The 70,528-nt window shown below is 48.8% G+C and overlaps 3 protein-coding genes across 4 annotated transcripts; all 3 read right to left on the bottom strand.

Moving 5' to 3' along the window:
• Positions 1-10,626: 10,626 nt before the first annotated feature.
• On the bottom strand, positions 10,627-26,413 carry LOC137305403 (endoplasmic reticulum resident protein 27). The gene is made up of 7 exons (XM_067974233.1): positions 26,257-26,413; positions 24,238-24,329; positions 22,604-22,741; positions 16,937-17,056; positions 15,831-15,956; positions 14,506-14,703; positions 10,627-10,744 (listed from the first exon to the last, which is right to left on the bottom strand). Exons 1-7 carry the CDS (start codon positions 26,411-26,413, stop codon positions 10,703-10,705), a joined length of 873 nt encoding a protein of 290 aa, XP_067830334.1. The 3' UTR covers positions 10,627-10,702.
• A 1,391-nt stretch (positions 26,414-27,804) lies between these two features.
• Positions 27,805-46,535, bottom strand: LOC137305474 (rho GDP-dissociation inhibitor 2-like). Of its 2 annotated transcripts, none has more exons than XM_067974311.1 (6): positions 46,412-46,535; positions 38,133-38,318; positions 37,296-37,379; positions 34,507-34,583; positions 31,662-31,725; positions 27,805-30,127 (listed from the first exon to the last, which is right to left on the bottom strand). In XM_067974311.1, exons 1-6 carry the CDS (start codon positions 46,518-46,520, stop codon positions 29,928-29,930), a joined length of 720 nt encoding a protein of 239 aa, XP_067830412.1. In that variant the 5' UTR covers positions 46,521-46,535; the 3' UTR covers positions 27,805-29,927. The 2 variants fall into 2 exon arrangements, with proteins under 2 accessions (XP_067830412.1, XP_067830413.1); XM_067974312.1 differs by lacking the exon at positions 46,412-46,535 and adding an exon at positions 46,225-46,342.
• Positions 46,536-50,930: 4,395 nt separating this feature from the next.
• LOC137305317 (dynein axonemal light chain 4) lies at positions 50,931-59,425 on the bottom strand. The gene is made up of 4 exons (XM_067974159.1): positions 59,318-59,425; positions 55,420-55,506; positions 52,893-52,976; positions 50,931-52,061 (listed from the first exon to the last, which is right to left on the bottom strand). Exons 2-4 carry the CDS (start codon positions 55,486-55,488, stop codon positions 51,897-51,899), a joined length of 318 nt encoding a protein of 105 aa, XP_067830260.1. The 5' UTR covers positions 55,489-55,506; positions 59,318-59,425; the 3' UTR covers positions 50,931-51,896.
• Positions 59,426-70,528: the final 11,103 nt, after the last annotated feature.

Genomic DNA, 70,528 nt, shown 5'->3' on the forward strand with positions numbered 1-70,528 from the left:
CTTTGGCACAACTGACAACGCTGACTTGAAACAGAGTCACACCTTCACACTGTGGAGCAGCCGGTGTGAAATCGTACTAAGAGAGATTAGGCATTGGTGAGGCTTGATGTTAAAAGGGGGGCTTTCATATCAGGTCCCCTTTGAAGATGGAGTCTCTTCACCGGTGCTCCGAGATGTTAGACCCTGGAACATACATCAGCCATACAGTCAGACACAACTGAACTTATAATGTCCTGACAGGACGGAGTTCTCAGGTAGACTTTGTTATTGATTGTGTCACTGTGTCAATAAGATGTAGAGAGTGAGATGTGAATCCTAACCACTTCACAGAAAGAATTAGATGATAGTATTTTTGTGTGGTTTTGTGTTGAGGAACCATGGCCTGCAGGACATTACCTGAGATTGAAAAGGGAAGGAGAGATGATGAGGTCAATCAATGTCATGGTTAGGTTTTAAAAACCATGAGTCAAAACATCATGGGTTCAAGTCCCACTCCAGAGTCTGGATCACAAAAGCCAGGCTGACGCTTCAGTGCAGTACTGAGGGAGTGCTGCACTGTCAGAGATGCCGTTTTTCAAATGAGATGTTAAATCGAGGCCCCGTCTGCCCTCTCAGGTGGACGTTTAATATCCTACAGCACTATTTTGAATAAGAGCAGGGGAGTTCTCCCTGGTGTCCTGGCCAATGTTTATCCCTCAACTTACATCACTAAAACAGATTATCTGGTTATTACCACATTGCTGTTTGTGGGATCTTGCTGTGCGCAATTTGGCTGCTGCGTTTCCTACATTACAACAGTGACTACACTTCAAAAGTACTTCATTGGCTGTGGAGCTCTTTGCGACGTCCTGAGGTCGTGAAAGAAGTGATAGAAAAGCAAGTTCTTTCTTTTCTTTCATAGATTGTGGGAGAAAGGGGGACTGAGGGAGACGAGATAGTCCCCAGTTTTGAGGTCCTGATGAAGATTGTGTTGGAGTAGGAGAGGGTGCGATGAGTCCTGATTTCAAGACAATGAGGATATAGAAAGGAGGAAGAAAGGGCAGAACCAGACCTTTGGAGCTGGTGAGTATTAACTGATTGGAAGTGTTAAAGCCTTGAGTTTGAACTCATGAAGATTTCAGCCCTACAGGCAATTGGGCTAAAAGACTTGAACTGAACCCTGATATTTCACATTGTGGTAAATTGGAAGTACATGGACCTCAGGTTCATGTTACATAAAAAATTACTGTCAGCAATATTAGTGGACGAAAGCTTAACAGATTCACCTGATATTGCCCCGTCTGTTATTATCAAAGTTTCTAGTGACACCGCCGTGTCAGCCAATGAGTTGGAGGCGGGGCGGGTCTTACGACAGGACTCACAGCAAACAGTCTACTTTACGGCAAACAAAATCTATTTACTCAGCAATCTATTTATACAGCGGTCTACAGAGTCTATTTAAAAGAGTCTCTACGAACTACAGCAAACAGAACTCTTGATCGAAACTACAGCAACGTCTCCCGATAAAAGCAGGATTATTTCTCCAGCAAAATGTAGTGAGTGGAGGATAGTTACATACAAATTACGTGCGTAAACTCAATCCCAGTCACTTACAGCAGTACGATCTCTAGGCGTGATTGATGGGGGAATTACCAAATCATCTCCATTCTGGCCGAGAATAGTGGTGTCACTCTATACAGCTGTTAGTTTAATGGCGGTGTTTATCCATTAAAAACAATTGGCTTAACACCTCTGTTTAAGTAGCAGCAGAACAGGTGTCACACAAAACCGTTCGATGTTCATCCACCGATTTCAGCAGCTGTCATTGCTAGGGTTTTGTATCAAGAACAAGTCAGACACTGTCATGAGCTGTAAGGTCAGTTAGAGTAAGCCTGGCTCAGAATTGTTAGCTCAGAATTCCAAACTATTCCAGTTAGATCGAATACAAACCTCCGACAGGTTTAACTGCTCACTTTCTACTTCCACAGCCACTAGCACATTGAGACATCAGGAGCAAAACTATCTCACATTACCTCCGAGGAACTCACTGCCTGGTGCCTGGATTGCAGACAGGGATTTGTACTTCCTCCAGCGACCTAGTGCTCTCAAGCAAAATAAAACTGTGACCACTCCCCTTCCACTCCCTACCTTCCCCCCAGTAACCCCTTTGTTGCTCCTTCACCCCTCTCTCAAATATGCATTCTGTATGTGGGAGTTAGGAAGAGAGGACAGGTTTATGTGTATTTGTTATAGATCAGAGCATGGCCCTGTTTGTTATCAAAAATTTAATGTAGTTTAGGGTTTTATACAGAGAGTATTTCAGATTATTTTCTATGTCGGAGAGGGAAGGATCATAAAGGATTTGTGGTGAAAGTAATGGCCATGTCATGGGTGCAACAGATGGATTGTTTATTAAAAAGAACAGGTACATTGTCACTGTATATTACACAGGGTCAAAGGCACTTGGATTATATCAATGGGAATCAGGGGGAAAACTCTCCAGTGGCTGGAGTCATACCTAGCACAAAGAAAGATGGTAATGGTTGTTGGAGGTCAATCATCTCAGCCCCAGGACATTGCTGCAGGAGTTCCTCAGGGCAGTGTTCTAGGCCCAACCATCTTCAGCTGCTTCATCAATGACCTTCCCTCCATCATAAGGTCAGAAATGGGGATGTTCGCTGATGATTGCACAGTGTTCAGTTCCATTCGCAACCCCTCAGATATTGAAGCAGTCCGAGCCTGCATGCAGCAAGACCTGGACAACATCCAGGCTTGGGCTGATAAGTGGCAAGTAACATTCACGCAATGACTATCTCCAACAAGAGAGTGTCTAGCCACCTTCCCTTGACATTGAATGGCATTACCATTGCCGAATCCCCCACCATCAACATCCTGGGGGTCACCATTGACCAGAAACATAACTGGACCAGCCATTTAAATACTGTGGCTACAAGAGCAGGTCAGAGGCTGGGTATTCTGCAGCGAGTGACTCACCTCCTGACTCCCCAAAGCCTTTCCACCATCTACAAGGCACAAGTCAGGAGTGTGATGGAATACTCTCCACTTGCCTGGATGAGTGCAGCTCCAACAACACTCAAGAAGCTCGACACCATCCAGGACAAAGCAACCCGCTTGATTGGCACCCCATCCACCACCCTAAACATTCATTCCCTTCACCAGCGGCGCACTGTGGCTGCAGTGTGCACCATCCACAGGATGCACTGCAGCAACTCGCCAAGGCTTCTTCGACAGCACCTCCAAAACTCGCGACGTCTACCACCTAGAAGGACAAGAGCAGGAGGCACATGGGAACAACACCACCTGCACGTTCCCCTCCAAGTCACACACCATCCCCACTTGGAAATATATCGCCGTTCCTTCATCGTCGCTGGGTCAAAATCCTGGAACTCCCTTCCTAACAGCACTGTGGGAGAACCATCACCACACGGACTGCAGCGGTTCAAGAAGGCGGCTCACCATCACCTTCTCAAGGGCAATTAGGGATGGGCGATAAATGCCGGCCTCGCCAACGACACCCACATCCCATGAACGTATAAAAATAATCACCAATTAGAAATGCTATTGCTGTTTGATGGCATCTTGGGCAAAGGCAGAGCCCAGTTTCTCACTGAAGCAGGTTGTAGGTTCCATTCTCGGTCGGAACTGAGTTAGCTGACCTCAGAGGGTAGCAGTAGGCCTCAGTGACCTTGTGTCAGCCGGGGACCCTCACCTCCGATCCCTGGTGGAAAGTGGACATTGGGTGAGACCACAATTGGGCTTGGCTACAAAGCCCCCCCCACCCCAGATAATAGGCTTCCCCCACCCTACCAACACTCGCAGTCTAAACTCATGCGCGGAGAGTAGGCACTTAGATGAGGTACTGGGCAGCGGCCACATCCTGTGGAACTGAGCCAAGGACCAAGTATCAAGTCCGTCTTAAGACCCAACGAGGAATTCTTTTGAGGACCCAATTCAGAATGTTTCATACGATATATAAAAATCACTAATCATACAGCGCGATGGACGTACGCTAATTAATTGCTTCAAAGGCTTGAAGCTGCTTTGAAGCCCAGGTTTCTTTCCTGAGGCCATCACCTGGCTGGAACTTTACAGTCTGCGATGGATGAGGATTAAACAGAGAAACCTGAACCTTTTGTAGAAGAGAAATTGCAGAATTTCATTTGATTGTTGTATTGTGAGAAACAGCTTCCATTCAAGCAAGAACTGCTGGTACAGTCTTTACAAAACTGGAGAAATTAGCTTGCATTACATTCCTGAAATTGATGATCAATTCTAATTTAAATGTTTAACATACCCAATACCCAATTCATTAAATTAGTATTTGAACACAGTATTCCCACAATGGGCAGTCTGCACGGAGCTGTACGAGTATATATTTGCTCCAATCTTGCACTCTGTACATTACCAGCCATGACCCCACTCTCTTGCTTAGCAGGGATGGGTTTGGCCAGTATGGCGTCTGTCACTATGGGCTCATGGATCGACTGGCAAGAGGAGCACTCTGCAAGGCACCATTCAACAACGACAAAACAACAACTTGCATTTATATAGCCCCTTTAACGTAGTAAAACGTCCCAAGGTGCTTCACAGGAGCGATTATCAAACAAAATTTGACACCGAGCCACATAAGGAGATATTAGGACAGGTGACCAAAAGCTTGGTCAAAGAGTTAGGTTTTAAGGAGCGTCTTAAAGGAGGAGAGAGAGGCGGAGAGGTTTAGGGAGGGAATTCCAGAGCTTAGGGCCTAGGCAGCTGAAGGAACGGCCGCCAATGGTGGAGCGATGGAAATTGGGGATGTGCAAGAGGCAAGAATTGGAGGAGTGCAGAGATCTCGGAGGGTTGTAGGGCTGGAGGGGGTTACAGAGATAGGGAGGGGCTAATTCTTCAGGAATGAGCCCAGGCAGGGAATGCTGGCATGATATTGGATTGCAGGGGTATCAGTACCAAGCTGAATCTTTCCAACGTCCAAACACATGCATTTCCCAGCGGCAGTCGCTGGATAGTGATTGTGATTGGGAGTCTGCTGTCTGATGTTGCTCCATAGCCCAGAGGCACTGAGACCTATTCTAGAGCTCCTACTGCTGCCAACAGTCTGTTCTTGGGATTCTCCTGGTTTGTGTGGCTTAGTTGCTCATTATGGGGATGTGGGTTCCCACCAGGCTATCAGGCAGTCCTGTTCATTGTCTGTTTCTTAGAATACTATTACGAGGAGCTCTCTTCACTGTCACGCCATTGGCAGCTGTTACTGTGGCCTCTAACTGAAGGTACAATTGGTGGTATTGAGAAATGATAATATTCACATGAAGGATTAACGATCGATCAATGAGTGTGTCACTGGGGATTTAAAAAAAATTGTGGGGGTGAGTGAAGGGGAGGGGGTGGGGGAGCAGTGGGGGGAGGGGGTGGGGGTTGGGGGGAGTGGCAGGGCGAGCAGAGGGGGAGGGGAGCGGAGGGGTGGGGGTGGGGGAGCAGTAGGGCGAGCAGAGCGGGGAGGGGAGCAGAGGGGGAGGGGAGGGGGTGGGGGGAGCAGTGGGAGGGGGTGGGGGCAGCGGGGTGGATGGGGGGATGATGGGGGTGGGGAGCAGGTTACGACAGTCCAGCAGTTTTCCTGGTCACTTTATCTGGTGATTTATTGAATTCTTGTGATTTTACAGCCAGAATATGTTACAGAAACTTGGAACGTACATTAAATTATATCACATCAATCTCATATTAGCCTCATTGTCAATATGTCAGGGACTGTGATAGATAATTTCACTTATAGAGTTATAACATTCTTCAGTATAAAATGAAACTCAATTACAATGGGACAGGAGCTGGTATAACGCCCATCTTAACAGGGCCATATTGGGCCGTGCGCAGTGGGTAGCCACTCACTCTCGCCTCTGAGTGTGGATTCAAGTCCCACACTATAGACTTGCGCCCAAAACCTAGGCTGACACTCCCAGTGCAGTACTGACGGAGTGCTGCACTGTCGGGGGTGCCGTCTTTCGGACCCCATCCGCCCTCTCAGGTGGACGTAAAAGACCCCATGGCCATTATTTCGAAGAAGGAGTTCTGACCAATATTTATCCCTCAACCAACATCGCTAAAACAGATTGTCTGGTCATTATCTCATTTCTGTTTGTGGGATCTTGCTGTGCGCAAATTGGCTGCCGCGTTTCCTACATTCCAACAGTGACCACACTTCAAAAGTATTTAATCGGCTGTAAAGCATTTTGGAACGTCCTGGGGTTATGAAAGGCGCTATATAAATGCAAATAGTTCGTTCTTTAAGATTGGAGGGCAATCTGAACTACAAATGAGTGAGTGCTATAGGAAGAGGAAAATATTAGAGATTTGTTACCCTCCCATTACAGGGGGAGAATTTCCACACAGTGAGTTGTGCCATATTTACACCAATGGAAAAAGAATTCACGCTCACTAACGGCCTGGAGAAGTATTTACACGAGAATTTCCTGGGTCAGCTCTCTTGCGTATCCATTGGTGTAGTGATTGGCGTAAAACGGGTGTATTCTGCTGGGTGCATGGAAATTGGAGTGCAGCCTTTCAAAAGTTGGTTCTGGCAGAAGGTTGCAGTGGGTGAGTAAGGAGCTGGGCTTAACTCAGTCACCTGGCTGTCAGTGAGCTCGGCTGCATGTCTCACCAATGCTTTTGTCCACCTTTCAAGAATGTCTATCTCATGGGTAACTGGAACACTGACAGTCTCATTAGTCCCAAGGGGGTAATGCTCACCCAGGCTTAGCTTGTAACTTCCTTTCCTGCAGATCCATCATAGCAATGGTGTTGGGCGGGGGGTGGGTGCAGAGGAAGAGGAAGATGATGATGAGGAGGAGGAACAGAGACTCATCTCCTTGAGGACCATGATGATGATGTAGACAAAGAGATTGATGATGAAGAGGGAGATGAAAGAGATTAATTGGGACTCAAGCCTGCCCATGAGTACCTGCAGAGACCGCCTGCCCTGTGTTTCTCTGCCCCAACCCCCTCAAACTCACCCCCTACGACACTTGCTTCTTCACTCCCATGGATCAGCTCAGATACCTTCTCTCAGGGGGAAAGTGATGGTGTTAATGAGGATGTAATTCACAGAGTGTGAGGGGAGTGTCTGAGAATGTGCCCCGTTCCCACCAGAGGCCGAGGATAAGGCTGCTCGCAGCTTCAGGGGTCGTGGGAGCCAGAACTCACGGCTACTCGCCAGAAAAGAAGGATCTTCGAGGAACGTCGTACCTACGTGCAGGCTCCGATGTCAGTCTCCAAGGATGTGCAGCGACTGATAAGTGTGACTCTCAAGTCTACAACTCTCATTTGTGGCAACAGCAGGGAGGCGTTCCCTCTGTTGCAGACTTCAACGGAGCAGCTTCATTGGAACCTGCAGCAGATCCCAAGCTAAGAAGCTCTGGTGGAAACGGGTCCACTCAGCTGGTCGTAAAAGATCCCATGGCACTATTTTGAAGAAGAGCAGTGGAGTTCTCCCCGGTGTCCTGGGCCAATATTTATCCCTCAACCAACATCTCTAAAAACAGATGATCTGGTCCTTATCTCATTGGTTACTGCATTTCCTACAACAGTAACTACTCTTCAAAAGTATTTCGTTGGCTGTAAAGTGCTTTGGGACGTCTTGAGGTCATGAAAGGCATGATAGAAATACAACTTCTCTCCTATAAATGAAGGGCTGCTTATCTCAACCAAGCACCTCCCAAACCCGTGACCTCCACCACCTAGAAGGACAAGGGCAGCAGGTACATGGGAACAACACCACCTGCACGTTCCCCTCCAAGTCACACACCATCCCGACTTGGAAATATATCGGCCGTTCCTTCATCGTCGCTGGGTCAAAATCCTGGAACTCCCTTCCTAACAGCACTGTGGGAGAACCTTCACCACACGGACTGCAGCGGTTCAAGAAGGCGGCTCACCACCACCTTCTCAAGGGCAATTAGGGATGGGCAATAAATGCCGGCCTCGCCAGCGACGCCCACATCCCATGAATGAATTTTTAAAAAGTATTGTGGCATGGGGCTGAATGAGGGCGAGAGGCTGAGTGAGAGAATGGGGCTAAATGATGGCAAAGTGATGGTTGAATGTGAGGGGTTGAGTGAGGCGAGAATGTTTCTTGAGTGGGAGTGAGGGGCTGAGTGATGATGAGGGGCCGAGTGATAATGAGGGGCTACATGAGAGCAAGAAGGGAGGGGGATCTTAGCAGATGAGCATCTCTGGCAAAACCAATGGGTTTTGGTGTGAGAGGAGGGGGGGTCCTAAAAGGGAAGGGATTGAAAGAAAAATAATTTAGAGAAATGGTGGAAAAGATAGCTTGGGATTTAGGGATTTGATGGTTAACAGTCCACTAAAAGAATGGAAAATGTACAAAGCAATCCTGAAGGCTGGGCTTCCATCTGGGATCGGCATGCAGTCAGAACACAGGCTGGCAAAACCATGTGAATTGGAACAATTTACAGTAAGACATGTCCTGTCTCCACTTAAAGCTCCAAACAGTCCCATTAATCGGCCGGTTGGAGGTTCAGTACAAAGTTAATTCCTCTTTAGTGCAAGTTGAATTTTCCAAATAATAAATCTGGTTTGTATCAGGAATCCACCGTTCCGCTGCTATTAATTGCTCCAATTGGACCATGGGCGCCGTGAAGGGAAAGTAGGAATATGAGAAGCAGCCTTCCTACAGGGCTTGGGTCCACCTCAGCTTATTCATTTACAGCAAAAATAAACCACCCTCCACAACAAAAAGTAAAGTTTTCACATAATCTTCACCCAGATGTTTTATCGGCTCTCTCCTCTGGATCCCTGAAGGTGCTGAGACTTGGGGTTATGGTTCCAGGGGATCTGGTTGTCCCCAGGGCTTCACCCAAGTGGCCTGTCTCCAAGAGGGAGTCTAGACAGTCGGTGTCTCCAGGGTATTCATTAGATGGACTGCACCCTGCCCTTTCCTAGTGCCCTCAGTCACACCCAGTGAGGGTCACTGGACAGTGATCAGGAGCAGGAACCCTGGCTGATTTCCCCTCTCTCTAACCCAGGGGTCACTGGACAGTGATCAGGAGCAGGAACCCGGGCTGATTTCCCCTCTCTCTAACCCAGGGGGTCACTGGACAGTGATCAGGAGCAGGAACCCTGGCTGATTTCCCCCTCTCTCTAACCCGGGAGACAGCTGAGCTGCTGTCCCAGTTTAACTCAGCACAGACTGGGGATTGAACCCAGGAATTTCTTGATTTCTGTGGTGCAGTTCATACCAACCGAATCATTGGGAAGTCCCAGCCCAATTCCAAGTGGCCATTGGCCCCAGCAGAGAACTGCCCCGAAATTATTGTCAATTATTTTTCTTTTTGTGGCCATCAGGGTGATTGTGTTAATGGTGAGGGGCATGTTTGTGACTGTAGCAGATATTATGCCACAAAAAAGGTAAGTGGCGTATCAGGTAAAGCACCATGTGGACATCCTGACCTCCTGAACCTGTTTTTGATCAACTTCAACCGTAGGAACTGGCCAAGGGTTTTTTTTAAATCTTTATTTTTGCCTCTCCCAGTGACTGCTGGTGTGTGAGGGAGTGCTGGGGTCATGGTTCACCGTGAGGGAAAGAGAAGGTTCGATTGACCAGCTGGTCTTTGCCTGTCCGTCATTTTGGTGTGTAAAACACTCCCGGGGCAGGTACAGCACGGGTTAGATACAGAGTAAAGCTCCCTCTACACTGTCCCATCAAACACTCCCAGGGCAGGTACAGGGTTAGATACAGAGTAAAGCTCCCTCTACACTGTCCCATCAAACACTCCCAGGGTCAGGTACAGGGTTAGATACAGAGTAAAGCTCCCTCTACACTGTCCCATCAAACACTCCCAGGGCAGGTACAGGGTTAGATACAGAGTAAAGCTCCCTCTACACTGTCCCATCAAACACTCCCAGGGCAGGTACAGGGTTAGATACAGAGTAAAGCTCCCTCTACACTGTCCCATCAAACACTCCCAGGGCAGGTACAGGGTTAGATACAGAGTAAAGCTCCCTCTACACTGTCCCATCAAACACTCCCAGAGCAGGTACAGGGTTAGATACAGAGTAAAGCTCCCTCTACACTGTCCCATCAAACACTCCCAGGGCAGGTACAGGGTTAGATACAGAGTAAAGCTCCCTCTACACTGTCCCATCAAACACTCCCAGAGCAGGTACAGGGTTAGATACAGAGTAAAGCTCCCTCTACACTGTCCCATCAAACACTCCCAGGGCAGGTACAGGGTTAGATACAGAGTAAAGCTCCCTCTACACTGTCCCATCAAACACTCCCAGGGCAGGTACAGGGTTAGATACAGAGTAAAGCTCCCTCTACACTGTCCCATCAAACACTCCCAGGGCAGGTACAGGGTTAGATACAGAGTAAAGCTCCCTCTACACTGTCCCATCAAACACTCCCAGGGCAGGTACAGGGTTAGATACAGAGTAAAGCTCCCTCTACACTGTCCCAGACAGTTAGATACAGAGTAAAGATAAAACTGTTGGAAATACACAGCAGGTCAGTCGGTACCTGAAAGAGAAAAGCCAGGTTAATATTTTGGGTTTGACCCTGCAGTCAGTATGGGATCATTAACCAGTCCTTTGACAGTGATTCTTGAAGCTTTATTTGAGGCACATTGTCGTGATGTGGGAAAGTTGATTGTAATGTAAGAAAATGCAAAAAAATAAAGAAAATGCCATTTCTGATCATTCACAACTCTTCAGATGGTGGTTTTGGAGGAGGTTCAGTGCTCTGAAAAAGGAGAAGGTGCAGCATCAGTCTTCTGTAAAACTTTAAATCCTGTCACCACTCTATCTCTTCTCTCTCTGTGCTTTAATCTCTGTCATTTAATCAGTTCACGGCTGATCTGAACCTCAACTCCCTTTTCCCACCTTTGTTCCATATCCCTCGATACCCAACAAGAATCTATCGATCTCAGTTGAAAGGTCCAATCGACCCCCAGCATTCACGGCCCTTTGTGGGGGAGAGTTCCAGATTCCCACTCCCCTTTGTGTGAAAAAGTGCTTCCTGATTTCACTCCTGAACGGCCGAGCTGTAATTTTAAGATTGTGCCCCCCTTGTTCTCGACTCTCCCACCAGAGGAAATCGTTTCTCCGTATCTAACCTATCAAATCGCTTTATCGTTTTAAACTCCTCAATCAGATCACCCCTCGACCTTCTGTTGAAGGGACAGCCTTAACAGTAGGTGGTGTGAAACTCGAAAATAGGACTTAGCACTCACAGGACAAGGGTCTGACAGGGATGCTGTTTCACCCTCTCCCACCCAATGGATATGTTATTCATCATTGATGAATTGAACTGATTGGAGTAATAACTTGTGATCTTTGAGTGTGTGCTGCAGTGCTGTGCTCCTCCCATCCTGCGATTGATGGCCCATCTGTGGATGTGGCTCGGCCCCAGGCACTTTGTCCTTATTTAACACAATGGTGTATGATTTGATTCACTAAAATTAGAACTGGAAAACAATGTGAATCACAGCACCAGCGTGCTTAGGCTGAAAGGACAAGTGAAATTGTTTTCCACAATTATGTGGAAAGTCTGGCTTTTAATCTTCATACACTGTTATGTTATCGAGGGACCGGCAGTGCCAGCAGCTGCAGGAACCTGTCGACATGTCTCAGTGAGCTGGGAGAAACACGTTCAGCTCAACTGGTTAATCCAGGCGAGATTAACCCTTTCACCCACCTGCCTTCCGTGGCAGCATTGCCATTTACTGGTAAATTGCCAGGAAAATTACAGAGTATTGCCTGTACTGGATGAGCAAAAATTTCCTCCAACTAAATATTGGGAAGACCGAAGCCATTGTCTTCGGTCCCCGCTGCAAACTCCATTCCCTAGGCCACCGACTCCATCCCTCTCCCCGGCCACTGTCTGAGGCTGAACCAGACCGTTCACAACCTCGGCGTCCTATTCGACCCTGAGATGAGCTTCTGACCCCATCTCCGCTCCATCACCAAGACCACCTACTTCCACCTCCGTAACATCGCCCGTCCCCGCCTCTGCTGCTGAAACCCTCATCCGTGCCTTTGTTACTTCTAGACTCGACTATTCCAATGCTCTCCTGGCCGGCCTCCCACCTTCCACCCTCCATAAACTTGAGCTCAACCAAAACTCTGCTGCCCCGTATCCTAACTCGCACCAAGTCCCGTTCACCCATCACCCCCTGTGCTCGCTGACCTACATTGGCTCCTGGTGCGGGAATGCCTCGATTTTAAAATTCTTATCCTTGTGTTTCAAATCCCTCCATGGCCTCGCCCCTCCCTATCTCTGTAACCTCCTCCAGCCCCACAACCCTCCGAGATCTCTGCGCTCCTCCTCTTGCGTATCTCTGATTTTCATCGCCCCACCATTGGCGGCCGTGCCTTCAGCTGCCTGGGCCCTGAGCTCTGGAATTCCCTCCCTAAACCTCTCCGCCTCCCTCTCCTCCTTTAAGATGCTCCTTAAAAACCTACCTCTTCGACCAAGCTTTTGGTCGCCTGTCCTAATATCTCCTTATGTGGCTCGGTGTCAAATTTTGTTTGATAATCGCTCCTGTGAAGCACCTTGGGACGTTTCACTACGTTAAAGGCGCTATATAAATGCAAGTTGTTGTTGTAGTAGTAGTAAGGATGGAGTTTGCACAATGTGCTGTCAACTCAGATTCGTGTCAAGGTCTCCCCGGTCTGCTGGCTGTGTCAGTGTCTGTTCAATGTGCTGGTGCACTCAACACAGTTCACATCAGTCCAGAGTGCATAGCACTAATTGGGCATAAACAGGATGTTTCATTCACAGGCTGTGAGGATGGCTAGTGTTGGAATAGAAATGTGTTTGGGCACTCTTCAGAGATTGAGGCACATTATTGGGATAGAGAGAACTTTACTCTGTATCTAACCCTGTACCTGCCCTGGGAGTGTGTGACGGGACAGTGTAGAGGGAGCTTTACTCTGTATCTAACGCTGTACCTGCCCTGGGAGTGTTTGATGGGACAGTGTAGAGGGAGCTTTACTCTGTATCTAACCCTGTACCTGCCCTGGGAGTGTTTGATGGAACAGTGTAGAGGGAGCTTTACTCTGTATCTAACGCTGTACCTGCCCTGGGAGTGTTTGATGGGACAGTGTAGAGGGAGCTTTACTCTGTATCTAACCCTGTACCTGCCCTGGGAGTGTTTGATGGGACAGTGTAGAGGGAGCTTTACTCTGTATCTAACCCGTGCTGTACCTGCCCTGGGAGTGTTTGATGGGACAGTGTAGAGGGAGCTTTACTCTGTATCTAACCCTGTACCTGCCCTGGGAGTGTTTGATGGGACAGTGTAGAAGGAGCTTTACTCTGTATCTAACCCGTGCTGTACCTGCCCTGGGAGTGTTTGATGGGACAGTGTAGAGGGAGCTTTACTCTGTATCTAACCCGTGCTGTACCTGCCCTGGGAGTGTTTGATGGGACAGTGTAGAGGGAGCTTTACTCTGTATCTAACCCTGTACCTGCCCTGGGAGTGTTTGATGGGACAGTGTAGAGGGAGCTTTACTCTGTGTCTAACCCTGTACCTGCCCTGGGAGTGTTTGATGGGACAGTGTAGAGGGAGCTTTACTCTGTATCTAACCCTGTACCTGCCCTGGGAGTGTTTGATGGGTCAGTGTAGAGGGAGCTTTACTCTGTATCTAACCCTGTACCTGCCCTGGGAGTGTTTGATGGGTCAGTGTAGAGGGAGCTTTACTCTGTATCTAACCCTGTACCTGCCCTGGGAGTGTTTGATGGGTCAGTGTAGAGGGAGCTTTACTCTGTATCTAACCCGTGCTGTACCTGATGTGCAATTGTTTGATGCTGTCGCCGACAGTGGAAAATTTTCATTGGCTTCAGTTTAATGAGCAGAAAAGTTGCCCTCGTTGCCAAGAGGCGAGAGCTGACTCAGCCGCTGAGTTTCTCTCTCTGTGGGTGAGATGTTTGGTGTTTCGGAGACTCTGCTGGTGTCGACCCTCCTGTTGAATGAATTCTCTTCACTTTGTGTCCTGACACTATGTGAGTGCCCTCTGCTGGCCAAGCCAGGACTGTGCTGGTGTCCTCAGACAGACGGACGGTGAAGGCTGGAGGTTATGGGACTTTATAGCGGCTCCCACACAAAGACTCGTTATATTACAGTAACAACAACTTGCATTTATATAGCGCCTTTAACGTGGTGAAACGGCCCAAGGGGCTTCACAGGAGCGATTATCAAACAAAATTTGACACCGAGCCACATAAGGAGATATTGGGACAGGTGACCAAAAGGTAGGTTTTAAGGAGCATCTCAAAGCAGGAGAGAGAGGCGGAGAGGTTTAGGGAGGGAATTCCAGAGCTCAGGGCCCAGGCAGCTGAAGGCACGGCCGCCAATGGTGGAGCGATCAAAATCGGGGATGTGCAAGAGACCAGAATTGGAGGAAGGCAGAGATCTCGGAGGGTTGTGGGGCTGGAGGAGCCCGAGTGATATGCATTAATTACAGATATCCCAATGTTTAACGGATGGCGGCCCTGTCACCCACCTTCTCATTGCTCTTCATGAAGTCGTTGCAGAACTTCCGTATGGACTCGGGGGTGACCTCAGTGGCTTTTATCACATCCACTGACTCAGTCAGAACATAAAAGAGACAGATAACTGGGAGGTCCACTTCCTTCACATTGAAATATGAAATCACACGATTATTTCCTTTCAAGTCTGTGTCAACCAGAATAAAAATCACCTGTGAGGGATCAGAGGGTGAGCTGCAGTTAGTGTCTACACCAGGTGAGTTTAGGAGATAAAAGCTGATATCAGCAATCACATGATTCCTTCCTGAGAATCTGCCACTTGTCACTGGCAGAAAGCCAAACCTCGTTTAAATTCAAACCGACCTCCCCCACCCCCCAACAAGCTCCCTGATGTGTTGTTAGGAATTAGCAGGACTCGAGAGTGTGGGAATTATTTCGGGCTCCTCGAGGTGAGGGATGTCAGTGCTGGGAACAGAACACTCTCCATTTGAGGCACAGAGGAGGTAACATTAGGCGACCCGCCTCGGGGGGGGGGGGGGAGTCTGAGAGGGTCGGAGCCACGTTCAATGGAAAGTGAAGGTGGGCGGAGTGTAAAGTGGGCGCCCAATCCGATCCTGTTAACTTCCTGCATGGGCAGGTTAGGTTAAAATGACCCCTCCTCGTGTCAGCGTTAAGATCTTGCAGGTCAGTGCAGCAAGGTGCAGAATAGAGCTCTCTCTATCTGCCCCATAACGTCCGTCAGCCCCCCCCAAACCTCAGAAGACGCCCCCTGCTGCACCCGCTTCACTTCCCACACCACCCACTGGACTCCGAGAGAGATGGACAATTTACTGCCGTGTTGTGCTCGACCAGACAGTGTATTTGCTGTGAGATTATGTCCAGTAGCAGCGGGATTGAGACTTGCCCACTTTCACTGGTCTCAGCTGGATTTAAACCCAGGCCACAGATTGCTCCTCACAGCAGGACTATGGGGAAAGGGCAGGGGAGTGGGACTAATTGGACAGCTCTTTCCAAGAGCCGGCACAGGGGTGATGGGCCGAATGGCCTCCTTCTGTGCTGTATCATTCTATGATGGGGATAGACATGTCCACATGTATATAATTGCTCTGCCTGTGCTCTAGATGGCTGTGTTTTTGGAGTTCCAGTTTGTTGCTGCAGCCCAGCAATTCACCCAGTGACGCAGAGACAGGATGGATTCCCTCAAACTCTTGGCATCACTCTCTGAAGTGCAAGCTGTTGAATTAAATGTCAAACAAAACAAAGGTACAATTGTATGAAGTGATAAACCCAGCCCTTCGTAGACCAGGTCTCCGCCTGCTCCATGTTACCAGTCGCTCACCTTCCCCTTAAACTCAGGGGCAACTGCCTTGAACTTCTTCAGCAAGGGCTGATATTTCTCCGATTTCTTACTCACTAGAAGCAGTAGATGATAGGGAATCCTCGAGCCAAAAATCTGGGATGCATCCTGGGGAGAGGGGGAAAAAAATAATATTTTCAAGAGTTTACATTCAAAGAAGGTATTTTTCCCAGAGTCATTGTACTTGTCGAGGTCCAATCACACATGGTTCATTGTACTGGGTGTACTTGTGTTGGGGGCACTGAGTATTTAGCAGCTGGGAGAATTTGTTTGGTCTCTGGGGCTTGGCTGGATTGGAGGGGACAAAGTCTCCTGGCTTTATTCGTTGGTGGTGCTTGTTGTCGGGACAGTTGCCAACTCTGGTTGGACATATTCTGGGAGGTTTCATCACATGACCTCCCTCCATCAACTTCCCCACCCCCTCGCTCCCGCCATTGGTCGCCCGACACGTCCATCCAGATCGAGCTGCACCTTCCCACGGCCAAATAGAAAGTGATCAGAGTCTATGTTACCCGATTGGACGATTGTAGACTGTTCCATCTCCAATATTGTTATAACTAATAAAGAAATTTTTTTTAAGAACAATATTTTTTAATGCCCTATGATTTTTCTCCCCAGCAGTGTCCTGGAAATACATCTTTAATTCCCAGAGACTCCAGGACAATCTGGGAGGGTTGGGACAATTGTCTTTGCCTGGCTTAAGGTGGTTTGCGAGACGGGTGAGAGAGGTCAATGACCCATCTTAACTCATCCATGGAGAACAGACTGACGGATACTCTCCAATCACAGCCTCTAACTCCTTCCTAAATAATTCCAGGGTTCCCCCTTCACTGTCTCACCTGGGATCCATCCCATGAGTTGCTCATTATGCAAAGGACATCAGTCCTAAATTTACTAGTGTGACCTCATGCCCCCTTGTCCGAGCGTTACAGTTTAATTGGAGGTCGTGTATTGGTTCAAACTAGAGTCATGTCCAAGCCCAGAAACGGGCCGCTAGGCTCTCGGAGTCTGCACTGGTGTTTAGTTGCGATTCGGATTGAGTTGAAAGCCTGGTGCACGTCCCCGGAGTCAGTAGTAGCAGAGATTACCATGTGATTGTATTCAGTCACCAGGTGCATTTCATTGTGTCGCAGAAACTGAAGAATCGGTGTTAAATTTGACGCCAGCCCTCCGTCCTCAAATTGATAATCAGCACGTGGTTCATCAAACTGAAAGAAAGGAAGAGTAAGTTAAGAGATATTCATCCCTTTCATCTCTCTTACAATGACAATAAAACTCACAATCTAAATGGCATTCACAGACCGCCATGTTTTTGCCAGTTTTGCCCCCTTCCCATTTTTCTGGGATCCAATTCCGGACATTAGTCACACTCTGGTACCTCGATCCAGTGCCATTCTCAATCTGTGAACCAAAGTGACGGTTGGTGGACTACTCGACACTGGAGGGCATCACATCCACGACTAAACCTGTCCTCATCTCATGTCCGTCCATGTTCACTTTTAGCAAAGGTCATTGGGAGTGGGGAACTTTGGCTGACTTTCCCCCCTCCCTAGCCCAGGAACACTAAGATCAACATTAGCCCCAGTTATTGCTCTGGCTGACTCAGCTAATTCGGGACAGACCAAGAGTCGAACTTGAGACTTTCTGCTCCATATGGTTCAGTACAACACAAGGCAGTGCCTTAAACCATCAGGTGAGTGTCAGCCCTCTATCTAATGTAAAATATAATTTAATAGAATCATAGAAAGGTTACAACACGGAAGGAGGCCATTCAGCCCATCAAGTCCGTGCCGGCTCTATGCAAGAGCAATCCAGCTAGTCCCACTCCCCCGCCCTATCCCCGTAGCCCTGCAAAATTTTTCCTTTCAAGTACTTATCCAGTTCCCTTTTGAAGGCCATGATTGAATCTGCCTCCACCACCCCCTCAGGCAGTGCATTCCAGATCCTAACCACTCGCCGTGTAAAAAAGTTTCTCCTCATGTCACCTTTGGTTCTTTTGCCAATCACCTTAAGTCTATGTCCTCTGGTCCTTGACCCTTCCGCCAATGGGAACAGTTTCTCTCTATCTACACTGACTATACCCTTCATGATTTTGAATACCTCTATCAAATCTCCTCTCAGCCGTCTCTGTTCCAAGGAGAACAACCCCAGTTTCTCCAGTCTATCCACGTATCTAAAGTCCCTCATCCCTGGAACCAGTCAAGTAAATCTTTTCTGCACCCTCTGTAAGGCCTTCACATCCTTCCTAAAGTGCGGTGCCCAGAACTGGACACAATACTCCAGTTGTGGTCAGACCAGTGTTTTATAAAAGGTTCATCATGACTTCCATACTTTTGTACTCCATGTCTCTATTTATAAAGCCCAGGATCCCGTATGCTTTTTTTAACCGCTTTCTCAACCTGCCCTGCCCTGCCACCTTCAACGATTTGTGCACATACACCCTGCATTCCCGAACCCCTTTGATGGAATTCATTGAATTTATCCTTTCCTTTTTTCCCTTTAGTTTTGGGAGAGATTGAAAGACACCAAAAGATGTGGAACCATTCCTTCCACTGTGGGCACCAAACGCTCCCTCCCAGATTCAGATACAGCTGCGCCAACAATGTAACCACCACCAGTCTAACGGTGCCCATGGGTTAGAGCCGTACCAGTCTCTCCCGCTGGGCATCAACGGAGACAGAGAACCTGGAGGCAGCTTCCAAGACCCATGAGAAGCAGTTGTCCACTGAGGGAGGACAAGGTAAGTTGGCCCTTTGCTATTTCCCAACGTGTATTCTGGTGGTGACTGATACCTGGAGTGACCTCTGGGAACTGATCCGAGGAGCTCAGAGCAGAAGTACTTGGATGAGGAGCATAACACTGCAAAGCATGAGCCGAGGGAGCGGAATTGTCTTTGTGAGGTATGAAAACATGGAATGAAAGCTAATTTTCAGACCCCTTACGCGTCAAACAGGAACTGTGCACAATTTGTATGGTAAAATTCTTGGGGGGCGGGGGGGTGAAAATGTAGGGGGACGATTTACCACCCCGATCCTGCCGATGATGATGTGGTCGATGGTATCTTCCCCTGGGGCGTACCCGGGGGGGCCAGAGCACCCACCTGAGTCAACAGATAGGACCCTTCAATATGCAAATAGGGGTCCTCTGATGCACATAAGACCCCGGTTGCCATTTTAGGACTCAACTGGGCTTCCATTGAAGTCAATGGTACTGAATATCGGGCGGGGCGTATAACGGGCGGACGATGTACTGAATATCGGGCGGGGCGTATAACGGGCGGACGATGTACTGAATATCAGGCGGGGCGTATAACGGGCGGACGATGTACTGAATATCGGGCGGGGCGTATAACGGGCGGACGATGCACTGAATATCGGGCGGGGCGTATAACGGGCGGACGATGCACTGAATATCGGGCGGGGCGTATAACGGGCGGACGATGTACTGAATATCGGGCGGGGCGTATAACGGGCGGACGATGTACTGAATATTGGTCGGGGGCGTATAACGGGCGGACGATGTACTGAATATCGGGCGGGGCGTATAACGGGCGGACGATGTACTGAATATCGGGCGGGGGCGTATAACGGGCGGACGACGTGACACTGCCCCATTTTAGTGCTCACGTTCAGGTCGAATTTTACAGCCAGCAGATCCGTCCATCAGTCTGGGCTGGATTTGATCCCAGGTCCTAGAGATACAAGAGTCTCACTAACTCACTGCGCCCAGTTCCCACACATGAGAAAATTGAAGGCAAGCTCGTGAAGTCACCTTTCCAGGTGTTTAACCTCTGGAGGTGGAGTTTTCTTCTTTTGACGTATTCCTGACTGTGGAATGAAATGTGGAAAATGTTTCCACTTGTGGGAGAGTCCAAAGCGAGGGGCCATAAATATAAGAGAGTTATAATAAATCCAATAAGGAATTCGGGAGAAACTTCTTTACCCAGCGGGTGGTGAGAATGTGGAACTCGCTCCCACAAGGAGGAGTTGAGACGAAACATCGATACATTTAAGGGGAAACTCGATAAACATGAGGGAGAAAGGAATAGAAGGATATGCTGATAGGGGGAGATGAAGTAGGGAGGGAGGAGGCTCGTGTGGAGCATAAACACCAGCATAGGGTACAGTAGTATAGTGGTTATGTTACTGGACTAATAATCCAGAGTCATGAGTTCAAATCCTGCCACAGCAACTGGGGAATTTAAATTCAATTAAATAAAATATGGAATTGAAAAAGTACTAGTATCAGTAATGATGGCCATGAAACTACCGGATTGTCGTAAAAACCCATCTGGTTCACTAATGTCCTTTAGGGAAGGAAACCTGCCGTCCTTACCCGGTCTGGCCTATACGTGACTCCAGACCCACAGCAATGTGATCGATTCTTTATTGCCCTCTGAAATGGCCTAGCAAGACACTCAGTTGGACAATCTCGCTACGAAAAGACATAATAAGTATAAAACCGGACGGACCACTGGGCACCGGACACGACAAAGGCAAACCAAGCCCAGTCGACCCTGCAAAGTCCTCCTCACTAACATCTGGGGACTTGTGCCAAAATTGGGAGAGCTGTCCCACAGACGAGTCAAGCAACAGCCTGACATAGCCACACTCACAGAATCATACCTTTCAGCCAACGTCCCAGACACTTCCATCACCATCCCTGGGTATGTCCTGTCCCACCGGCAGGACAGACCCACCAGAGGTGGCGGTACAGTGATATACAGTCAGGAGGGAGTGGCCCTGGGAGTCCTCAACATTGACTCTGGACCCCATGAAATCTCATGGCATCAGGTCAAACATGAGCAAGGAAACGTCCTGCTGATTACCACCTACCGTCCTCCCTCAGCTGATGAATCAGTCCTCCTCCATGTTGAGCACCACTTGGAGGAAGCACTGAGGGTAGCAAGGGCACAGAATGTACTCTGGGTGGGGGACTTCAATGTCCATCACCAAGAGTGGCTCGGTAGCACCACTACTGACCGAGCTGGCCGAGTCCTAAAGGACATAGCTGCCAGACTGGGCCTGTGGCAGGTGGTGAGCGAACCAACACGAGGGAAAAACTTACTTGACCTCATCCTCACAAATCTACCTGTCGCAGATGCATCTGTCCATGACAGTATTGGTAGGAGTGACCACCGCACAGTCCTTGTGGAGACGAAGTCCCGTCCTCACACTGAGGACACCATCCAACGTGTTGTGTGGCACTACCACCGTGCTAAATGGGATAGATTCAGAACAGATCTAGCAGCTCAAAACTGAGCATCCATGAGGCGCTGTGGGCCATCAGCAGCAGCAGAATTGTATTCCAGCACAATCTGTAACCTCATGGCCCGGCATATTCCTCACTCTACCATTACCAACAAGCCAGGGGATCAACCCTGGTTCAATGATGAGTGTAGAAGAGCATGCCAGGAGCAGCACCTGGCGTAGCTAAAAATGAGGTGCCAACCTGGTGAAGCTACAACTCAGGACTACATGCATGCTAAACAGCAGAAGCAACATGCTATAGACAGCGCTAAGAGATTCCACAACCAACGGATCAGATCAAAGCTCTGCAGTCCTGCCACATCCAGTTGTGAATGGTGGTGGACAATTAAACAACTAACGGGAGGAGGAGGCTCCGTAAACATCCCCATCCTCCATGATGGCAGAGTCCAGCACGTGAGTGCAAAAGACAAGGCTGAAGCGTTTGCAACCATCTTCAGCCAGAAGTGCCGAGTGGATGATCCATCTCGGCCTCCTCCCGATATCCCCATCGTCACAGAAGCCAGTCTTCGGCCAATTCGATTCACTCCACGTGATATCAAGAAACGGCTGAGTGCACTGGATACAGCAAAGGCTATGGGCCCCGACAACATCCCGGCTGTAGTGCTGAAGACTTGTGCTCCAGAACTAGCTGCGCCTCTAGCCAAGCTGTTCCAGTACAGCTATAACACTGGCATCTACCCGACAATGTGGAAAATTGCCCAGGTATGTCCTGTCCACAAAAAGCAGGACAAATCCAATCCGGCCAATTACCACCCCATCAGTCTACTCTCAATCATCAGCAAAGTGATGGAAGGTGTCGTCGACAGTGCTATCAAGCGGCACTTACTCACTAATAACCTGCTCACTGATGCTCAGTTTGGGTTCCGCCAGGACCACTCGGCTCCAGACCTCATTACAGCCTTGGTCCAAACATGGACAAAAGAGCTGAATTCCAGAGGTGAGGTGAGAGTGACTGCCCTTGACATCAAGGCAGCATTTGACCGAGTGTGGCACCAAGGAGCCCTAGTAAAATTGAAGTCAATGGGAATCAGGGGGAAAACTCTCCAGAATGCATTGCAGCAACTCGCCAAGGCTTCTTCGACAGCACCTCCCAAACCCGCGACCTCTACCACCTAGAAGGACAAGCGCAGCAGGCGCATGGGAACAACACCACCTGCACGTTCCCCTCCAAGTCACACACCATCCCGACTTGGAAATATATCGCCGTTCCTTCATTGTCGCTGGGTCAAAATCCTGGAACTCCCTTCCTAACAGCACTGTGGGAGAACCGTCACCACACGGACTGCAGCGGTTCAAGAAGGCGGCTCACCACCACCTTCTCAAGGGCAATTAGGGATGGGCAATAAATGCCGGCCTCGCCAGAGACGCCCACATCCCATGAACGAATAAAAAAAAAGACCAGTTGGTCCGAATGGCCTGTTTCTGTGCTGTACATTCGATGTATGTAATTCCACCGAGAAACAGAAATCCCAGCCTCACTCTTACCTTCTTGAAAAGACTGATGGTGTTCTTGGTGATATTATACTTCTCCCAAACAGCGACGTTATAAGTGACGGCAAACGGTAAGTTTCTCACCGTGCGAACCACTTCATTGAAAGCTTCAGCGTCGATGGACTCCAGATCCTGCCGGAGTGAGAGGGAGGAAAAATCAGAATGGAAAACAAACTCGGAATGCTCGGTGATCAGGAGCAGGAACCCTGGATAATTACCCCGCCCCCGACCCCGCCCCCGACCCCGACCCCGCCCCAGCCCTCGCTCCCGCCCCCGACCCCGCCCCTGACCCCGCCCCCGACCCCGACCCCGCCTCCACCCCGCCCTTGCCCCCCCAACCCCGCCCCTGCCCTCGCTCCCGCCCCCGACCCCGACCCCGACCCCGCCCCCGCCCCGCCCTTGCCCCCCCAACCCCGCCCCAGCCCTCGCTCCCGCCCCCGCCCCCGCCCTCGCCCTCGCTCCCACCCTCCCCCGCCCCCATTCCCGCCCTGCCCTCACCCCCCTGTCTTCCTCCCCCGCCTCGCCCCGCCCCCGCCCTCGCCCAGATAATCTGTTTTAATGATGTTGGCTGAGGGATAAATATTGGTCAGGACACTGGGGAGAACTCTCCTGCTCTTGTTTGGATAGTGGCCATGGGATCTTTTACATCCACCTGAGAGGGCAGACGGGGCCTCAGTTTAACGTCGCATCCAAAAAATGGCACCTCCGACAGTGCAGCACTCCCTCAGTACTGCACTGGGAGTGACAGCCTGGATTATGGGCTCAAGTTTCTGGAATGGGACTTGAACCCACCACCTTCTGACTCCAAGATGAGAAATTAAATAAAAATGGTGTGCACGTGTGTGTCTGTGTGTGTGTCTGTGTGCACGTGTGTGTGTGTCTGCGCATGTGTGTGTCTGTGTGCATCTCTGTGTGCGCATGTATGTGTGTCTGTGTGCATGTATGTGAATCTGTGTGTGTCTCTGTGCGCATGTGTGTCTGTGTGTGCATGTGTGTGTCTGTATGTGTGTATGTGTGTCCACATGTCTGTGTGTCCATGTGTCCGTGTGTGTATCTGTGTGCACATGTGTGTGTCTGTGTGCATGTGTGTGTGTCCATGTGTGTATCTGTGTGTGTCTGTGTGCGCGTGTATGAGTGTCTGTGAGTATGTGTTTGTGTCTTTGTGCGTGTATCTGTGTGTGCGTGTGTGTGTGTGCGTGTCTGTGTGTGCGTGTCTGTGTGTGCGTGTCTGTGTGTGTGCGTGTGTGTCTGCATGCGTGTGTGTGTCTGTGAGTATGTGTTTGTGTCTTTGTGCGTGTATCTGTGTGTGTGTCTGTGTGCGTGTGTGTCTGTGTGCGTGTGTGTCTGTGTGTGTGTGTGTCTGCATGCGTGTGTGTGTGTCTGTGCACATGTGTCTGTGAGCGTGTGTATGTGTGTGTGTCTGTATCTGTGTGTGTGTCTGTATCTGTGTCTGTGTGTCTGTATCTGTGTGTGTGTCTGTGTCTGTGAGCGTGTGTCTGTATCTGTGTCTGTGTGTGTGTGTGTGTCTGTGTGTGTGTGTCTGTGTCTGTGTCTGTGTGCATGTGTGAGCGCTGAGGGGGGGTGAGAACCAAGATTAAAAATAATGACCAGAGAGTTGAACCACAAACCTTGATAAAGCCGATAACAGTAACCTGGGCCCCGTTGATGAAATCTTTAGCACTCGTTACATTGTTCAGCAACCTCACTGTTCTGGACTCATCTGTAAAAGAATCACAATAAGACCCCTCTGAGAAAGACCCCTCTGACTGAGAAAGGATTCCTTTCTTCAGAAATATAACCTCATACGTGTTCACACTGATGTTTCTTTTCTTTGAAGGTTATGGGGAGATATGCTTCATATCTTTAAAATACTGAGAGGAAAGCAACATGTAGCTGAAAGCAGGGATGAGGAGAGACTCGAGAGACATGGGGTCCTTTTCATTAGAACAGAGAAACTGGAGGAGTTGTGATAGAGAGGACGGCCTGGAATTATTCCAGAAAGAGTTGGATGCTGCGGAGGTTGGGTTGCGATACCTGTAGGGTCTGTCTGGATGGAGGAGCGAGGATTGACTGATGACCTTCCTCACTGATATCTATCTACTGATCCCAAATCATCTCACGTACTTTGATGAGCAGCCACTGTGTAATGTAGAAAAATGCAGCAGCTGATTTTGGGCACAGCAAGGTGGCTCTTTATCAAGTAGCACCATGGCGATCTTTAACATCCACCTGAGAGGGCAGACGGGGCCTCGGTTTAACATCTCAACCGAAAGACGGCACCTCCGACAGTGCAGCACTCCCTCAGTCCTGCACTGGGAGCGTCGGCCTGGATTTTGTGCTCATATCTCTGGAGTGGGACTTGACCCCACGACCTTCTGACGCAGGTGCGAGTCTCTGGGATTTTTTTAACTGCTCTTGTGCTGTAGGACACGTGTAACTTGCAGCTTGTCCCTCTCTCTCTCCCCCTGCCGTTCACTCTTTCCCCCCATGCTGTGTGTAGCCAAAGTGAATTCAATAATTTGCTTTGAGATCAATAACTCCGGAGGTTTCAGGTGCAACGAGTTCCTGCATTTTTCTCATGGGTAATTCATCATTACTGACACGGTCACAGAGTGTAGATCGAGTGCTGGATTGTTCTAGAAGGATGCACACAGTGTAACATGTTTGGCCGCTGAATTCTTTTGCCATAAACGTTCATTAAAGTAACGATTGTCAGGTGTGGCTCAGTATGGAAATGCAGGGCCGGTTTATGAATGAAGCTCCCAGCTCAGGTAGGTCCCCGGTGTGGGCCCCGGCCTCTGATTTACCCAAACTCAGTCACCTATCATTGGCCTCAGCATCCCCCAGTTCAGAAGAAAGATCAGGCTGATTCTGCAATCCCTGGTCGAGCAGCCGATTCCACGTCAACAAAGAGTGAAATGGAAGTTTAATTTTTGTGTGGGAGGGTATTTATTATTCTTTTCCCCTCTCCTCCTCTGAGGCCAGCCCGTAACGAGTACCAGCCCGTAACGAGTACCAGCCCGTAACGAGTACCAGCCCGTAACGAGTACCAGCCCACAATGAGTACCAGCCCGTAATGAGTACCAGCCCCTGGTGAGTAACAGCCTGTGGTGGGCACCAGACCGTGGTGGGCACCAGCCCCTGGTGAGTAACAGCCCGTGGTGGGCACCAGACCGTGGTGGGCACCGGCCACTGTCTCCCTGGTACCCAGGTGCCTCGAGTTGCCTCTGTTTATCCCGGTGACTCCACCTCATTGTTCGACCTTGACTCCCTGCCTCGCAGTGACGGCTTGGCCGAGTTGGGTAAATGGTTGACGGGGAGGCATGGAGAGATGTCCACGCCTTGTGCCCAGTCTGTGTCGCAGTGCGCCACACGGGCAAAGTGTGCGCCCAGAGTGAAAGCTGGGTGAGGGTTGGAATCTGGAGACACTGAATATGGCGACAGATCGTTCATTTAAAACAGGATTGTGTGAATTGAATCGATTGGCGATTGGGTCAGCAAATGCTTAACTGACACGTTACCTGCACTCAGCACCGTTGAACAAACACTGGACAAATCGCTGTACAAATAAGAAGTTTAAACAGTCCCCTGAATTTGAAGCCCTCCCCTCATGACCGACCCCCTCTGATCATCCAGCAGCTTCCTACCTTTGGGGGGAAGTGGCCTTTCGAATTTTTTCTCTCTTTCCTCCGATTTTCCTTCCGCTTCTCCTCCTTTCCCTTCGTCATTGACCAGAGCCTCATCGTCCGCCCAGACGGAGCAGAGGGAAAGCAGAGCGAGGAGCAGCAGAGAACGAGTCGTCATACTGAGCGGGAACACACACGCACTGCCAGCTGGGACTGCCCGACCTCTGCAATTGATGTGTGGCACTGGAGCCTGGCGCTGATATATTGCTAACCCTTGACCTCGGAGGCATCAGGTGCCTCCCATTAGGCGAGGTCATCACTAAAAGTCTGTGGGAACAGGGCAGGTGTTGGGCACAGTATCGGAGACTCTCATTGGCAGCGAGCTCTCCCATCGTCACTGTAATAAAGTACTGGGGGTTCGCAAGGTTGTTTTGTTGAGTTAAAAAAAACGATTGCATAAAACGACCAAAAAATTTAGTGGAGAGAGAAAAAATAGACTCTAGATACTGGAAATCTGGAATTAAAAACAGAAAATGCAGGTCCCTCGGTGGCTGAGATTGAGAGGACTGGTTAATATTCCAGCTGGTCCACTTCCAGGTCCAAGTCCAGTTCCAGCTTCTGCTCCAGCTCCAATTCCAGTTCCAGGTCCAGTTCAAGCTCCATGTCCAGGTCCAGGTCCAGGTCCAGGGCCGGGTCCGACTGTGTTGGGTCTAATACAGAATGGAAGCAGTTTCTTTATGTAATACCTGCCCACGACTCACACCTGGCGATATTATCGCACTGTCGTGTAGCGTTCCTCTGTCCGTGATAATCCGCTCATTTTAAACGGGAAACACCTCCAATGAAATAGAGGGTGGAGAATATGTTAACGCACGTCTGTAATATCACCAACTATCACTGCCCGTCTGGACGGATGGTGATCTGTACCCTGGACAGATGGTGGTCTCAGTCCTGGATGGATGGTGATCTGTACCCTGGACGGATGGTGGCCTCGGTCCTGGATGTACGGTGGTCTGTACCCTGGATGGATGGTGGTCTCGGTCCTGGACGGATGGTGGCCAGTATCCTGGATGGATGGTGGTCTCGGTCCTGGACAGATGGTGGTCTCGGTCCTGGACGGACGGTGGTCAGTACCCTGGACGGACGGTGGTCTCGGTCCTGGATGGACGTTTGTCTCTCTGGGGTTCAGTCTGTGGTACCCACTCCATTCCAATGACTCACCGAGTGACAGCGAGAGTCAGTGGGCCATTTAAGCACGGAGTGAGATCACAGCCCAGCCCGACCCTGCCCTCAGCTCTCAGCTGGGTCAACGTTACGCTGCTTCAGCCATGAGGCTGAGGCCAATTTGTAGCCACTTCACTGAGATCAGCAAACTCAACGCAGATAAACCCTGACCTCCTGACCTGCACAGAGCGATCCCACAGCATTAACCACCGTGCCATTGTTTGGTTTATTATTTATTTTAAAGTTAGCGAATTACTATGAAAACATATTGGAAAGATGCAAGGAGGGCGTTTACTGCTGATTATTAAAAGAAAGGAAACAACACGCTGGGAGAGATCACGGAGAGAGAGTTATCTAATTTATTGGAAAAACATTACATCAGATAATGCAGAGCAGGGCCGTCCCACCGGTGTAACAGCAGCAGTGTGAAAGGTGAAGGACAGATGTGAAATGAGCTTTAAAATAGTTTAACTGGTAAATTTAAACACGCCGTAACTCGCAATTTACAATACAGCAGACAAATCGGCAAATAGTGACAGACAGCACTTTAAATAGAGTTTAGAGGCCGTTGTTGCAAGTTGTCACAGAGTTTATTGCTTGTTATTATTGAAAGGTATCGAGTCATAATCACATCATCAAGTCCTTGATATGTTGGGCTTTGTATGTTACTGTGATCACTTTACATGGCAACGAGCTGGGACACAGGGAGAGGGAGAGAGAGGGGGCAGAGAGAGGAGGGAGGGAGAGAATGAGAGAGAGGGGGCAGAGAAAAGAGGGAGGGAGAGAATGAGAGAGAGAGGGCAGAGAAAAGCGGGAGGGAGAGAATGAGAGAGAGCGAAGGCAGAGAGGGGAGGGAAAGAGAGAATGAGAGAGGGCAGAGAGAGGTGAAGGAGAGAGAGCGAGAGAGAGAGGGCAGAGAGAGGTGAAGGAGAGAGAGAGAGAGAGAGGGCAGAGAGAGGTGAAGGAGAGAGAGGTGAAGGGGAGAGAGAGAGGGCAGAGAGAGGTGAAGGAGAGAGAGAGAGAGGTGAAGGAGAGAGAGAGAGGGCAGAGAGAGATGAAGGAGAGAGAGCTGAAGGAGAGAGAGAGGGCAAGGAGAGAGAGAGAGAGGTGAAGGAGAGAGAGAGAGAGAAAGAGAGGTGAAGGAGAGAGAGAGAGAGAGATAGAGGTGAAGGAGAGAGAGAGGGCAGAGAGAGGTGAATTCCTCTCCTGCTCCACCTTTGTAACTTTAGCAAGAGATCGGTGGGATCCTGTTTTGGAGCATAAACAGGGATTCTGCCGAACTCCCGCGGAAGTTACAGTGATGGAACGAGAGAAACTGTGAGGAAATTCACCCCCATAGAAAGAGAAAGTGGTTTGATAAACGCTGGAGTCGGGAAACAGAGTGGATTAAAGGAGGAGAGGAGCTCGGGGGAGGAATCTGTACGGGACAGACTGTGTACAATGTTCAGTGTGTGGGCGCTGGACTGCTGATATGACCAAGGATGATGAATAAGGATCTATACTGTGTGGTATATGGTGTAGGGCGTATACAGTGTGATGTATAGTGCAGGATGTATACAGTGTGATATATAGTGTGGGGCGTATCCTATGTGATATATAGTGTGGGATGTATACCATGTGATATATAGTGCAGAATGTATACTGTGTGATATACAGTGTGGCCTGTATATCGTGATATATGATGTGCAATGTATACTGTGTGATGTATAGTGCAGGATGGATACTGTGCAATATATGGTGCAGGGTCTATACTGTGTGATATACAATGTGGGATGTATATTGTGTGATATGCAGTGCAGAATGTATATTGTGTGTTATATAGTGTGGGATGTATACTGTAATATAGAGTGCAAAATGTATACTGCGTGGTATATAGTGTGGGATGTATATTGTGTGATGTATAGTGTGGGGTATATAGAGTGTGATATACAGTATGGGATGTATACTGTGTGATACATAGTGCAGGGTATATACTGTGTGATATACAGTGTGGGGTGTATATGGTGTGATATACAGTGCGGGATGTATACTGTGTGATATATTGTGTGGGATGTATACCATGTGATGTATACTGTGTGATATACAGGAAATGTTTAACTGGCCAAGTAAACTTTAACAAAACTGTCAAAGGAAAGGTCATGACCCCTGTTTGATAGGGTTAAAAATTACACATAGGAACAACCCACTAAAATAATCCCATGTCCTGATAAATGAATCCTAATGCAAACAACATCCCACTCAACAGAATTACACTGTTCCTTTTCCATCTGTTCTCCAAAGTGTCACCATCCTACAGGTTGGGACATCCCATTCACTTTGATCGCACATGGACTGTGATCTGGGCAGTCCAGTCATTTGATTGTAGAACTCAGCTGTCTGGGCCTTGGCGGTAGGGAGCGTGGACTATAAGGGTATTGCAGGCTGGGCTCTGGCTGTGCTTGCAGTAACTTCCTCTCTTCTGCTCCTGCTTACTCCTTCCATTCCTTCTTGAGACTGAAGACCCACTCCCAGCTCAGGTGGTTGGCCTTGTCATCATCAGTGAAGATTGATTTCACGGTGTAAGTCCCGCGAGCGGCGAGACCCTTTGGAGCGTCCTCCGATGTGGACACAAACTCGTATTCCTCGGAACGCGGCCCGTAGCTTCCCACCATGAACACACTCTTTTCCACTGTTTGGAGAGAGAAGATGAAAGAAGCATTTCTATCGCGCCTTTCACAAGCTCAGGATATCCCAAAGCTCTTTACAACTGATGACGTACTTTTGTAGTGTAGTCTCTGTTGTAATGTAGGAAACACAGCAGCCAATTTGTGCACAGCAAGATCCCACAAGCAACAGCAACGTGATAAATGACCAGATCATCTGTTTTAGTGATTTTGATTGAGGGATAAATATTGGCCCAGGACAACGGGGAGAACTCCCCTGCACTTCTTCAAAATAGTGGCCATGGGATCTTTTACATCCACCTGAGAGGGCAGACGGGGCCTCAGTTTAACGTCTCAGCCAAAAGGTGGCACCTCTGACAGTGCAGCACTCCCTCAGTACAGCACTGGGAGTGTCGGCCTGGATTACGTGCTCAAGTCTCTGGAGTGGGACTTGAACCCACCACCTTGTGACTCAGAGGCGAGCGAGTGCTGCCCACTGAGCTATGGCTTACACTTGTGTTAATAAACAAATGTTTTCGTAAAGCCGGTGTGGATGGGCTCCCAACATCGAATAAATGTTCGGCAAGGACTGCGCCAATCCCTAAAATGTTATAAACAAACACACGTACTGTTAATGTACCTGAATGACCAAATGTTGTTTGTTTATCCAGCTCTAAGTGCTCACAACGGTTAGTTTTAGCCTGAGGCTTTCATGAATAGCAATTAATTCAAGCCAACTCTCTCACACTTCCTTAGGCCAAACAGCTGAGGCCCAGACTGTGTGTAAATTCATGTCAGGGTAGGGAGATCTTGTGGGAGCCAGTCAGCCTGGCCTTGGCCTAGCGTCTACCCATTTTTGGCTCCAGGTGAAATTTTTGTGACCCCAGGAACCAAAGGATGAATTGGGACTGATCCAGAAAACTCAGCCTCCTCCAGTTGGAATCAAAAGCGCATCAGTTTGGTCACCCCTGACACCCCACGTGTGTTAACATTCCTTACAACATGCACAATAGACAGGCAGAGTCTGAACTGTGGCTCAGCTACAATGCAAGGTCACTGGCCAGGCCGGCATTTATTGCCCATCCCTAGTTGCCCTGAGAAGGTGGTGGTGGGCCGCCCTCTTGAAGTAATTTGTTACAACTGAGGGGTTTGCTCAGTCACTTCAGTGGGCAGTTAACAGTCAACCACGTCGGTGTGGGGACTGGAGTCACATATAGGCCCAGAACGGGTAAGGACAGCAGGTTTCCTTCCCTAAAGGACATCAGTGAATGGCCCACAGTGGGATTTGAACTCACAGTCTCTGGATTACTCGTCTGGGAATATAACCACTACACTACTGTACCCACATGGCAGAGTAGATTTTTAACTGCCTGTGTATGAAGTGGTGTCGAGAACTGGTTGCCTGTTACAGACATTGCCCAATTATTACTTTCATTGAAATTAATGGAAATGAAAATCAGTTGTTTTTTTATAACTGGCAGCCAATCTGTGACACCAGTTATACACCCGGGCAGAGAGTTGAAAATCTACTCCAGTCAGTACATCTGTCAGTCTCCATACCTTTTATCCCCTTCCTGTAGGTGTTCGCTACGTACTTCAATCCTGAAACAATTTCTTTATTTACCTACACGAAAGAAAAGGTTTTAGTTCACACTGATGTTAGTAAAAGCACTCCCGGAATAAAGCTAGACTCAGGCACAGAGAATCAAAGACCAGTGTCCGGGGGGTCGGGAGGGTGAATTCATCCCTACATTGCTTGTTTCAATTTCTTTTCCTCTTTTTCCAATTAATATATTTTTTTGGGTGAGAGAGAAGCTTTGTGTATGTTGATGTGAGGGATGTTAGTGCTGGAGTATAGAACATTTCCATCTCTGTCACCATCAAACACTCCCAGGGCAGGTACAGCAGGGGTTAGGTACAGAGTAAAGCTCCCTCTACACTGTCCCATCAAACACTCCCAGGGCAGGTACAGGGTTAGATACAGAGTAAAGCTCCGTCTAGAACTGTCTCATCAAACACTCCCAGGGCAGATACAGCACGGGTTAGATACAGAGTAAAGCTCCCTCTACACTGTCCCATCAAACACTCCCAGGGCAGGTACAGCAGGGGTTAGGTACAGAGTAAAGCTCCCTCTACACTGTCCCATCAAACACTCCCAGGGCAGGTACAGGGTTAGATACAGAGTAAAGCTCCGTCTAGAACTGTCTCATCAAACACTCCCAGGGCAGATACAGCACGGGTTAGATACAGAGTAAAGCTCCCTCTACACTGTCCCATCAAACACTCCCAGAGCAGGTACAGCAGGGGTTAGATACAGAGTAAAGCTCCCTCTACACTGTCCCATCAAACACTCCCAGGGCAGGTACAGGGTTAGATACAGAGTAAAGCTCCCTCTACACTGTCCCATCAAACACTCCCAGGGCAGGTACAGGGTTAGATACAGAGTAAAGCTCCCTCTACACTGTCCCATCAAACACTCCCAGGGCAGGTACAGCACGGGTTAGATACAGAGTAAAGCTCCCTCTACACTGTCCCATCAAACACTCCCAGGGCAGTTGAAATAAAAATCAGTATTATAACCAAAGCAACTCTGAGCACCTCCAGGGATTGATTGGACTCCAAGTGTAGTATTGTCTCCTCTCTTAGGTAGCTGCGGATAATTACCCAGTTTATAGGGACACAGTCCTTTTCAAAACATGATCATTGTATTTAGACACGCATGCAGTTAAGGCAACTCCAAAGATACAGCAGTTCATACTTGGTTTTTTTAAAAATTCTAGATCGACATTGAAGTGGACTTCATAAGGTTCTTGTTTAAATAAATTCCATCCATCTGGGAGATGGTCAATGGGGGCACTGTAGAGATACCACCAGAATTAAATGTAAAACTCTGAAGGCCGTGTTGGTCATTTTGTCCTGGTTGCAGGCCACAAATTAAATCTCACAAAATGCACTCAGATCTCTATGGGGCTATGATTTCAGATACTCACAAATTAACCCTGCTTTATGTATTAGAATTATTAGCTTGCCAGCCATAATTTGCTGAGAGTGCCCCTTTAAGACAGGAAAGCATGAAGATCCTATCACAGATAAACTGAACCATGTAGACTTTGGCCAATTTTATTTCACGACATTAAGCATCATTGCTCCTACACGCCCTCCCCTGAGATCGATGGCAGAGTGTTGGAGCTTAGAGTGTTTGTTTATAAACCCTAAGAAGACCACACATTTCGTGTGTGGAAAACTTCCAGTCCCACATGTTCACCCGTTCTGTCTCTCCCATGGTTGGAAATTTACAGATAAATATGTACAAACAGTAAGAGCCCCAAAAATATGTGGCTATGTGAAAATATTCAAACTTCGGAATTAACCAGGTCAACACAATGGAGGCCAAAAATCACTTGGCATTTAACTTCTCAAAGTTGTTCCTTGTGACAGCCCCAGCTCACAAATGTGAGTCACATTTGCAATGGGTACTGGCTGGGGACGCATCTCTCCCTTTCTTTTCTCCCATTCTCGTTCCATTACAGACCCAAACCTGAACACCCATCTCAAAGAGGCCTTTGCCTCAGTACCGACAGGAAGCATTTTTTGCACCTCAGGAAGGATAGACTGCCCTTGGAGAGGGTGCAGTGCAGATTCACCAGAATGATACCAGGGCTAAAAGGGTTAAATTACGAGGACAGGTTGCATAGACTAGGCTTGTATTCCCTCGAGTATAGAAGATTAAGGGGTGATCTAGTTGAGATGTTTAAGATGATTAAAGGATTTGATAGGGTAGGTTGAGAGAGCCAGGCCGTTCAGGGGTGATGTCAGGAAGCACTTCTTCACACAAAAGGGAGTGAAAATCTGGAACTCTCTCCTCCCAAAAAGCTGTGGATGCTGGGAGACAATTGAAATTTTCAAGACTGAGATCGACAGATTTTTGTTAGGCAAGGGTTTTAAGGGATATGGAACCAAGGCGGATAAATGGAGTTGAGGTGCAGATCAGCCATGATCTAATTGAATAACAGAGCAGGCTTGAGGGGCTGAATGGCCTACTCCTGTTCCTATATTCCTACGTAATCAGGAGTTTCTGAATGCGCCGGTAGAGACCCAACTTTTGTACAATTGTCAGTCAGTGATTTCATCCTGAACCATCCCTCCATACACTCACACACACAAAGCACTACTGGCCTCAACGCATGGTGCTTTTCACCTTCTGTGTTTTGGTTGTCAAAATAGGAGCAAGATTCACTCCAACAATCTCATCAACCAAACTGCAGAAATGCTACGGTTCAGAAATAGAAAGCCCAAGGACTAGGATTGTCGGAGAGGTTCGTGGTCAAGAGGCAGTGTCTGGATGACTGAACCAGCCCAACTTGGTGACAAACAGAAAATGGAAAAGTAAGAATCTGAGACTGACTTTGAAATGTATTTTCACTTTGTAGGGCACTCCTTCCTTCAGCACAATCTTATTGTTCTTCAGAGCCTTGAGGTCACCTGTTGAATTGAGAACAATCTGTCAGCATCAGGGTCAACAGAGAACAAATGGGAAGAAAGACTTGCATTTATATAGCACCTTTCACAATGTCCTTAAGCGCTGTTGTAATGTAGGAAATGCAGCAGCCAATTTGCGCACTGCAAGGTCCCACAAGCATCAGTGAGATAGATGATCAGATAATCTGTTCTGGTGATGTTGGTTGAGGGATAAATATTGGTTAGGAACAGGCCAGGGGAGAACTCCCCTGATCTTCTTCAAAATAGTGCCATGGGATCTTTTGCGTCCACCTGAGACGGCAGACGGGGTTTTGTTTAACGTCTCATCCGAAAGACAGCACCTCCGACAATGCAGCACTCCCTCAGTACTGGCACTGGGAGTGTCGGCCTGGATTATGTGCTCAAGCCTCCAGAGTGGGACTTGAACCACGACCTTCTGACTCACAGGCGAGAGAGTGCTGCCCACCGGGCCACAGCCGAGGATTAGAACAGGGATGAAGATGTAAACAGTGCGGAGTGGAGGAGCTTGCAGGGAGTAGGGAGGAACGAGGGATTGATAGGCCAGGATGGGCGGGCAGTCTAGTAACCTGTCAGCAGCTACTAATATAAATTCACATAGGGCTGTCTGACATCGAGTCACAGTTGGCAGGAGCTGCACCGATTCTCGACTGGAAGCAAGCACCACGTGGAAGCAGGTGGTTTCCTGGCTGATGCAGACTCGGTCAGTGGAGTGGTATTGGTGATGGTTATGGAGATATTCTAGGAGATGGTCCGTGCAGCCTCACTGTGGCGGTGCTGAAGCCTTGGAGAGAGGAAGAGTGTGGAGCTTATTTGTTTTTTTTGAGCAAAAGGATAGGGAGTTTTTATAAATGTTCATTGGTTAAATCAAAGATGCAATGGTCAGTTGCTAGAAGCTGTGATCTGCTCCCGCCTTCAACGTACTCAAAAAGGTCGTCTCAAGCTGTTTACCACAAAGCTCATTTAAGGGAGAAGCAAAAAGCTTTTGTCAGATGTCAATGTGCAAGATCTTATCAACAGGTCACCATCAAAACCACAGAGCCAAGCTTCCTGAGTGATGGTTTCAGTCAGAGGGTGGGGAGCAGATTCTGCAAAGCTCTGATGCAGCAAGTGACCTACATTTCACAACATTTCTCCATATTTGAATGTGTATTTTTTTTGTTGTTGAAAAATTAATAAACACCTGCAGCCCGTTTGTGGCGAGATTACGACAAATAGTTTTTTAAAAACTAAAGAATTCATCAGTCCCAATTTACCTAAAACAATTTGAGTTTGGTGCCAATTTTAAGTTTCCTTGTGGCATCTCCTCAACTAAACCACACCTGTGGACTTCAATATAGTTGCCAAGGTGCCTGCATATTTGCCTGAAGGACACTTTTTGTTGGCTAGATTGTAAAATATTATGGAATGAAGACTCTGACTGGTCCATAGAAAATCTGAGGAGTTGACCATTATCCATGGATTCAACTTGTTTCTTCATTAGCCTTGCACCCTTGAAATGAATGGATGTTATCACAATACAAAAAAGCTTAAAGTTACATTTTTTTGACAGCATGCTTCTCGTTTAGAAGCCCTAGGCATGAGATTTAAGCATTATTCTCTGTTGCTCCGAAGAAATTCTTTTTTTAATCAGTCGAGTGGCATTTCACCCCTCTTTCAGAAAGTCCTTTTCGGCCCAGGGAATTATCCCTGTAATAAGTTACAGCTAGAAATTGATGCCTGTGTGTTAGGTGTACCCGTGCTTGCGTTTGAAGCTGTTTACGTTGCAAATTTTAGTCAATACTTTAAAAAAGACTAAATGGGGGGAGGGTGACAGGGCATTGGAATGCCAGTTAGGGGTCGCCAACCCTCCAGGAATGTCCTGGAGTCTCCAGGAATTAAAGATTAATCTCCTGGACACTGCTGCGAGCAACTCCGGGAGAAATATCATCGGGGCATTAAAAACAATCGTGTACTTTTAAAATTTTCTTTGAATGTTTTAGTTTATTAGTTATATTGGTGATGGGAATAAAAGGCAGTTTGACCGGGCGGGGTGGTTGGAGACGGGAGATTGTGTGATGAAACCTCCAGGAATACATCCAACCAGAGTTGGCAACCCCCATTGGCAGTGCCTTGTAATTTTGGGCCCCAATCCTCCAGAACTGGGCCGGAATCTCATAACAGGGAGGAGGCATAGATTAAAGGGAGAATTATCTCAAACATCTCCTAGCAACTGGTTCATGGTGGTACTGGCTACGGTTGGTGTGTGACCCAGGCAGAAAGGAGTGCTGGGAGGTCAGCAAAAATAGATGCAAATTTATGCTCTGTTTTGACACCACAAAACTCTTCAGTTGCACTATTGACAATAATGGCCGTCAAGGCCTCATATTTATCTCTAAAACTTGTACAATATTGATTGACAGCAGGGATGGAGTGTCTCCTTGGCGGGATCCTCTGATGGACTGGGCATTCTGATTGTGAATGGGGTCATGACATCCATCTCACTGCCCCAACTGTAATGTTGTGCTCTGGCCTGCGCCCATATCCTGTTGGCACGCAACAGCCCAATAATGACATATCGCACTGTGTCCCCACATCCTGTTGGCACAGCGAGCTATCTTCCGCATATAACCAGCTATACATCATATTTCACGGTGCCCTACTGGCGTAAACAGCCCCCTACTCTTGAGATTTGTTAATGGGCCTGGAGCAACTTACCAGTGAGATCCATGGTGATTGGCTCTGGTGCTTCCTCACAGACAAGAGTCATTCGAGTCACACTCACATTAGGAAGATTGGGATCTAGAACAAGGACCGGATCATTACCGTTTGAAGCCCTTACTTGAAAACTGGTCACTCAACCACCCCCCCCCACCCAATGCCTTCCAAACCATATACCTTGATACCACCCGCCCACCTTCTCACCGTACCCCCCCAATCCCACCTACCCACCTTCTCACCATATCTCCCAATCCCACCTGCCCACCTTCTCACCATATCCCCCAATTCCACCAGCCCACCTTCTCACCATATCTCCCAATCCCACCTGCCCACCTTCTCACCATATCCCCCAATCCCACCTGCCCACCTTCTTACCATATCCCTCAATCCCACCTACCCACCTTCTCACCATATCCCCCAATCCCACCTACCCATCATTTCCCCATATCTCCCAATCCCACCTGCCCACCTTCTCACCATATCTCCCAATCCCACCTGCCCACCTTCTCACCATATCCCCCAATCCCACCCACCCACCTTCTCACCATATCCCCCAATCCCACCCACCCACCTTCTCCCCATAACCCCCAATCCCACCTACCCACCTTCTCCCCATATCCCTCAATCCCAGCTGTCTCCAAAAACACACACAATTCTCTCTTGACCCCAGTTACACTGTCTGCTTCAATGTCCTTCCCTGGTAACTAATTCCACAGCCTTTTGGGTGAAAAAGTTCCACCTGCTTCCCTTCTTACTCCTAGTTTTTAGTCTGTGTCCCACCCTCCCGATAGCTGGATTTTTGTGTGATTATTGAGGTTATATTTTTGCACTGACCTGCCACCAGGGGCAGCCCCTCTCCCAGCAGGGTCTTCTTGTACTTTGCCAAACTCTCATCATCCTGATCCAGCTCCACGATCTCGGCCAGCGATTTCTGTGCTGGCGGTTTGTAGTTTAGGGCCCTTTCCTCTTCCTCCTCGTCATCGACTGGTTTCTCATTGTGCTCCAGCTCTGTCATTTTACCTGAGGAGCCAGAGATGGAATTGGATCATTCTGAGAGAACGATAAGCAATCGACCCTTGTCCTTTCTCCAGCTTTCCTCCCATCCTTTCCTGAAGAGGCTGACTCATGGTGGTCTTTAGTTGCAAGGGTGCCAACCACTCTCCTCTGTCTTAACCAAGTGGCCCACTCTTTGCGTGTGAGCTTATACAGTGAGTGAGAGCAGGCTATTCGACCTGGGTGGGGGGAGGGACACAGCAGCCAAGTCCAATCCTGCCCTCATGCGACCTTCACGTCATCGTTCCATCAGGATTCACCGGATACGATGGGGAACGGGAACCCTGGCTGAATTTTCCACCTCCCTAGCCCAGCGCTTCTGAAGCCAGTTGCAGGGTCCCAACTGAGATCAACAAGGGGGCACAGCCTGAGGGTTAATGCTGGAAGGATGAAGGGGAGATAAAAGAATTGTTTACACACGGAGAGTTGTTAGAACAGGGCATGCTTTTGCACAAAGGGCTACTGAGGCAGAGACTATAGTGTAAATTCAGTGATCCCAGGGTAAATTCAGTGATCCCAGGGTAAATTCAGTGATCCCAGGGTATATTCAGTGATCCCAGGGAATATTCAGTGATCCCAGAGTAAATTCAGTGATCCCAGAGTAAATTCAGTGATCCCAGAGTAAATTCAGTGATCCCAGGGAATATTCAGTGATCCCAGAGTAAATTCAGTGATCCCAGAGTAAATTCAGTGATCCCAGAGTAAATTCAGTGATCCCAGGGTAAATTCAGTGATCCCAGAGTAAATTCAGTGATCCCAGAGTAAATTCAGTGATCCCAGGGTAAATTCAGTGATCCCAGGGTAAATTCAGTGATCCCAGAGTAAATTCAGTGATCCCAGAGTAAATTCAGTGATCCCAGGGTATATTCAGTGATCCCAGAGTAAATTCAGTGATCCCAGGGAATATTCAGTGATCCCAGGGAATATTCAGTGATCCCAGAGTAAATTCTATGAAGCATCTTGGGCCGTTTTCCTATTTAAAGGTGCTATCTGACTGCAAGTTGTTGCTGGTGCTGGAGATACAGGCTGGTACGATCATCGGGGGCTCTGCTCACAGGAGGCAGTAGGTGGATCTCTGCTCTCCTCCAATTCTGGCCTCTTGCCCACCCCTGATTTTAATCGCTCCACCATTGGCGGCCGTGCCTTCAGCTGCCTCAGCCCGAAACTCTGGAATTCCCTCCCTAAACCTCTCTCTCTCCCCTCCTTTAAGATGCTCCTTAAAACCTACCTCTTTGACCAAGCTTTTGGTCACCTGTCCTTTCTATTTTGTTTGATAATTGCTCCTGTGAAACCCCTCGGGACATTTTACCACGTTAAAGGCGCTATATAAATGCAAGTTGTTGTTGTTGCTTCATGGAACAGGATTTAGTGGCTGACAGCCCCATGGGTTGCTGAACAACTGGGGAAAAATATCTATTCAGGTAACGAGTTTTACCTGGAGGACTCCAAGGCAGAATTGGGCCTCAGCTTTTCAGAACCCGTTTGATGTTAATATTTAAACTTGCTGAAGTTGATTGTGGGAAGTTAGATTGACAGCTGCAACTTAGATTGTGAAATGGTTGAGAAACGCAGTTGCCTGTGAAAGTCAGTCCTTTCCTGTTGCAGGCCTCGACCCGGCTTATGATTTGATAAGACTTACAAATGAGGAAGTGATCTTCTAACCACAACTAACAAGAAGGAAGCGTTCTCCATCCAGCCTAAGGCTCACCTTCAGATCAACTCAGTAAGGCATTTTTGCAGAAACCAGAACTCTCGGTTAATCATGAGACACCTCTGTGATCAGCAGCCTGAAGGAGGAAGACGGCTTGGTGATGCCTTCACAGGCCGATGTACTGAGGATCAGCAAATCCTTTTATGCCGGGCTGTACGACGCGAAGCCCACAGATAGCACGGCCTCCCAGTCCTTCCTGTCCTCCATCACAGAGGTCTTGGAGGACAGCGAGCCGGAGAGCATGGATCGGCCACTGACTTTGGACGAGCTGACAAAGGCCGTCCGGTCTTCGAGAAGAGCAGAACTCCTGGAAGCAACAGCTTACCGGTTGAGTTATACTCGGCTCTGTGGGACTGGATAGGCCCAGACCTACTGGAAGTGTACGGGGGTTTGCTTCTGGCAGGCAGCATGTCAGAGTCCATGAGGAAAAGCATCATCACCCTCATCTACAAGCGGAAGGGGGAGAGGGAAGAACTCAGAAATTGGCGACCTATTTCCTTGCTAAATGTCAACTACAAGATTCTGTCTAAGGTCATCGTCAACAGGCTCAAGTCTGCTCTGGAGCGGGTGATCCACCCAGATCAGACCTGTACTGTACCCGGCAGGAAGATTTCTGATAGCCTTGCGCTGCTCAGGGATACGATCGCCTACGTGCAGGACAGGGGGGTGAACAGGAGAAGGCCTGTTCCAGGAGAGCCTGGACCAGGAGAAGGCCTTCAACAGAATATCCCGCACATGCTCTCCAAAATGGGTTTTGGGGAGGGAAACCGCGATTGGATCTGACTGCTCCACGCGGACATCTGCAGCGCAGTCCTAATCAACGGGTGGGAGTCAGAGAGCTTTCCGATCAGATCTGGAGTCAGTCAGGGCTGTCCGCTCTCCGCGTCTTGTTCGTATGTTGTATCAAGCTGTTTGCCGGGTCCATCAGGAAGTACGCAGGTATCGGGTGGGGGTGACGATTCCAGGCAGCGGAGGGTCTCAGGTTCAGGCCTCCCTGCACATGGACGTTGCACTGATCAGTGGTCAATCCGCACACTGATGGGCATCTGCGACCGTTTCGAGCTGGCCTCGGGGTGGGGCCAGAGTGAACCGAAGTAAGAACGAGGCCATGTTCTTTGGCAGGTGAGAGACCTGATCCTTTGTCCCCTTCACCGCCGCTCTGATCCTGATGGCCACCTTTGTGTGTGGCTGCCTCACGATGTTTGTAGAGCCCCAGTACGCAAACACCAAGTGTCACTACGTGCTGAATTTCTACCTGTCCACCCACACTGAGAAGGTTGGGTCTGGCCACGCAGACGCAGGACGTCCCGTCCAGCTGGACCACTCCCCCCACCTGTCCCAGGTGGAGATGGTCCCAAGGAGGAACCCCTTCGACCACAAGGCCGTCAGACAGTGGTCAACACAGAACGTTCTGGGGGTCCTGCAGGGAAAGGAGAGGGTGGATCCGATTGGGCAGTTCCCCGACCAGACAGTTGATGCCATTTGGCAAAATGTCTTGTCGCCGTAACTGACCAACTGGCACCAGGATGTGGCCTGGATGGTGGTGAGAAGGGCCCTCCCAGTGCGGTCTTTCCTGCACACAAGGCATCTCAGCGCCACCGCGAGCTGCCCTCGAGGCTGTGGCGGGGAGGAGACTGTCCTCCACCTCCTGATGGACTGCCCCTTTGCGCAGAGGGTGTGGAGAGAGATTCATTGGTATCTGTCCCGGTTCATCCCCAACAGTTCAGTAACACAGGACACTGTGCTCCACGGGCTGTTCCCCGGGGGACACACCGAGACAGACATCACCAGCGGCTGGAAGACCATCAACTCGGTGAAGGAGACCCTTTGGTCCCCCCGAAACCTGCTGGTCTTCCAGCTGAAGGAACTGTCCACGACCGACACACTCCAAGGTCCAGGAGCATGTGCTGCGGGCGCACTGAGGCGAGGTGCGGCCTACACAAAGGGTCTATGGGGAAAGGCCACCGTATAAGGCCATCCCACCTTGTATCGTACAGAATGTGTTAAAATTTAAAAACAGTACATATTTTCTAATGACAGGATCGGAATGTGTACCCTCCGTATGTATTGTTTTGAATTGTATTTGTGTGTTTACATTGAACTATATGTACCTTGAATTTTATGAAATAAAGTATAATTTGAAAAAAAAATAATATTGAGCACCTTGTGTTATGAATGAGAGCGTACTAGACATGGTGTGTCCCCTTTCTCCAGCCCTACAACCCTCCGAGATCTCTGCGCTCCCCCAATTCTGGCCTCTTGCCTATTCCCGATTTTCATCACTCCACCATTGGCGGCCGTGCCCTCAGCCGCCTCGGCCCTAAGCTCTGGAATTCCCTCCCTAAACCTCTCCGCCTCTCTCTCTCCTCCTTTAAGACGCTCCTTAAAACATACCTCTTTGACCAAGCTTTTGGTCACCTGTCCCAATATCTATGTGGCTCGGTGTCAAATTTTGTCTGATAATCGCCCCTGTGAAGCGTCTTTGGACGTTTTGCTACGTTAAAGGCACTATGTTAATGCAAGTTGTGTGTGAGCAACTTAAATATTGGAGAAGTTGTGGGTTGACACCGTGTAAAAATAGCGCTCACCGGGGTTAGTACAAGAACGTAAAGTGTTCACCAACTGCAAGTTCTAGTCTACCCAGGGGAGTGGGGTTTCTGAAGATAGTTTTCTTTCTGTAGAGAGATATTTGTGCTCAATACACTGAACTTATTGTTGTACTGGTAGTGGACGCCCAATGGTGTAGAGAGATCAGAAGTCTCACATCCTGACATCGATCACCATCACCGAGGGCAAGCAGGACTCCCAGACCCACAAACTGCGCTCGTTTCCAGATTCTGCAGAAATCCACTCTCTCCCCCTCTCCCCCACCCCCTCCCCACTCTCCCCCCACTCTCCCTCCACTCAGATCCCAACCTTCAGCACATCACGGGTCGAAGAGCGTGATCCAGGGCACAGTGATCGGACAAATTGAATTCTGCAGCGTGAGCCTGATGTTCGGTTTCTCCCCCTCGCCCCACACCATGCAGGTCCCACCCTGAGCAGCCCGACATTGCTCAGTCAAGTGTCCCAACCAAGAACCAGCCAGGCAGAGCAGCCACATCCCTGGGAAGAGAGAGGGTTTGTTTTCTCCTTGTAGCAGAGAAGGTTAAGGGGAGATTTAATAGCGGTGCTCAAAATTATGAGAGGTTTTAGTAGAGTAGATAGGGAGAAACTGCTTCCACTGGCAGGAGGGTCGGTAACCAAGGGACACGGATTTAAGATAATTGGCAAAAAATCCAGGGGGGAGATGAGGAGAATTTTTTTTACGCAGCAAATTGTTATGATCTGAAATGCGCTGCCTGAAAGGGCGGTGGAAGCAGATTCAATTGTGGCTTTCAGAAGGGAATTAGATAAATACTTGGAAAGGAAAAATTTGCAGGGCTATGGGGAAAGAGCAGGGAGAGTGGGACTAATTGGATAGCTCTTTAAAAGAGCTGGCACAGGCACGATGGGTGAAATGGCCTCCTTCTGTGCTGTAAGATTCTAAGATTCAATGATTCTATGATGACTCCATGATTGGTGCCCAACGCTCTGTGAGCTGCCAAAGTTCTAGACTTTAAACTCTGAAACCACCAGGTTATATTGCTCAGGAAGTCAAAGGGAGTGCGAAGAGTGTGGAAAGAAACACCCCCTTCAGAACATTTGACTAAGCTACAGAAAACAAACAGATCCAGAAATGCTATCAGAACAACTCCCACGCTCCCACGCTCACACACGCTCCCACGCTCACACGCTCCCACGCTCACACACGCTCCCACGCTCACACACGCTCCCACACACGCTCACACACACGCTCACACACACGCTCACACACACGCTCACACACACGCTCACACACACGCTCACACACACGCTCACACACTCAGATGGGACTTGAAACAGTGCAATTTTTTTCCCCTGTAACAAAATTTCATTGTCGAGCGTCCCTGACAGGAAATGTGAGATGCGATTGTTGGTTCTATACCACAGAACACATCCGCGGTGCTGACAGAACGCCCAGCGAGACCTCCTGCAGGGCCAGGAGTAGCGTTTGTATCAAATTTTTTTAAAACTGAAATGCATCCCAGAAAATATATTTATATCAGGACCTGATAGAACTGTTTTTTTTAAACAAGTGGTGCGCTAATTCAGAGTAACAGTAAAAGGAGTGCACCCTGGCACACGGTTTTAATGCACTGCCCAGTGAACTGTACAGGCTGGGAGCGCCCAGATTCAGTCCTTGGTCTGTGCTGAATTGGCAGATCTCAACTGGGTTACCACAAAGGGTTAATTGTATCCATGTGATTTATAGCAATTGGTGTTAATTGTAATCAGGGAGTGTGTTTCAATAGGGAACTCTCGTAACCATTTATATGCGAGCTTATGGAGGGTGTGGAGTGGGAATGTGGAGCTCTGTAAACAAAGGCTTGGAAGCAACTGAAGACCAGGCTCTAGTATTCTAACCCTCACCACCAGGCGATCTAATTTATTACACAATGGACCTCTGACTAAGGCCCAGGATGCATGAGACAAGTAAATGAGAGAGAATGGAATAGAAGGATATACTGATCAGGTGAGATGAAGTAGGGATGGGCTGAGGCTCATGTGGAACATAAATACCAGCACAGACCATTGGGCCGAATGGCCTGTTTCTGTGCTGTAAATTCGATGTCATTCTCATTAAAGGCCAATTGAACATAATCGTTTCCCAGCTCCGAACTCGTTCAGTGGGGGTTTGCAGAACCTCAGACCAGGGATCCACTGCATCTTTAACCATTAAAGAATTCTCAGTAAGAGGCTGTCAATAGTTTTCATAAATGCTGACCTGGGGGGGGGGGGGGGGGGCGGGAGAACGAGGCCTCATTTGCACCTGGTGAAAACTGACAATTTATTTTCCAATTCCCTGCCGTCCTGACTCTCGCTTCAGTTCTAACTGGTGCCATTGGCCCACCCAGTACCTCGTGCAAGTGGCGATAATTCTCAGGGTGAGACGACGCTGTGAGTCCTAACGAGCTATTTAACCATGGGGGCTTCGACTGCCCAAGTCTGACCCGCATTCTGACCTGACGCCACACACTTTCTAGCAATTGGAAGCTGCAATCTGGCTCATTCCCCCTCCCTCCCCCCCCCCTCCCCCCTCCCTCCCTCCCCTCCCTCCCTCCCCTCCCCTCCCTCCCTCCCCCCTCCCCTCCCTCCCTCCCTCCCTCCCCTCCTCCTCCCCTCCCCCCCCCCCTCCCCTCCCCTCCCTCCCTCCCTCCCTCCCTCCTCCCCTCCCTCCCTCCCTCCCCCCCCCACACAAAGGATATGAAAACCATTGGGTTTGGTGATGTACTGGTTATATTACAGGACTAATAATCCAGAGAACCTGAGTTCAAATCTCACCATGGCTGTTTGAGAATTTGACTTCAATGTTTAAAAAATCTGGAAATAAAAAGCTGGTCTCAGTAAAAGTGACCATGAAGCTGTCGGATTTTCATAAAAACCCAACTGGTTCACCGATGTCCTTTAGGGAAGGAAACCTGCCATCCTTACCCAGTCTGGGCCTATATGTGACTCCAGTCCCACACCAACGTGGTTGACTCATAACTGCCCTCTGAAGTGGTGCAGTGAGCTACTCAGTTGTATCAAACCGTTACCAGCGGTTCAAGAAGGCGGCCCACCACCACCTCCTCAAGGGGCAACTAACCCACATCCCGAGAATGAAAAATAATTTGTAACAACTAACCCTGCAATCCCAATCAAGATCAGTTAACTCAGCACAGACCAGACCAGGTGCTGAGTCCACCCCATCGAGAGCCACACCTTGAGGAGGGGTAAAGATCAGAGTCAAAGGTGAGGAAAATGCAGCCCCCTCTGTACCGCACCTGGCGCTGGACTCGAACAGCCAGAGACAGATAGAGGAGAGAGAAGCTCTATCCCACCTGGAGACCCCACCCCAGATCTGTCACGGAGAAGAACGCCTTAAGACAACCAAAGAGCTATTAGGAAATGCCGACCATTAATCCAGTAGCCTCAGACTCTTATATCGCAGAAACCCCCTGCTCATGGAGAGAGAGATAGCTGTACTGATCGAAGCAACTCACTGATCAGTGAGCGTAAAAAGCAAACGGCTGAGGGTTTCATAAAGTTTTAGTTACTTACGGCTCAGCTACTGCATGTAACAGGATACAACGATACAATCTAACAGGAAGCATCTCAGCAGATCACAGGAGAGAGAGATATTAAACTGAAAAATACCTTCTGTTACAGTTAATATTAACCTAAAAGCAGCTACTGGAAATGGGATGATATAATACAGGGGGCATTTTCAAACGTTGTTGAGACTCACCGTTGGAGTTTGGTCGTAGACACGGGGCTGATACGTCGCAACTTTTAGCAAAACCAAAACCAGGAAATGTGCTCACTGATGTCACATCAGTTAACGTGAAGCAAAGCATCTGATTGGCAGATAGTTGGGCTTTCAGTCTGCCCTCCGTTTACACCCTCAGACTGCGTATCCCCCTGATTACACCCTCATAAGAAACATAAGAGATAGGAGCAGGAGTAGGCCATTCGGCCCCTCGAGCCTGCTCCGCCATTCAATCAGATCATGGCTGATCTTCAACCTCAACTCCACTTCCCTCCCCGATCCCCATATCCCTTGATTCCCTTAGAGTCCAAAAATCTATCGATCTCAGTCTTGAATATACTCAATGACTCAGCATCCACAGCCCTCTGGGGTAGAGAATTCCAAAGATTCACAACCCTGAGTGAAAAAAAATGCCTCCTCATCTCAGTCTTAAATGGCCGACTCCTTATACTGCGACTATGCCCCCTAGTTCTTATACCCTCAGAGTGTGTTTTACCACCCGTTTATACCCTCAGACTGTGTTTCTCCCAATGTATACCCACAGACTGTGTTCCCCCCCCCATTTATACTCAGACTGTGTTTTCCCCCCTTTATACCCTCAGACTGCGCTCCCCCCCCGTTTATACCCTCAGACTGCGTTCCCCCCCCCCCCCCGTTTATACCCTCAGACTGCGTTCCCCCCCCCCCCCCCCCGTTTATACCCTCAGACTGCGTTCCCCCCCCACCGTTTATACCCTCAGACTGTGCTCCCCCCGTTTATACCCTCAGACTGTGCTCCCCCCGTTTATACCCTCAGACTGCGCTCTCTAAGTCCTCCTGTGGATTGCTGCCAAAGGAGGGTATTTTTACACTGTGGATCTTGCCCATTGGGCTGGGAGGCCAAACTCTTTTCCCATACAGCTATTGGGGGAGAGGAGAGACTGAGCTGGATTGGAACTGAGGTTCCACAGTTGTTTGGAACTGGCTCTGTCAGCCAGGCCCTGATAAGGTCTCACCTTCTTTTAAAATCAGAAGACAAACGAACGAGTCAACATTCCTTCAGCAAGCAATCCAAATTCAGAGAAACATTCCCCATCACCCACTTCATTAATAGGTTCAATATACTTCAGACTGGTTAGTGAAAGATCATCTTCTAACTAACCAAACTCTTCGGGAATTTGTACACTAAGTATCGGACAGATTAGTACAAGGAAACAGCAAACACAGTGATAAAAGTACACAGGGCAATCCCAATGCGAAGGACAGAGCATGTTGCTATTTGCAGTAGAATGGCAGCATGTACTGGTTCCCCACGGCTGGACTTTGCTTTGTGCAGATGAGGATTTTAGGGGGTAAATTGGGGTTAATTCTACCCAGTGACCCCGAGCAGTCCCCCCACTTTAGTGAGTGTCTGAGCCACGTCATGGGTTATATAACGATCCGATGAAATGGAAGTTGCAATTGGGGGGGGGGGGGGGGGGGGGGGGGTGGGACGGTGGGACCTCACTATCTGATGGGGGTGGGGATTGTGGCCAGTCTGAGGGGCTGAACCCACCAATTTTTCCTTTATTTGGATCTTATCCCATTGGGCAGTCAGTGCTGGTGCTCATGAAGAGGGTACAGCATCAAATGGGAACAAGGCAACTGTGAACTGGGGGTTAGATATGAACTGTTTGAGAACAAGTTCTGGACAGGCAAAGACAATTGGGAGAGTTCCCGTTCCTGGGATGTGTTTGGATGGTCAAAACTCCAATGCTCGCTCCAAGTCTGTGACAGCTTCGCAAAAAACAGGAAGGATTTTCCTTTGTTCCTGTTTTAATTGCTGTACCTGCCCCGTGAGTGTTTGATGGGACAGTGTAGAGGGAGCTTGATTCTGTATCTAACCCGTGCTGTACCTGCCCCGGGAGTGTTTGATGGGACAGTGTAGAGGGAGCTTGATTCTGTATCTAACCCGTGCTGTACCTGCCCCGGGAGTGTTTGATGGGACAGTGTAGAGGGAGCTTGATTCTGTATCTAACCCGTGCTGTACCTGCCCTGGGAGTGTTTGATGGGACAGTGTAGAGGGAGCTTGATTCTGTATCTAACCCGTGCTGTACCTGCCCCGGGAGTGTTTGATGGGACAGTGTAGAGGGAGCTTTATTCTGTATCTAATCCTGGTTGTACCTGCCCTGGGAATATTTGCCATCCTTTCAGTGAGGCATTAAAAAACACCTTCTGTCTGTTCCGCTGGTTCCAATGGATGTTGAAGATCCCATGGTAGTGTTCAAAGAACAGAAGCTCTCCCCATATCCCGGCAACATACCAGGAAATGGTATTGAATTAGCGAGTGAAAAAATATCTCAATTCTCACGAGGAAGGAATGAAAGAGTAAGTTACCTTGTGTTGGTCTTGCCCATCTGAAAGTCACATACAATTATTTTGTTTGAAGTTCATTAACTATTGTTATATAGACAAAAATGCAAGCATTCTGCACAGAGCAAGGTAGCAGAAGCAATAATGAGACTAATTAGGGAGGAATGTTAACCAGGAGAATTGCCTGCTCTTCTTTAAAACAGTACCAGGAGATGTCACCATCCACATAACTGGGGGCTTTACAACTCAGCCAATGGAGAGTTGGTCCAACAATACAGCACTCCCTCACTACACATGCCTGGATTATATGGTTAATTCCCAAACCTTCTGACTTAGGAGGTGGTCAACTGACAGAGGGTGGATGGTGCTGGAGTTAATGAATATTTCTGGACGATGGTAACGGGAGTTTAAACGCTAATTGATCAAAAACATCAGTGAAACACCACCAACATTTGTTGATAAATTGCCCCATCTAGTGGATAAATAAATTTTATCACAAGAAATGATTACAGCAGCCTGGGTTCTACAATTAATGATCAGACAGGCCTGCACTGCACAGGTTCCCTGAACTGTATTCCCTAATCCTGGTTCCTCTGCGATAATCCTTTTTAGAGTGAGGGTGACACGGTTCTGTCACCTGCACGAACAGACAGATATTAGAAATGTTCAAACCTGGAAGGAAAAAAAAAGCAGCCAGGATTCAGACTCCGGCTCCCTAGCCAGCGATCCTACTGGAAAGTGCATGAGGGTGGATGCAAGGCGAGAACACAATTGGGTTCAGCGGTGATGCTCCGGACCCTTTTCCAGGTGTCAGTGGTTGCTCAGTGTAGTACTCTTGCCTCAGTCAGAAGGTCATGGGCTTGAGTCCCACTCCAGCCTGACACTTCAGTGCAGTAGAGGGTGCACTGCAGTGTCGGAGGTGCCGTCAAACTGAGGTCTCAGATGGACATAAAAGATCCCTTGGCACTATTGGAAGAAGAGCAGAGGCCTTCTCCCTGGTCTCCTGTCCAATATTTATTCCTCATCATTAAAACAGATGTCTGGTCATTATTTCATTACTGCTTATGGGACCTTTGTGTGCAAATTGGCTGCTATGTTTCATACAACACTACTTCATTTGCTCAAAATTCTCATCCTTGTGTTCAAATCACTCCAAGGCCTTGACCCTCCCCATCTCTAACCTTCTCCAGCCCTACAAGAACTCTGTTCCTTCAATTCTTGCCTCTTGTGCATCCCCAATTTTCATTGCCCACTTTTGACAGCTGTGCCTTCAGCTGTCTAGGCCTCAAGCTCTGGAATTCCCTCCCTAAACCCTTCCTCCAAGATATTCCATAAAATCTACCTCCTAGCTTTTGGTCATGTGTCTTAATATCTCCTTGTGGCTCAGTATTACATTTTGTCTTACAACACTTCTGTAAAGTGCCTTGGGATGTTTCACTACATTTAAAAGGTGCTATATAAATGCACATTGTTATTGGAAACAGATTAATGGTGCTGTTAAAATAACAAAGGAAATCAGGATGAGGTTTTGATTCTGCATCAGAACAGCTGGAAGTAGGGAAAAACAATACATAGAGTGCAGGACACACACACACATCCATCCAAGGCTGAACAGGCCAGAGCTCTTTTCTCTAGAAAGAGAGAAGGCTGAGGGGTGACCCGATAGAGGTCTTTAAATTATGAAAGGGTTTGATAGGGTAGATGTAAAGAAAACGTTTCTGCTTGTGGGGGAGACCAAAACTAGGGGCCATAAATATAAGATAATCACAAATAAATCCAATAGGGAGTTCAGGAGAAATTTCTTTACCCAGAGAGTGGTGAGAATGTGGAACTCACTACCACAAGGAATGGTTGAGGTGAATAGCGTTGATGCATTTAAGGGGAAGCTGGATAAACACGAGGGAGAAAGGAACAGAAGGGTATGCTGATAGGGTGAAAAGAAGAGTGGTGCGAGGAGGCTCGTGTGGAGCATAAACACTGGGCTGACTGGCCTCTTTCTGTGCTGTAGACAGAATGTAACACGAACACAAGTTTGAATCCCTCCTTGGTCATAAAATATACAACTGTAAATTACAATTCAAACAGATCTATTGAGAACACAAGCCTCAGACAGCAGGACAGTTCCTCCCCCACCAAAACAAAGTTTAAAGTAACTGCAGAAAGCACCTCAACTTGTGTTTTTTTTATTAAAACCCATTAAGATAGAAGTAAGAACATTTTTGTTACAACATTTTGAAAAGTTAAAAAAAATGCAAACATTTCAAAACAAGTCAACTGAAGGTTTACCTCGAAGGCTTGTGGTATTCCCATCAACAGATCTGGCTACAAGTGAACTTGAACCGAAGTAGTGTTCTAATTCTGCAATAGACTGGACTCCCTCCCGTCTCCCCTACCCGTTGCCTCCTTCGTCTGGTCCCTGTAAGTTGCATCGAAAAATAAGCACGACAGAATCTCAGTTAAGTGTCGAATGGGTAAGCACAGGATACAAGAGTGAGGAGGATTCGGTAACAAGGGCTGGAGACTTCATTTGCTGGTCACGGTGTGAAAGGGAGAATTCACCACCGAACCTCCCATTGTATCCTACCTTCTCCCTCTGCCTTCCCCCTACCCCAATACTGTCTGAATTCTCTGCCCGGGTCCATTTTAATCTAAAATGGTGGCTGTGGCTTTGATGACAACACATCGATGAAGCAGAGGTTCAGCTTCAGATGCCGTGGTAGGAAAATCTGCTGTGTAATGGAAACAAGATTTTAAAAATTACTTCAGCATCTCATTTGAGTATATCCTTGCATGGGTTATTCACTTTGTTATTATTCCAGCTACATTAACATCCCACTACATAGGGCAGGAAGCCCTGTTGGAGGTATGTTCACTTCTGACCATTTTGTTTTTGTAGTGTTTAAAAACAGGGGAATGAAAATATGTTTCAGTCCTTGTTCCCACACCAGCTGAAAACCCAAAAAATGCTTCTAATCTTTTAAAAAACAGTAAAAAGTCTGTCTGCAGCGTGTCCCATCACAGTGATTGGACTGAATTGATGTCCTGTGTTGTTGGGTTTATAGACAAAATGAGGATCGGAGGAGGAAGGGGGGGGGGAATCAGCGTTGCTGTTCCACGTGCAGTTCCTTCAGTGTTATGTGCACTTCCACACGCAGATTGCCATGTTGCCTCCAAAATACATGTAGAGAATGTTCTTCATCTCATGAGTGACTTCAAACCCAAACCCTTCACCAACCACCACATGCCAGGAAGCACCAAACTTCTTGTCCATCGTTTCTTTAATCATTTTGGCTGCAGTCTGTGAAAGATGAAAGTAAAAAAAGATCGGAAGTAGGTTGTCAACAGAGGAGGCAGTCTCTCTAGATACCAGAATGAAGGTGTTTTTAATAATATATTTACACAAGTAACTTAAGACATGACATGTAACATGCTTGGGAGGAACAGATGATTTGGACCTGTGGTTCCCAAAGCTCTCCACCACTGGGGGTTTCCTCGCCTCATGTCTGGGTCTGTTGGAGACTCATTGATAGAGATTGATTGTTATAACTAGTTAACAACTCCATTCTCATCATATCATGTGACTACCAGGATGGTAGAAGGCAAACTAGATGGACATTGGTCTTTTTTGTCTAGCAATTCCTACGTTGCAGTGCAGCTGATGGCAGAGCCCTGGTGCTCCCATCACTGTATGCACTCCATTGTGTAACCCAGCTGACCTACAGCAACCTGATAACATTGTAGACCCAAGAAAACATGCAGCTACTAATGCGCTTCCAGGAGACACCCTTATTTGTGGTGTTCTGCTGGTTTGATGACTTGACAGAACACAGACTGCTGGCTGTAAAATCAGACATGCCAGACCCCTTGCCCCAGGTCAGCCTGTGAAGGAGACACCCCGACTGGGCAGAGGTTCAGCAGTGTGTGACTAATCGAGTGGTGCCTTTCCTCCATACATTACTTCAAGAAATGTATTCTAGTAAAATGTATGGCTTAGTATCACATGTGGCAGCACCTTTAGCAACTGAACTATCGAGGGAGCATCAACACACAACAGAACAAAGCATCGCAATTCCAACTCCCGCCCATCCACAAACCCGCTACACATGTAATGAGAGCAAAACACACTCACCTCGTTGTTAGCAGAATACTTTTCACAAGCCGTGACACACAATTCCATTGTCTCAACTTTCATTTCCTCTGGCATATCACAATGCTGAAAACAGAATAAGACAGAGGCTAGGATGCAGCTTCCACTGAAGGGAGAACTCTGCGTGTAACACAGACTCCGATCTGGTGAGGAGGTCACAACTAACCTGCATGCTTTCCCCGTTCATTACATATACAGGAGCAATTTGTGCAGAGGTTTTTGCTTTGGTGAATTTATTACGGGGGATGTTAGTGCTGGTTTATGGACCACTTTCCAACACGACAAGTACTGAAGCTCCCTCTACTTTGCCCCAATATTCTTCAGCCCAATCTCACAAGTGCACTACTGTGATATTGCCACCCCTCCTGCCCCACCCCACCCCATTTCCCACACCTCTCTGAAGGAGGTTGCCTATTAAGAGAGTGAAAGTAGGGGCAGTTTCCACTATGGATATATACCCATTCTGAACTGGATCAAGACTTCCCAAAAACTCATTTCACACAGGACTCCCACAGCCAATACCAGGTTTTTAAGCGCACAAATATCCTTCATTATTCTGAGGAATAACTTTTCACAGGATGACAGGACATGGTGAGAGAATTTGGGTTACTTAATCACAAGCTTGTTAAAGATAATAGCCTGAAAGAAAAACCTTTGCGGGACTGTTAGATGCTTTTTTGGCTTCAACGGGTTAGTGTTTTGAGAGCCCTTTTAAACTCAAATGACAGGTTAGATCAGAATCAGAGGTTCAGTAACCTGAAATCTGCAGCGCTAAACAGCTGTCACAAAGAGGGCCTGACATTAACCTCCATGCCTGAGGCTAGTAATATAAATAGCATCAATAGTATTAGCCACTAGCTCGAGTGGGGAAGTGAAACTGAAGGCTGACCCAAACAATCCCATGAATTCAGAACGATCAGCCTGTCTACAACCACATTATACCTCGTCTGGAACACTTACTGAGACAGATTTTAAAGCACCTGCCATTTCACAAAACATAGCTATTGGGCTTTTTGGTTTGAAAATGAGGCGATTTAACAGGGTGCAGCTAGAGACACTAACAAGGACAGTTAGCTCAGTTGTTGGGAGCCCAGACTGAACTAAGATTTTGAGGAACAGGAAAAGATCATTAGGGCCCTTTCATTCTCCCCCCCCCACAGATCCTATCTAGTCACTATAGGGTTGAAATCTCCAATTGTGAAGTTCACCAAAACTAGGGGCCATAAATATAAGATAGTCACTAATAAATCCAATAGGGAATTCAGGAGAAACTTCTTTACCCAGAGAGTGGTGAGAATGTGGACCTCACTACCACAAGGAGTAGTTCAAGCAAATAACAGATGCATTTAAGGGGAAGCTAGATAAGCCCATGAGGGAGAAAGGAACAGAAGGATATGCTGATGGGTGAGATGAAGGGTGGGAGGAGGCTCGTGTGGAGCATAAACACCAGCATAGACCAGTTGGGCCTAATGACCTGTTTCTGTGCTGTAGACTATGTAACGCACTCATTACATTCCTGTCTGCTGTCTTTACATTTAAATTTAATATTAGCACAGAGTGGAATATAGTACCAATGTGTTAAGTGCTTGTTTGCAAACTTCACTAATCACTCTCTTGCCAGAAATCACATCCTTTGATCGCTTGGACCCTTCGTTCCACAACTATTGTCCTTTGGATAAAAAGGTTTCACTGGCCATCCCCCTTTCTTACTCGCAGCCTCCTAAACTTTCCCACCATCTAATCTCAAACACAGACTGCAGTCCGTTCCCGCACCTTGTAACTATTTTACCGTGGCCAGACGGGATTTGGGAGGTGTGGATTTGCGCGAGAATGGACCCGCTAGTCACCGTTTGGCCTTGCAGAGATCTGCAGCCAAGTTAATCATTGCTCATTTTCACTCATTACCAATGATTGAGAATAGTGATTGATCACTCAGAAGGGAAAAAGATCTGTGGGTGGGACAAAAGCTCATCACCACTATCAACGCCATTTACTGCTAGTCCTCTCAGAGTTGCCCAGTGGCAGTAGGTGTAAATGAATAATCTTATTTGGCCCATTACAGCTCTCTGGACGCAATTATAAAAGCATCTAAATCTGTCAAGACATTTTTCCAAGTTTAAAGTGAAATTTAAATTTTTATTTTATAGCATGAAAATATCAGTTGATTAATTAATTAACTTTATAGCTGCTGCCTGTTAAATAGGCACAGAGCCCAGACCTTGGTAAGATTGACGAGACATAAATTGACCTTGAGCAAATAGAATTGGGAACCCTGTCTAATGCAAGGAACCCTGCTTCAGCAAGTGGAACTTTGCTCTGGATTTGGACACCTACACTCAAACATTCAAGCACCATCATTGTTGGGAGACAGCTCCACAAGCAGAGGCAGGACATGACATTTAGACCCACAAGCTGGGGAGGCTTTTGAATTGAATGGACTTTCTCACCGTTCCCGCTCTTCAGCGCCTCAATCTGGAAGGGGGTTCAAGCAGTTTGATCAGAAACTCACCCTGACGATGGGGAAGGTTTGAACACGCCTGGAATCTGCATCTTCCTTCTTTCCCTCAGGCTCTGCCATTACACATAAACTCTACCCCTTTTAGGGAAAAAAAAGTTGTTAATAGTCCCATTTCAAAAAGGTGATCACATTAAAAACTAAGATACTGATTTAACTGTAGTACTGGATTCCTTCCCAGTCCTTTGAAAAAAATCACACTCCTCTTTCAAAGGGCCCCCTTATTGCCAAATATTCATCATCTCAGTAGGAGGACAGATGGGGATGTTGGACACTGGATAGTTAATACCAATCCCAGAGTGAAATCACAGTACATTGGCTGCCCCTAACCAGGGGTTCAAAGGCATAAGCACCCATTCCCATATTAAAAAAGGAACACTCCCAAGGGAACTGGTTCAATGATTGAGTTGATTCTGTCAGTGCTGAATCCATCCCATTTATACTGCAGGGTGGGCTCAGGAAGAACCAAATATGTGCAAATCTTGCACATGCACAGCCTTCGGCAGGTTTTTTTTTGGGGGGGGGGGGGGGGGGGGGGGGGGGGGGGGAGAAGAACGGAGGGGAGATCCATACAGACCAGTAATGACTAAAGCACATTGCTGGCCTGAGACGTCCGTCTGCCCATTCGTACGGCCAGGATGGCAGACCCTGCTGCAACAGCCATCTACTTTGCTCCACACTCAACAACTTCTCATTCGGGATAAAACCCCTTTGAACTAGGATCTGGTATCTCCAGTCACAAAGGTGCTCCTGCCATCAGAGGCAATCCTTTGTGGTAAAGTGTACAAAACATGGTAACTAGGATTGACCGAGTGGTGCACCATTAGAATTGGATCCCTGGCTCGATGAAGCAGGGGATAACTGCATCACCCTGGCTCAGATCAACTACTTCAACAGACCAGTGGGACCTGGACTCTTTCTGCTCAGAATCCCACCAGACAGTGCATTTACTCAAAGACAGAGGGAGCAGCATAGGTCCCTTGTATAGTACTTAGGAACTTTGAGGCAATGGATTAGAGCACATAGGAACAGGAAGAGGCCATTTAGCCCCTCGAGCCTGTTCCACCATTCAAGGAGATCACGGCTGATCTGTGACCTTACTCCATATACCCACCTTAGCCCCATATCCCTTAGTACCTTTGGTTAACAAAAATCGATCAATCTCAGGCTTAAAATTAACAACTGAGCTAGCATCAACTGCCATTTGTGGAAGAGAGTTTCAAATTTCTACCACACTCTACATGTAAAAGTGTTTCCTAACTTCACTCCTGAAAGTCCTGGCTCTAATTTTTAGGCTATTTCCCCTAGTCCTAGATCCCCAAACCAGTGGAAATAGTTTCTCTCTATCTACCCTATCACCTCTAAATGAAACCCAGTAAGGATTCAAACAGGATGGGCAATCTGCCACACAGTCAAACAGCTGCCAAAACTCAGTCTGGGTTCACAACAGCCACTGGGGTGAGCTTCAGAAAGGTGCCTAACATCTATGGAACCACAGACGGAAACATATTCCCCTAAACCCATCAGCCTATTCACACGACAGAGCCCACAAGCCTAAATAAGACCAGTAGGTGTGGTGTGAAAGTAAGGTTAGCAACATTACCATACCAAAAACTAGCCAAAGAAATCTCATTCCTCAACCCTAGGATTTAAAAACTTTTCCTCCCTAGTCTTTGAACTAGACAGTGTTTGATCAGAACTTAAAAAAAGTTAGTCATCACAGGATTAAAGTGATGTCAAAATCTGACAGCACAAAAAGATCAAGGTGTACACAGGGATCACTTTCAATGCCCCCACCCCATAATTTAATGCTCAATACTCTGCAGGAGATAAAGAAACTTGTTTTTAAAAATGAACTTTTAATTAAAATGAAACAGAATTGAGTGCAGCTCAGCATCACACCAGACAGTGCATTTACCAGATGGACCATCAGAAATAAGTAGGATGTGTTTCCACAGACCAGGGATCCAACCTGGGACCATTCTGGTCTGCAAGGCTCAGTATCACACCAGGCATTACATCTACCTACTGCTGAACTATGGAAGGAGCTGGTTTCTACATTCACTATTCTCCCCAGTCTAGTTCCACCAATTGCAAAAAAGGAGCTTTATTTCATATAACAAAAAGTGATCAGGTCCCCTTCCTAAAACAAAGAAGCACAATGAAACACTTTTGAAGTGTAGTCACTGTGGCAATGTAGGAAACACAGCAGCCAATTTGCACACAGCAAGATCCCACAAACAGCAATGTGATAATGACCAGATAATTTTTCTTTTAAAAAGTGTTGGTTGAAGGATAAATATTGGCACAGGACAAAACAGACCAGACAGATTTCTACCAAATGACTTCCATTCTATCCTGAATGCACTGTGTTATGCTAGGGTACCCTCTTCACATTCTCTTGCTGAGTGCCTAAACACTTAACAGAATATTCAACAGCAGAGGGTGTCACACCCAATCCTATCCTCACCAGACATTACTGGCCAATGATCAGGAAAATCCTGGCTGATCTTTTCCCCTTCCCCCAACCCAGGAGGCACAGAACCAACAGTAACACCTCACCCAGCACACAGTTAAGGATTAAACCTGGGATCTCCTAATCTATGTGGCTCAGTACAACATCAGAAAGGGCATTCACCTAGTGGCTTAGGTTTTGTTTTCATGGGCTGCAAAAGTGATTACCATGAACCCTTAGGGACCACATATCTATTAAAAATCTGTCAACTGCATACAATTCCTATTAAACTTTAACATTGGAAAAATTCTGTCCACATTTATAATGGGAACTGCCTATGTAAACTTGTCACACTTGTAATTACACTCTCCCAAGTAGACATGCTGCAGCACCACCACTGGTAAGAGGTTGTAACTACAGAATGAAAAGTTTACATTGGCAGTTTCCATTATAAAGTGTGGACATCAGATTTTATAAATGGAAATATAAAAATAGGAAAGAGTGCATGACTTGAAATGGGGGAGGGGGTTAATTACATCAGCACACCATGTGCCAATTACTCCCCCCCCACCAACCCTCAAACTCCACCTGAAGACTACACTGGATCTTGACTCCTCTTGTGCAACATAAGATCCAGTAAACTTCCCAATAGAATCTTACAGCACTAAAAGTGACCATTCAACCCATCATGCCTATGAACTCTTTGAAAGAGCTATCCAATTAGTCCCACACTCCTGCTCTTTCCCCACAGCCCTGCACATTTTTTCCCCTTCAAGTATTTATCCAATTCCCTTTTGAAAGTTACTAGTGAACCTGCATCCACCACCCTTTCAGGCAGTGAATTCCAGATCATAACTCACCATATAAAACAATTTCTCCTCATCTCTCCTGTTTTTCTTTTGCTGATTATCTTAAATCTGTCATCTGGTTACCAATCCTCATACTAGTGGAAATGGTTTCTCCTTATTTACTCTGTGGCCAATATTTATCCCTCAACCAACATTAAAACAGATTACCTAGTCAATATCACATTGCTGCTTGTGGGATCTTGCTGTGCACAAATTAGCTGCCACATTCCCTACATTACAACAGTGACTACACTTCAAAAATACTTCACTGGCTGCAAAGCGCTTTGAGATGTCCTGAGGTGGTGAAAAGCGCGCTAGAACTGCAAGTTATTTCTATCAAAACCCCTCATGATTTTGAGCAACTCTAATAAATCCCCTCCTTAACCTTCTCTGCTCCAAGGAGGAGAACAATCCCAGCTTCTCCCGTCTCTCCGCGCAACTGAAGTCCCTCATCCCCGGTAAGTGCGGGGAGGGGGCTGCGCGGGGCCCAGAGGCCGGAGCTCAAGCCTCCCCCACCTTGCTCCCCGCCAGTCTGGCCAGCCCAGCCCGGGTCTTCCCCGGTAAAGAGGCCTCGGGAGAATGAACTTACCTCCAATCGCGGACGGGTTGAAGCGCAGCGGGGCCGCCGGGTGTGTAAGCCGCGCTCGGTGACCGGCCCAGGCCCCGACTCCCCTCACCGGCCGTTGTTAGGGACAGAATCCGGGTCCTAGTAACCACAGTCACCGGAAGTACCGCCTTCCCCCGCGTGTGATTGGACGGACGACCTCGGCCCCGAAGTTGGATTGGTCGGAGCAGCTGTCACTCAAACAGCTTTGGCAGGCCCTGAACTCCAGGGCGGCCACAAGTCCCGCCCTCTCCAAAGGTGATTGGCTGTCACTTCAAAATGGAACATTTCATTGGCTCGTTGGGGTGTCAGTCATCACCGGCGGGCCGAGCGGGGAATTTAAGGATCTTGAAGCGATTCCCGCCGTCGGAGGATTGGATTTCAGCCCGGTTTTTATTATTGATAAACATTTATAGAAACGGTGGCGATTTAAGACCCTTTGAGCCACAGATCGGTTGGTTGTCAAGGCGCAGATTTGCGCCTGCCTAGCAACCGTTTTTAGCGGTAGTACCGCCTCCGGGTGACGTTGATTGGTCGGATTTGATGCCCATTTAACTGGCGTTTGATGGACTTCAATCAAAGTGTAAGGAATCTTACACCAGGTTATAGTCCAACAGCTTTATTTAAAAATCACAAGCTTTCGGAGGCTTCCTCCTTCGTCAGGTGAAGTGTGGGATTCCATGAAGGTTACCGCATTTATAGTCAGAGAACAATGCCTGGTGATTGCAGATAATCTTTCCAACTGCCCGTTGTCAAGGCAATCAAAGGAGTTGAATAGTGTTCAGAGAGAGAGACATTACATACAGGACCACCGAATACACAAACGGCCAGAACCCAAAGACAGAGAGAAACATCCGAAAGGAAGAGAAAGAGAGAGAATGAGAAAGGGTTACGTGTAGCGTGACATGAACCCAAGATCCCGGTTGAGGCCGTCCTCATGGGTGCGGAACTTGGCTATCAATTTCTGCTCGACGATTTTGCGTTGTCGTGTGTCTCGAAGGCCGCCTTGGAGAACGCTTACCCGAAGATCGGTGGCTGAATGTCCTTGACTGCTGAAGTGTTCCCCGACTGGGAGGGAACCCTCCTGTCTGGCGATTGTTGCGCGGTGTCCGTTCATCCGTTGTCGCAGTGTCTGCATGGTCTCGCCGATGTACCATGCTCCGGGGCATCCTTTCCTGCAATGTATGAGGTAGACAACGTTGGCTGAGTCGCAGGAGTATGAACCATGTACCTGGTGGGTGGTGTCCTCTCGTGTGATGGTGGTATCTGTGTCGATGATCTGGCATGTCTTGCAGAGGTTGCTGTGGCAGGGTTGTGTGGTGTCGTGGACGCTGTTCTCCTGAAAGCTGGGTAATTTGCTGCGAACGATGGTCTGTTTGAGGTTAGGTGGCTGTTTGAAGGCGAGTAGTGGAGGCGTGGGGATGGCCTTAGCGAGGTGTTCGTCATCATCGATGACACGTTGAAGGCTGCGAAGAACATGGCGTAGTTTCTTCGCTCCGGGGAAGTACTGGACGACGAAGGGTACTCTGTTGGTTGTGTCCCGTGTTTGTCTTCTGAGGAGGTCTATGCGATTTTTCGCAGTGGCCCGACGGAACTGTCGATCGACGAGTCGAGCGTCATATCCCGTTCTTACGAGGGCGTCTTTCAGCGTCTGTAGGTGTCCATCGCGTTCCTCCTCATCTGAGCAAATCCTGTGTATTCGCAGGGCCTGTCCATAGGGGATGGCCTCTTTGACGTGGTTATGGTGGAAGCTGGAAAAGTGGAGCATCGTGAGGTTGTCTGTGGGCTTGCGGTAGAGTGAGGTGCTGAGGTGCCCGCCTTTGATGGAGATTCGTGTGTCCAAGAATGAAACCGATTCTGTTGAGTAGTCCATGGTGAGTTTGATGGTGGGATGGAACTTGTTGATGTTGTCGTGTAGTCTCTTCAGTGATTCTTCGCCGTGGGTCCATAGGAAGAAAATGTCGTCGATGTATTTGATGTATAGCGTTGGTTGGAGGTCCTGTGCAGTGAAGAAGTCGTGCTCGAACTTGTGCATGAAAATGTTGGCGTATTGGGGTGCAAATTTGGTCCCCATGGCTGTTCCGTGTGTTTGGGTAAAGAACTGGTTATCGAAGGTGAAGACATTGTGATCCAGGATGAAGCGGATGAGTTGTAGGATGGCGTCTGGAGATTGGCTGTTGTTGGTGTTGAGTACTGAGGCTGTTGCAGCGATGCCGTCATCGTGGGGGATACTGGTGTAGAGTGCCGAGACGTCCATCTGGTGAGAGGTGTTCCTGGTTCAACTGGTCCGTGGGTGCTGAGTTTTTGTAGGAAGTCTGTAGTGTCGCGACAGAAGCTGGGGTTCCCTGTACGATGGGTTTCAGGATGCCCTCGACGTATCCAGAGAGGTTCTCACACAGGGTTCCATTGCCTGATACGATAGGACGTCCGGGTGTGTTGGCTTTGTGTATCTTTGGGAGGCAGTAGAAGTCTCCCACGCAGGGAGTACGTGGGATGAGAGCGCGTAGGATGCTTTGAAGGTCTGGATCGAAGGTCTTGATCAGTTTGTTGAGCTGGTGGGTGTGTTCTTTGGTCGGATCTGCGGGTAACCGTCTGTAGTGTTCCTGGTTGTCCAGTTGTCGGTATGCTTCTTTGCAATAGTCCGTTCTGTTCTGTATGACGATGGCTCCTCCTTTGTCCGCTGGTTTGATGACGATGTTGCGGTTGGTCTTGAGAGCGTCGATGGCGTTGCGTTGTGCTCGGGTGACATTCTGGACTGTCTTGTGAGTGCGGCTGATGAATCTGGCATTGACGCATCTCCTGACAGCTTGAGCATACATGTCAAGCTGAGGGCAGCGACCCTCCGGAGGAGTCCAGTTTGACTCTTTCTTCTTCGGTTGCTGTACCGCAGATCCCTCTGTCTGCTGTTCCGGATCGTTGATTGTCTCATTGGGTTCGCTGCTGAAATCTTGGGATTTGTGGAAGAATTCCCGGAGCCTCATTCTCCTGATGAATTCCTCTGTGTCCGCCGCGAGACCGATGCAGTCCATTTTGGTGGTGGGGCAGAAATTGAGCCCTCGGCTGAGAACCTCGATTTCGTCTGGTTGAAGGGTGTGGTCGGACAAATTGACGATAGACTTCCCTGTGGTTGCAACCGTGGTACCGGGGGAGGCTTGGTTGATGCTGGTGGTGATGCCGAGTTTCTCAAGTTTCCTGCTCTTGGTTTTCATGTAGGCAGCGTAGTTCCGTTGCCTCGTCTGTTTGGCGGTGTCTCGTAGCTGGTCTGTGTCCTGAGTACAGGTTGAGAGTATGGACTCTATCTTGGTTTCGAGGTTGCGGCGTCTGCTGTGGAGTTGGTGTACGAGATGGTTGCGGAGTGTGTGAGAGGTACGACGGCAGAGTCTCTCAGCGTAATCTGAGTTGTATGTCGACTTGAGTGGGTTCGTGATCTGTAGTCCTTTCGGGATCTTGTCTGCTTTCTTGCAGCTCTGTAAAAACTTGATGTCTGTGTCGATATGCGCGATCTTCTTGGATATCCTCTCCACTGTGAGCCAGCAGTTTGTGGTGGTTCTCTCTCTCTCTGTGTCTTTGGGTTCTGACCGTTTGTATATTCAGTAGTCTTGTATGTAATGTCTCTCTGTCTGAACACTATTCAACTCCTTTGATTGCCTTGATAACGGGCAGTTGGAAAGATTATCTGTAATCACCAGGCATTGTTCTCTGACTATACATGCGGTACCTTTCATGGAATCCCACACTCACCTGTCGAAGGAGGAAGCCTCCGAAAGCTTGTGATTTTCAAATAAAACTGTTGGACTATAACCTGGTTTTGTAAGATTCCTTACAAAGTGGGAAAAGGGGAGGGAGAGGGGGGAAAGGGGAGAAGAGAGGGGGAAAGGGGAGAAGAGAGGGGGGAAGGGGAGAAGAGTGGGGGGGAAGGGGAGAAGAGAGGGGGGAAGGGGAAGAGGAGAGAGGGGGAAGGGGAAGAGGAGAGAGGGGGAAGGGGAAGAGGAGAGACGGGGAAGGGGAAGAGAGGGGAAGGGGAAGGGGACAGGGGAAGAGGGGGAGGAGAGAGGGGGAAAGGGGGAGAGGAGAGAGGGGGAAAAGTGGAAGGAAGGGGAAGAGAGGGGGAAGGGGAAGAGAGGGGGAAGGGGAATGGGAGGGGAGAGGGGAAAGGAAGAGTGGGGAAAGGGAGAGTGGGGAAAAGGGAGAGAGAGAGGGGGGAAGGGGAGAGAGAGAGGGGGGAAGGGGAGAGAGAGAGGGGGGAAGGGGGAGAGAGGGGTGAAGGGAGAGAGAGGGGTGAAGGGGGAGAGAGAGAGGGGGGAAGGGAGAGAGAGAGGGGGGAAGGGAGGGAGAGAGAGAGGGGGAAGGGGAGACAGAGAGGGGAAAAGGGAGGGAGAGAAAGTAGGGAAAAAGGGAGGGAGAGAGAGTAGGAAAAAAGGGGGGAGAGAGAGTAGGGGAAAAAGGGGAAAGAGAGGGAGGGAGGAGGGAAGGGGAGAGAGGGGGAGAGAGAGGGGGAAAGGGGAGAGAGAGAGGGGGAAAGGGGAGGGGAAAAGGAGGGAGGGAGGGGGAAGGAGGGAGGGAGGGGGGAGAGAGAGAGGGAAAAGGGAGAGAGAGGGGGAAGGGAGAGAGAGGGGGAAGGGAGAGAGAGGGGGAAGGGAGAGAGGGGGGAAGGGAGAGAGGGGGGAAGGGAGAGAGGGGGGAAGGGAGAGAGGGGGGGGGAGGGAGAGAGAGAAGGGGGAAGGGAGAGAGAGAGGGGGGAAGGGAGAGAGAGAGGGGGGAAGGGAGAGAGAGAGGGGGGAACGGAGAGAGAGAGGGGGGGGGGGAAGGGGAGACAGAGAGGGGAAAAGGGAGGGAGAGAAAGTAGGGAAAAAGGGAGGGAGAGAGAGTAGGAAAAAAGGGGGGAGAGAGAGTAGGGAAAAAGGGGAAAGAGAGGGAGGGAGGAGGGAAGGGGAGAGAGGGGGAGAGAGAGAGGGGGTAAAGGGGAAAAGGGGGGAGAGAGAGAGGGGAAAAGGGGGAGAGAGAGAGGGAAAAGAGGGGAGAGAGAGGGGGGAAGGGGGGAGAGAGAGAAGGGGAAAAGGGGAGAGAGAGAAGGGGAAAAGGGGAGAGAGAGAGGGGGAAAGGAAAAGGGGGAGAGAGAGGGGGAAAGAGGAAAGGGGAGAGGAAGGGGAAAGGAGGGAGGGGGAGAGAGAGGGGAAAGGGAAAAGGAGGGAGGGGGAGAGAGAGGGGAGAGGGGAAAGGAGGGAGGGGTAGGGGGGAAAAGGAGAGGAAAGAGGGAGAGGGGGAAAGAGGGAGAGGGGAGAGGGGGAGTGGAGAGGGAGAAAAGGGAGAGAGGGGGGAAAAGAGAGGGAGGAGAGGGGGAAAGGGAGGGGGAGAGGGGGGGGAAAGAGGAGGGGAGAGGGAAGAGGAAAGGGGAGAGGAAGGGAAAGGAGGGAGGGGGAGAGAGAGGGGAAAGGGAAAAGGAGGGAGGGGAGAGAGAGGGGAGAGGGGAAAGGAGGGAGAGGGGGAAAAGGAGAGAGGGGGAAAAGGAGAGAGAGGGGGAGAGGAGGGAAAAGGAGAGGGGAGAGGGGGAGTGGAGAGGAGAAAAGGAGAGTGGGAAAAGAGAGGGGGAAAGGGGGAGGGGAGAGGGGGGAAAGAGGAGGGGAGAGGGGGAAAAGGGGAGGGGAGAGGGGGAGAAAAGGGGAGGGGAGAGGGGGAAAAGGGGAGGGGGAAAAGGGGAGGGGAGAGGGGGAAAAGGGGAGGGGGAGGGGGAAAAGGAGGGAGGGAGGGGAGGAGGGGAAAAGGAGGGAGGGAGGGAGGGGAAAAGAAGAGAGGGAGGGGGAAAAGAAGAGAGGGGAAAGGGAAAAGGACGGAGGGGGAGAGAGAGGGGAAAGGGAAAAGGAGAGAGAGGGGAAAAGGAGAGAGAGAGGAAAAGGAGAGAGAGAGAGGAGAGGGGAAAAGGAAGAGAGAGAGGAGAGGGAAAAGGAGAGAGAGAGGAAGAGGGGGTAGAGGAGAGAGAGAGAGGGAGGAGGGGGAAAAGGAGAGACAGAGGGGGAGTGGAGAGGGAGAAAAGGAGAGAGGGGGAAAAGAGAGGGAGGAGAGGGGGGAAAAGGGGAGGGGAGAGGGGCGAAAAGGGAGGGGAGAGGGGGAAAGGGGAGGGGAGAGGGGGAAAGGGGAGGGGAGGAGAAAGGGGGAAGGAGAGGGAGGAGGGGGAGGGGAGGGGAAAGGAGGGGGAGGGGGAAATGAGGGAGGGGAGGGGAAAGGGGAGGGGGGAAAGGAGGGAGAGGGGGATGGGGAAATGGGAGGGGGAGGAGGAAAGGAAGGGAGGGGAAATGAGGAGGGGGAGGGGAAAGGGAAGGGGGAAAGGAGAGGGAGGGGGGAAAGGAGAGGGAGGGGGAAAGGAGAGGGAGGGGGGAAAGGAGAGGAGGGGGGAGGAGGGGAAGGGAGGGGGGTAGGGAGGGGGAGGGGGATGGGAGGGGGAGGGGGATAGGAAGGGGAGGGGGATAGGAAGGGGAGGGGGATAGGAAGGGGAGGGGGGATAGGAAGGGGAGGGTGGAAAGGGGGACTGGGGAAAGGGGGACGGGGAAAGGAGAGAGAGGGGGATGGTGGGAAAGGTGAGAGAGGGGTGAAAGGAGGAAGAGGGAGGGGGCAAAGGAGAGAGAGATGGGAAAGGAGGGGGGAGAGAGGGGAAAGGAGGGAGGGGAGGGGGGAAAGGAGGTAGGGGAGGGGGAAAGGAGGGAGGGGAGAGGGGGGAAAAGGAGGGTGGGGAGAGGGGGAAAAGGAGGGAGGGGAGAGGGGAAAAGGAGGGAGGGTGAGAGGGGGAAAGGAGGGAGGGGAGAGGGGGAAAAGGGAGGGAGGAAGAGGGGGAAAAGGAGGGAGGGGAGGGAGGGGGAGAGAGAGGAGAAAGGAGTAGTGAAAAGGGGATGGGAAAAGCAATGGGGGAGGCAGAAATAGGGATGGAAATTTATCAAGAGAACAACAAGCCATTTCCAACTCTCATGAAATTCAATCAGGACAAATCAGCAAGTGAGAGATATAATGGCAAATAGAACTGAGTTACCTGGGCTTCGAGAGCCTGACTGCTGGAGATGAGGGGCCTCTGGTGGTCCTCGGGCTGTGGCTTGGGTACCCTTGTACCAGGGAAGTGGATACTCTATACTCATCCCTGAATTGTCTTACTGTTCTCTAGATCCCTGGGTATGTCCTGTCCCACTGGCAGGACAGACCCACCAGAGGTGGCGGTACAGTGATATACAGTCAGGAGGGAGTGGCCCTGGGAGTCCTCAACATTGACTCTGGACCCATGAAATCTCATGGCATCAGGTCAAACATGGGCAAGGAAACCTCCTGCTGATTACACCTACTGCCCTCCCTCAGCTGATGAATCAGTCCTCCTCCATGTTGAGCACATTTGGAGGAAGCACTGAGGGTAGCAAGGGCACAGAATTTCTCTGGGTGGGGGACTTCAATGTCCATCACCAAGAGTGGCTCGGGTAGCACCACTACTGACCGAGCTGGCCGAGTCCTGAAGGACATAGTTGCCAGTCTGGGCTTGCGGCAGGTGGTGAGCGAACCAACACGAGGGAAAAATTTTACTTGACCTCGTCCTCACCAATCTACCTGTCGCAAATGCATCTGTCCATGACAGTATCGGTAGGAGAAGTCCCGTCTTCGCACTGAGGACACCATCCAACGTGTTGTGTGGCACTATCACCGTGCCTAAATGGGATAGATTCAGAACAGATCTAGCAGCTCAAAACTGGGCATCCATGAGGCGCTGTGGGCCATCAGCAGCAGCAGAATTGTTATTCAGCACAATCTGTAACCTCATGGCCCGGCATATTCCTCACTTACCATTACAACAAGCCAGGGGATCAACCCTGGTTCAATGAGGAGTGTAGAAGAGCATGCCAGAAGTAGCACCAGGCATACCTAAAAATGAGGTGCCAACCCGGTGAAGCTACAACACAGGACTACATGCATGCTAAACAGCAGGAGCAACATGCTATAGACAGAGCTAAGTGATTCCACAACCAACAGATCAGATCAAAGCTCTGCAGTCCTGCCACATCCAGTCGTGAATGGTGGTGGACAATTAAACAACTAACGGGAGGAGGAGGCTCTGTAACATCCCCATCCTCAATGATGGCGGAGTCCAGCACGTGAGTGCAAAAGACAAGGCTGAAGCGTTTGCAACCATCTTCAGCCAGAAGTGCCGAGTGGATGATCCATCTTGGCCTCCTCCTGATATCCCCACCATCACAGAAGCCAGTCTTCAGCCAATTCAATTCACTCCAAGTGATATCAAGAAATGGCTGAGTGCACTGGGCCAGATAAGTGCCAGGCAATGACCATCTCCAACAAGAGAGAGTCTAACCACCTCCCCTTGACATTCATCGGCATTACCATCGCCGAATCCCCCACCATCAACATCCTGAGGGTCACCATTGTCCAGAAACTTAACCGGACCAGCCATATAAATACTATGGCTACGAGAGCAGGTCAGAGGCTGGGTATTCTGCAGCGAGTGATTCACCTCCTGTCTCCCCAAAGCCTTTCCACCATCTACAAGGCACAAGTCAGGAGTGTGATGGAATACTCTCCATTTGCTTGGATGAGTGCAGCTCCAACAACACTCAAGAAGCTCGACACCATCCAAGATAAAGCAGCCCGCTTGATTGGCACCCCATCCACCACCCTAAACATTCACTCCCTTCACCACCAGCGCACACTGGCTGCAGTGTGTACCATCCACAGGATGCACTGCAGCAACTCGCCAAGGCTTCTTCGACAGCACCTCCCAAACCCACGACCTCTACCACCTAAAAGAACAAGGGCAGCAGGCACATGGGAACAACACCACCTGCACGTTCCCCTCCAAGTCACACACCATCCTGACTTGGAAATATATCGCCGTTCCTTCATCGTCGCTGGGTCAAAATCCTGGAACTCCCTTCCTAACAGCACTGTGGGAGAACCTTCACCACACGGACTGCAGTGGTTCAAGAAGGCGGCTCACCACCACCTTCTCAAGGGTAATTAGGGATGGGCAATAAATGCCGGCCTTGCCAGCAATGCCCACATCCCATGAACGAATAAAAATAATTCTCAGCCCTCTGACATTTCAACGTGTTGAGCCAATGACTGGAAGACCTAGATTTGACCTCCAATCTGTACTGACTCATCTTGATGGTAGCAGAGACAATTTGTCCACTGCCAGACTTCCAGCTGCTGCTCACCACCCAGCGATCCTGCTGGAAGTTTGCACATGTGGTCACGTGGTGAAGGCAGAATTGAGGTCTGCCGCGATGTCCCCATGGTCAAATAGCCTGCTGACTCTCAAAGTTCACGATGAATAATTTGCCAACTACTTTGGCAACAGACTGGAGAGCAACTGGCCCCCTTGAACCAAGCCAAGAGTCAGCCTCTTCTGGGGAGGAAGTGGGGGAAACTGCCAAGAGTATAAAGGCAAATTGCCAGTGTAAAGTGCAGTCAGGTCCAGTACCAGGGTAAAGACAGTCCTTCACCGGAGCACTGTCAGCAGTGGCTCATGAATAATGTGAGCCTTCTCTGCAGCCGTGTGTGCAGCTGAGAGCAATGGCCTAAATACAAAGGCCAGGGGGAGAAAGAGCTCTATATCAAGAGGACTCATAAATTCTCAACATTAGCCAATGGCCTCAGTGGGAGGCAGAGCATGGTGGCTGGGCGTCTCTCCACCTCTCCACAGGGAAGGAGGAATAATTGGAGATGAGTCATCTTGGTCTGTGTTCAAGCATTTCCTCGCAGAATGAGGTGTTTAAGATGATTAAGGGATTTGATAGGGTAGATAGAGAGAAATTATTTGCTAATGGTGGAGGAGTCCAGAACAAGGGGGCATAACCCTAAAATTAGAGCCAGGCCGTTCAGGGGTGATGTCAGGAAGCACTTCTTCATACAAAGGGGAGTGGGAATCTGGTATTAAGGGATATGGAACCAAGTGGGTAAATAGAGTTAAGATACAGACCAGCCAGGATCTAATTGAATGGCGAAACAGGCTCGAGGGGCTGAATGGCCTCCTCCTGTTCCTAGATGGCAGAATGGAACGGTGAGGGTGCCATGGAATAATCACTCCCTTTCCCCTTGGCTAGGAAATGGGTTTGAGCATGGGATGGGGAGGAGGGGTGGGAGAGGGGGAGGGAGAGGGGGAGGACCTGAAAAGGTCAGGAAAAAAATAATTTTAAAAATAAATGTTATACATCACCAGATAGAAAGAACTTGCATTTATATAACGCCTTTCATGACCTTAGATGTACCAAAGCACTTTACAGCCAACGATGAACTTTTGAAGTGTGGTCACTGTTGTAATGTAGGAAACGCAAGCAGCCAATTTGCGCACAGCAAGATCCCACAAACAGCAATGAAATAAACAACCAGATCATCCGTTATTAGTAATGTTGGTTGTGGGATAAACATTGGCCAGGACACAGGGGAGAACTCCCCTGCTCTTCTTCGAAATAGACTCAGATCAACAAGGCCCTTCAGCTCGTCTGATCTCATAATTCCAAAATACTACCCCCCGTTTTCAAAGTCCACAAGAACGAGCAAACTGAAGTGTTAACGCCTCGACCAAAGGCGGGTCAGTCGAAGGATGGACAGACAGGGATACTGTGCAAGAGAGCTCAGCAATTTACAAGAAACAAACAGCTCCAATGAAACAAAATACTGTGGATGCTGAAACAAATGCTGGAAAACACTCAGCGGGTCAGGCTGCATCTGTAAAGAAAGGAAAATTGTTGGCAGCTCTTCATCAGAACCAATTAACATTAATTGCTCTGAGCCCATGAGTTATCTTAGCCCAAGTCTCTGGTCAATTTATATTTCCTGAAACAATTGCTTGTTTGTTTATATTGTGCCTTCAGTAATCTTAGCAGTTGATTTGAAAGTTCGTAGAGGGGGTACTATGGCTGAAGGCCCCGGGATATGCAGTTGCTGTGATGTGATGTGGCTGTGTTGCGGGTTCAGTGTGAAGGCACATCAGAGAGTGATAGGAAATGGTGGTGAAGGGAATCGACTGAGACACAGAATGAGTGATGGAGAGATAGGAAGACAGAGCATTGAACAGAAGAACATTAAACAGAGGGTGACAGATTTATAGAGTGCTAACCGGAAGATTCTTTAGTACACAGAGAAATTTGCACAGACATAGGACTGCGGCAGAGTGAGAAAAAGAGAGAGAGAGCGAGAGCGAGCGCGAGAGCC

Source organism: Heptranchias perlo, chromosome 40 (assembly GCF_035084215.1).
Source record: "Heptranchias perlo isolate sHepPer1 chromosome 40, sHepPer1.hap1, whole genome shotgun sequence".
Taxonomy (NCBI): domain Eukaryota; kingdom Metazoa; phylum Chordata; class Chondrichthyes; order Hexanchiformes; family Hexanchidae; genus Heptranchias; species Heptranchias perlo.

Excerpts from the sequence above, each read along its gene's own strand:
- LOC137305403 (XM_067974233.1), bottom strand. The coding sequence starts at position 26,413 with ATGACGACTCGTTCTCTGCTGCTCCTCGCTCTGCTTTCCCTCTGCTCC. Across the intron at positions 17,057-22,603 it reads CCATCAGTCTTTTCAAGAAG|TTTGATGAACCACGTGCTGA; the intron begins GTAAGAGTGAGG and ends CCTTTCTTTCAG. Across the intron at positions 10,745-14,505 it reads TCATGAAGAGCAATGAGAAG|AGCACTGAACCTCCTCCAAA; the intron begins GTGGGTGACAGG and ends CTCCTTTTTCAG.
- LOC137305474 (XM_067974311.1), bottom strand. The coding sequence starts at position 46,520 with ATGCTTTGCTTCACGTTAACTGATGTGACATCAGTGAGCACATTTCCT. Across the intron at positions 38,319-46,411 it reads TCTACGACCAAACTCCAACG|GTAAAATGACAGAGCTGGAG; the intron begins GTGAGTCTCAAC and ends CTGGCTCCTCAG. Across the intron at positions 31,726-34,506 it reads AAGTGAAAATACATTTCAAA|GTAAATAAAGAAATTGTTTC; the intron begins GTCAGTCTCAGA and ends TCTTTCGTGTAG.
- LOC137305317 (XM_067974159.1), bottom strand. The coding sequence starts at position 55,488 with ATGGCAGAGCCTGAGGGAAAGAAGGAAGATGCAGATTCCAGGCGTGTT. Across the intron at positions 52,977-55,419 it reads AAACCTTCCCCATCGTCAGG|CATTGTGATATGCCAGAGGA; the intron begins GTGAGTTTCTGA and ends TTCTGTTTTCAG. Across the intron at positions 52,062-52,892 it reads AGTATTCTGCTAACAACGAG|ACTGCAGCCAAAATGATTAA; the intron begins GTGAGTGTGTTT and ends CATCTTTCACAG.